The sequence below is a fragment of the Cannabis sativa genome, chromosome 8, assembly GCF_029168945.1.
Source record: "Cannabis sativa cultivar Pink pepper isolate KNU-18-1 chromosome 8, ASM2916894v1, whole genome shotgun sequence".
Taxonomy (NCBI): Eukaryota; Viridiplantae; Streptophyta; class Magnoliopsida; order Rosales; family Cannabaceae; genus Cannabis; species Cannabis sativa.
In genome coordinates, this window is record NC_083608.1 from 16,109,250 (window position 1) to 16,168,570 (window position 59,321).

The 59,321-nt window shown below is 36.4% G+C and overlaps 5 protein-coding genes across 7 annotated transcripts; 2 read left to right on the forward strand and 3 right to left on the reverse strand.

The window, feature by feature from the left end:
- Positions 1–5,222: 5,222 nt before the first annotated feature.
- Positions 5,223–9,742, forward strand: LOC115699763 (succinate--CoA ligase [ADP-forming] subunit alpha, mitochondrial). The gene is made up of 7 exons (XM_030627307.2): positions 5,223–5,612; positions 6,474–6,683; positions 6,929–7,099; positions 7,180–7,303; positions 7,419–7,480; positions 8,896–8,977; positions 9,391–9,742. Exons 1-7 carry the CDS (start codon positions 5,385–5,387, stop codon positions 9,528–9,530), a joined length of 1,017 nt encoding a protein of 338 aa, XP_030483167.2. The 5' UTR covers positions 5,223–5,384; the 3' UTR covers positions 9,531–9,742.
- Positions 9,743–10,752: 1,010 nt separating this feature from the next.
- LOC115699762 (plastid division protein CDP1, chloroplastic) lies at positions 10,753–16,827 on the reverse strand. Of its 2 annotated transcripts, none has more exons than XM_030627306.2 (12): positions 16,202–16,827; positions 15,854–15,967; positions 15,589–15,726; positions 15,288–15,392; positions 15,070–15,192; positions 14,304–14,672; positions 14,100–14,195; positions 13,859–13,978; positions 13,306–13,371; positions 12,445–13,233; positions 11,693–11,883; positions 10,753–11,519 (listed from the first exon to the last, which is right to left on the reverse strand). In XM_030627306.2, exons 1-12 carry the CDS (start codon positions 16,532–16,534, stop codon positions 11,438–11,440), a joined length of 2,526 nt encoding a protein of 841 aa, XP_030483166.1. In that variant the 5' UTR covers positions 16,535–16,827; the 3' UTR covers positions 10,753–11,437. The 2 variants fall into 2 exon arrangements, with proteins under 2 accessions (XP_030483166.1, XP_030483165.1); XM_030627305.2 differs by having other exon boundaries at positions 12,445–13,242; positions 16,202–16,821.
- A 9,745-nt stretch (positions 16,828–26,572) lies between these two features.
- LOC115700729 (nibrin homolog) lies at positions 26,573–33,407 on the forward strand. The gene is made up of 13 exons (XM_030628360.2): positions 26,573–26,892; positions 27,930–27,983; positions 28,263–28,527; positions 28,782–28,870; positions 29,926–30,056; positions 30,178–30,224; positions 30,310–30,418; positions 30,684–30,770; positions 30,953–31,124; positions 31,772–32,253; positions 32,558–32,619; positions 32,719–32,821; positions 32,901–33,407. The coding sequence occupies exons 1-13, from the start codon at positions 26,856–26,858 to the stop codon at positions 32,952–32,954; spliced, it is 1,692 nt and encodes a 563-aa protein (XP_030484220.2). The 5' UTR covers positions 26,573–26,855; the 3' UTR covers positions 32,955–33,407.
- A 2,678-nt stretch (positions 33,408–36,085) lies between these two features.
- Positions 36,086–37,951, reverse strand: LOC115701476 (pentatricopeptide repeat-containing protein At1g66345, mitochondrial). Its single transcript, XM_061102463.1, has one exon. The coding sequence runs from the start codon at positions 37,949–37,951 to the stop codon at positions 36,221–36,223; it is 1,731 nt and encodes a 576-aa protein (XP_060958446.1). The 3' UTR covers positions 36,086–36,220.
- Positions 36,086–41,713, reverse strand: LOC115701475 (putative pentatricopeptide repeat-containing protein At3g01580). Of its 2 annotated transcripts, XR_009684028.1 has the most exons (3): positions 39,398–41,713; positions 38,161–38,327; positions 36,086–37,977 (listed from the first exon to the last, which is right to left on the reverse strand). XR_009684028.1 is itself a non-coding variant. In XM_030629287.2 (2 exons), the coding sequence occupies exons 1-2, from the start codon at positions 41,510–41,512 to the stop codon at positions 38,319–38,321; spliced, it is 2,124 nt and encodes a 707-aa protein (XP_030485147.2). In that variant the 5' UTR covers positions 41,513–41,713; the 3' UTR covers positions 38,158–38,318. The 2 variants fall into 2 exon arrangements, 1 of the variants encoding a protein (XP_030485147.2); XM_030629287.2 differs by lacking the exon at positions 36,086–37,977 and having other exon boundaries at positions 38,158–38,327.
- Between the last annotated feature and the right edge of the window lie 17,608 nt (positions 41,714–59,321).

Below are 59,321 nucleotides of genomic sequence, written 5' to 3' on the forward strand. Positions count from 1 at the left end.
TTTACAGCAGTAGAATTGCTATTAGGGAAAGAAAGCTTTCTTTGCTTTGCTAAAGGAAAAATATAACAAGGTTTGTTCTTATGTAGGGAGCTAACACTACAGTTTAAAGTGTCACTTAGAAGGGTAAGTCTCCTTTGAGATGGATGTCCCAATCTTGAATGCCAAAGTTCAGCAGTCACATAGAAGGAGTAAGCATTATGAGTTGAAGCATCCATCACATAGAGGCCACTCATGACCTTACCTCTGCCAATCTCCCTCTGGCTGTGTTTGTCCTGAATAGAGAAATCATCAGTATGGAATTTTACTGAAATGGAGCCACTGTTAGTTATGCTGCTGACAAACATGATATTGTATTTAAAACTAGGAACATAAAGCACATCAGTAAGAATTAAATGCTCATTCACAGCAATGGAACCACTTTGATTAACAAAAATAGATTCATTGTTTGGAAGAATTAACCTGGTTTTGAATATGGGAGACAAATATTGAAATAATTTTATATTGTTACATATGTGTCAGGTAGCTCCTGAATCTATTATCCAAGAATCATCATTTGGAGCAATATAATGGTGGGATAGAATGATACCTGTAGCTCCTGAGGAGGAGCTAGGATCTGTATTGGGCATACCGATTTGTTGATTGGCAAGGAGATTCAAGAGTTGTTGATATTGTTGGGCATTTAGTTGAGGCAAAATCGTATGTCCTTCATCACTGTAACTTTTAGAATCTGTACTGGTTTGAACCTGGTTGGCCGAGGCATCCTTAGACTTGTTGTTCTTGAATCCTGGAGGATATCCATGGATCTTGTGACACTTTTCAATGGTATGGCCAAGCACGTTACAATGCGTGCAAAAGGGCCTGTTTTTCTTTGGGGGATGACTTTTGGAACCTTGAGTATCATACTTTGGGTTGGCATTCCTATCAGATTGAAAAGCAAAGGCCATATTAGTGTTGGAATCATTTCCATAAGAGAGATTACCTTTCTGGTTTTCTTATTGAGTAACAAGATGGAAAACACGATTGGCTTCTGTAATGGCTCCATTAAAAGAATGTTGCTGCGTATTTGAGAAAAATGGTCTGAAAGTCCCATTAAAAATGACATGATGTACTCCATGTGGTGGTGATCTTGGAGCCTTTTAACACCACCACAAGTGCATCCGTTGCAGGTGCGATTGGGTCTATAGGTGGACAATTCTTCCCATATGGTTTTTAGTCGAGTGTAATACATGCTGATGGTTTGGTTCTCTTGACGGAGATTCATCAAACCTTTCCTTAGATTGAATATGTGCAGCCCATTCTGCTGCTGAAATCTAATCTTTAAATCTGTCCAAATAGCAGCTGCAGATTCATCGTAAAGCAAGCTAGAAGAAATTTCTTTAGAAACGGAATTGAGAATCCAAGATATAACAATGTTATTATTCCTAATCCAAGCATTATAAAGATTATGTTCAGAATATGAGGTTTAGAAATAGAACCATCAAAGAATCCTAATTTGTTCTTGACAAATATTGCGAGTTGCATTGCACGCCTCCATGATATTGTTGGATATATTTTACCAGGATCTAGATTTACTAACAAGTATGTTTCATTAACATCCTAATATGAATTCTAAAACAATAAAATAAACACATAAGAGTTTAAGAAATCTTACATTGGGTGCAGCGGAATATAATGACTCCTTCCGTTCAGATCTCTAGCCCTTGATTCCTTTCTGTAGCAGAGCATCACCAAGATCTGAACCTGGATCTCTTTCTCTCCTCCCTTTGATGCTGAATCTCCTTCTTGTTGGTTGATTTTCCACAGTCTTACACACTATGATTGAGATACCACTTAATGTGTGTGGGCACTCTCTCATTCACTCAAGGATTTCGAAATTTAGAGAAGAAAAGAAGAGAGAAGGCGGCGGCTAGAAATTTTTCTCTGAAGGAATGAGATGTATCATCTTTTTCTAAAGTCATCACTACCTATTTATAGGTAACCATCTAGGTTTAAGTTAGAATTATTTGGCATTAAAATAATAATAAAAAAAAAATGATAAAAGCCTACAATAGTGGCCGGCCTGGGCTTTGGATAATGGGCCTCACTTATGCAATTTTGCTGTTTTATCATTTATGCATCTCATTTTCTCAAAAATACCAATTTTCAAATTCAACCATTTAAATGTCAATTCTAATTATTTAATAACTAAAAATTAATTATTAAATAATATTGTCATTTAATATATTTACTAATTAGACATATAAAGTCTCTTAATTAATAAATAAACCTAGAATCTCTTTTCTTTACAATTTCGCCATTGCTTAGTGAAAATTCATAAACTAGACATAGTCTAACTTTAGAATTATAATTGATTAATCAAAATCAATTAATTGAGTCTTACAAGCAGTATGGTCTCAACTAATATGGGGACCATGGGTCTATATATCCGAGCTTCCAATAAGTAGATCAAGAATTTATATCTTAAATTCACTGACTTATTAATTCTTCGTTGAATCCACGCATAGAACTTAGAATTGCACTCTCAGTATATAGAACGCTCGATATGTTCCACGATATAGATACGTCATTAGTTATCCATTATAATCCTAATATGATCAATGACCCTCTAATAGATGATCTACATTGAATAGGCACTAAGTTACCGTTACACCTTCAACATATTTTATCCTTAAAACACTTAGCTCCGTATAAATGATATTTCAGCGAAGTGAAATGAGGTCTCCACCATTTATCTCTGTTTAGCCAAGCTCGAAGGATATCATCGTTTCACTTCTAAATTCCTATAGAAGTTATAGATTCCATATTTATGTTAGCGCTCCCACTCAATTATACTATCATGTTCCCAAAATGTACGTATCACCCTGACCCAAAAGTAGGCTTAACTAACAAATCAAAGAACACGTATAATACTCTTGAGATCGAACCTAAACATATCAGGATTAAGATCATTTGATCTAGGATCAACATGTGATATTGAATTGAATAGATATTACGGTAAATTTTAATATATCTAATCAAAGTTCAATATCGGTCCCTTCCGATGTATACTCCATACATCCGATGCTGGTAAACTTTGCCAATGTCCTGGAAAGGACATAATACTTATCCAAGGTGTAAGAATACCTATCGCTGATTATCATGTCAGTCTAAATCCAGTGAACTGACAAATCAGGGAATAAACTTTCGAACATATAATTAAGATTATATTCCATTGTGCTGACAACACTATAATCTTTAACAAATTGATATGTTCTGGACTTAAATAGAATTCATACATCATGTAAATAATCATGAAATAAATCATGTGAACCATGCAACACTAAATGTTATTTATGATCTTTATTAATAAGTAAATCTGATTATATTGAAATGAGTTTTATTTAGGGCATAAAACACAACAGATATGTAGTTATCTTGCCCTGTTAGAGGCTGAGAAACAAGAATATTACCGGGGTTGTCGTTGTGGTGAAGGTAATAAGGATTGGATGGATCCTCAAGAGGATTTCTTGGATTCACAACCTGGTTGCATTGAGTTGCAGAAATAGCAGAACTTGGAACTCCAATTTCAGCTCTAGTTTCTTGATTGTCAGTAGACATATTCGACTAGAGAAGAACACTGGAAACAACTTCCAGGAGAAAGAATCGGGATGGAGAAAAGAGAGACAGATCAGTACACCACCATTACCGGAGAAGAAGGAGGCGCTGCCTGGTAGGGAAGAAGCGGAAGCGGATAAGATCAGTGGAGAAGCTTGCTTCTCCGCTCTGATACCATATTGCGATATGAACAATTGAAAGAATGAAAAATGAGAGAAACAGAAATTGAATTCATTAATTGGAAAAGGAAAGATACAACCGGGTATATATACAGGGGAAATAAAAGGAAAGCAGGACAAGAAAACAACCAAGGAAAGAGAACTAACTAACATAACTAAAACACCTAAAATAACGAACACAACCAACTGAAATAACTGACAACAATAACTACATTAACAGCCTTAACAGCCTAAAGTGAAGTAAATCTGATACATAATAACAACACCATTTGAATTTCGAGCAATTAAACAAGTACCGTACGCATTCTTGGCTTCAAAAGTTGCTCCATCCACATTAATCTTGATAATCCCTTCATCATATTTAGTCCAAAAGTCCTTATTGCCAACACAATTTGAGTTATGTAACAGCAGCTCAAAACAATTAAGTTTGAGCATATTTCCATAAACCAAAAATGTTATGTGCTAGAAAGACTACGTCAGTTGCCGAACGAGTACGATTACTCCATAAAAGCTCATTACGTGCCTTCCAATTTACCTTGAAACCTAGCGCACAACGTTGAGTTCTATTCGAAGTGGATCACAGGCTGGAGCGGAGAGAGGAGGATGGAACTTCTTCTTCTGTGCGAAAGAAAAGCAACCTGAAGCTAGCATCCCGTGCCGTAAGGTTGAGCCCGCTTTCGCTTACTGTGCCGGGGACATATTGATGAAAATCCAATGAAAGGGGTTTAGCAACAACCAACCAACCATTAAGACTTCTTCAACAACATCGCCTTTATGCCGAGACCAGAAATCAACAAACCAATCCTGAAAATTAACAATTGTCAAAGAAGGCAGAGCAATAGCAAACCTGGTCCAGCAATATTGGGAAAAAAGGCATTCAACAAGAAGGCGGTGCGCTGTTTTAGCAGCTCCATTACATAATAGACAATGTAAGTCAACAAAGACATGCTTAATTTGTAATTGAACACGAGTCGCCAAGCAACCTGTAAGAGCTCTCCAAGCAAAATTAAGAACTTTTGGTAGAATCTTCAACTTCCAAATATGCTTCCACATTTTCGATCCCGAGTTTATAGACCAACTGCCCTTCCAAATTTGGAGATACTGATAGACACTTTTAACTGTGTAGAATCCTGACACTTCCTTGTTTCAATACCAATTATCACTATCAAGGTTCTAGCTTAGAGGAGTACCTAAAATGAGAGGAATATCCCTATGGTAATTAATTAGTTTTTTTTATCAATAATACTATTAATGATCAAAAAATTATTTTTAAAAATAGAGAAAAATAATTAAAAATATCAAAAAAAGTCAGAAGCATTAAATTTAACTTTATTATTATAAATTAGATACAAAATGTATAAATTTGTAAATTTCCCAATTTTTTTTTTTTTTTGAAAAAAACCATTTTCTTTGTTGAAACATAAAAAAGAGTAGGCTTGATCCAGGAGTGAGGGATGGACCTTTATGGTAGGTCAAGAAGCCCATATACATACGGAGAAGGAGGAGAGAGAGAGAGAGAGAAGAGAGAGAAGTCGTAGGTTCCTTCTTCTGCCTGAGATCCTGGGAAGGAAGACAGAAAGGGCACTAAACAAGAATACAATTCATTGAGCTATGGGTCGCCAAGCCGTAGCCAAGCTAATCGGCTCGATCGCCTCGCGCCGCCCTTCTTCCCTACTTTCTTCACCAGCCAAAGCTCACAGTCTTCGCCATTATGCGGCGGCTCCTCCCCCACCCCCTGCTGTCTTCGTCGACAAGAACACTCGCGTCATATGCCAAGGTATTACTGGCAAGAATGGAACTTTCCACACCGAGCAAGCCATCGAATACGGAACCAAAATGGTATCAAATCATTTCCAATCTTTTTACTTTTATATAAAAGTATTTGAAGTTCTACTGCAATTAGTGTATCGGGATCTGTGGTAAACTGAAATTTGAATTGATGTAGAAATGAGAATGGAAGCTGTAGAATTCAAACATAGGTCCGTTTTGATAGCTTGAAAAAAAAAACCTTTGGTCTTGGATCTTAGCGAAAAGGAGGGGAATATAGGGAAATTTTGGAATAGTTTTGTAGGATTTAAAATCCTCACAATGAGGAGGGTTAGGTCAAGTAGCCATGCTCGTCTCTTAAAGATTCTAGAGTTCGGGGGAGGTCAAGGAATTATTACAAAATGGCTGGATGTTTAGGTGGAATAGAAATGTGATCAGAATTTTGGTTATATCTGCAGATGATTTGACTTCTACAGAAAGTTGTAGTGATCTTGGATTTTAAATGGGAGACTTTATGGATTTTTAACATATGGGATTTAAAGTTTTTGTTTTTGTTTTTTCATGCTACTTAATGATTGGTCAATACTCAGTATGGTTTTAAGTCAATAATAAGCTATTCTTTCTTAATAAGATGGTAGTAGCTTCCCTTCTATGGTTGTAAATTGGAGTGCATCTTATTAATCATAACCTTTATTTCTTACAAAATAAAAAGGAGTAGTGATGTTGAAGCTCTTAAAGAGTAATTCAAATAAACTAGAAGAAGATGCGATGTGGATGACATTGAAGGCTGTTAAGTCTCTAGGAGTTGCCACTTAAATATGCATATGTTTTCAAAAAGTGATTGAGATGTGGTGTTAGAGACGCGTTTGAATTTCTTTTCATGCTTTTATACACTCTTATATCTGATTAGTTGCTTTGGTTTTGCTCAATTAGGTGGGTGGTGTAACACCAAAGAAGGGCGGAACAGAACATTTGGGACTTCCTGTTTTCAACAGTGTTGCAGAAGCAAAAGCCGAAACAAAGGCTAATGCCTCAGTTATTTATGTTCCCCCACCATTTGCTGCCGCAGCTATTATGGAGGCATTGGAAGCTGAGTTAGATCTTGTTGTGTGCATCACTGAAGGGATCCCACAACATGATATGGTAATGTGCATTACATAATTCTGATTTAAATTTAATTATGAATTCATTTCAAGACACTGTTTTTAAGGATGTTGTGTCTAATTCTAGTGCAGTAGTTATTTTGCCTCTCGTTTTATTTAATAGTGTGAAGTGATTATTATTAACTTTGAACTCATTTAAAAAATCATTGATGTCCTATTAGTTTTAAAATTTCCTTTTCAAGTAAATGTAGCCTGGAAGCTAATATTACAATATACAAATATCAGGTACGAGTAAAGGCTGCTATTAACAGGCAATCTAAGACTCGGTTGATTGGGCCAAATTGCCCTGGTATCATCAAGCCCGGTGAATGCAAAATTGGAATTATGCCCGGTTATATTCATAAACCTGGACGCATTGGAATTGTCTCTCGATCTGGGACCTTGACTTATGAAGCGGTGAGTCCTAACTTTTTTTTTCCATGAAATCAAAGGGTTTAGACCTTTTTTTTTTCCTTATATCTCTCTATGTCTTATAGGTTTTCCAAACTACTGCTGTTGGCCTTGGACAATCCACTTGTGTTGGAATTGGTGGGGATCCTTTTAATGGGACAAACTTTGTTGATTGCCTTGAGAAATTTCTTGAAGATCCCCAAACAGAGGGTAAGTCAATGTTTTCTTTCGATTTCTGTACTAGAACAACACATATTTGCTCTGGTATCAAGTATTATACGGAAACAATTATTTTTTATTAATCAAGTATCTGTGTTCATTTCAGGTATTGTTCTTATTGGAGAGATAGGTGGGACTGCTGAAGAGGATGCCGCTGCATTGATAAAGGTATGCAGCATATTTATCAAGTTTTGACTTTACTGATTTTTTTAAAGGGTTAAGTATACTATTTTAAATAAGTAACGTTCTTGCCACAAAAAAAAAATGTAACTTCCTTTCCTAGACATTCTAGTACAATAGTCAGGGCCTGGGGCTTGGTTCTAATGTCTGCACTTTAAGTTTTATTTGTGGTTAAACAGAAGGTTAGGATGAGTTGAGCCAAAAAGATTTCTGAAGGATTGGTTTTGGACATAAAGCTCATATGGGTCATTGAGTAATGCACACACAAAGATTGCAGACTATTAACACACAATGATGTGCAATTAATTTTAACAATTAATATTTTTAAGTGGGATCACATCATTTTAAATTCTTTTCTAGGGGACATGCTTTCTTTTTTTCTTGTTATTTTGTTAGGTGACTTTGTAGCTTCCTGGAAACAGTGATTTTGTACTACAGAACCCACAAACCCCTAACCCCAACCCTACACCACTTAATATTATTCCTAATTACTCTTAATATTATTGGAACTTTCAATAAAAGCCAATCTGCCATTCTACCACTGAGCTTTGTTGCCTCAGCGACCCCTGCGTCAAATGGTAAACACTCGTTAATTTTCATATTTTCTTATTTTACCAAAAACTTCTGCAATTCTAGTTCTTAGGAACCCAAGTATATTCTTATATGTTGTAGAAACACACAGTCAATGTATTAGAGTAATTTCCTTACCTCAAATCACATCATTATTGATTCTCAAAGGTATCTTTTTCTTATACAATTAGGTCGTTCTCAATTGGAGTTTAATTTTTCATTTTCTCAAGAAATATGAGGGATTGTGAGCAATGAGCATTAAGGGTCTGATCAGAATTAGATATTGTTTTATCTTAGTGAATGTTAAAGGAATGTATGGATTATTGGTCCTTCCACTTTGATTTTGATTAAGGATTGTGATGCTCCTTCAAGGGAAACTAGTTCTCTTTTATTTGGCAGTGCAGTAAGATTTTCATTGTCTGAAACGAGCTAAAGTAATGCTGTATTTAGCTTAAATAGTTATATCTATAATGAAATCTTTATGGTGATTTATCATAGCTTACATAAGTAATAAATGTAATTTCGTAGACTTTTTCTCCCCTTAAAACTTCACATGCAAGAAAGACAAGAAGTAATTGATTGGTATTAACTTAGACTGTCTTAGTTGATTGGTATTCATTTTGGTGAACGAGATATGTTTTTTCTTGTATGATAAAATGGATACTATTATTTAACTTTCAATAGTGAAAATATTATTTTGTGCCCTTGCCCCATAATTTTTAAATTTTTTTAGAGTTATGTCCTAAATCCTAAGTTTACTGCTGCACTGTGTTGTTCATTTAATATATTTTAAGCTTCTACACTAAACACATATATCTCATGACTTTAAACAGGAAAGTGGAACTGAGAAGCCTATTGTTGCATTTATTGCTGGACTAACTGCTCCTCCCGGTCGACGTATGGGTCATGCTGGAGGTAATATTTTGATTTATGACAACTTGCACCAAAATGGACTAATAAATCATTATAGTAATATTATTACTAGGGCATTTTTTCATCGATTGTTATTTGCCAACGTGTTAATCATCATGCATATGATTTCAACCCCAAGAGAGGTAGTCTAGCGGTAAAAGATGAGCAATAGAATTCGCTGGTAGGCACTAGGCGCTGTTCCAGAGTTCGAATACCCTTAGACTCATAAACTTGGGGGCCACTGGGAGGTGTTTAACATATGTTTGTTTGCGTTAGTGTCACTAGTTTCACATAAAGTGAATTATGGTAGCCCCGGGTGAGGCCATAAGAATGTAATCTAGCAGCATTGTTTCGAAACTTCATTCATAAAAATATAGGGAAGTGATTTACAATGTGGCTTCTTTCTGGTCATGCAGCTATTGTCTCTGGTGGAAAAGGCACAGCACAAGACAAAATCAAGACACTCAGGGAAGCTGGAGTTACAGTGGTGGAGTCACCTGCGAAAATCGGAACTGCAATGCTTGAGGTTTTCAAGCAGAGAGGCCTTGTGAATTAAAATTAGCATTTAAAGTTGATCGATGGATAATCCCATCTTTAATTCTTTCTTTTCCAAAACAAAATTCAGAAACAAAGCGCACATGCATACTCCAATCTTGAATTTTCTTACAATGATTTATCATCGCGGAACAGCGTTTGAAAATTTTCTCAACCTTTTGAGCTATAATATATTGCTGTTGTTAATCTAATAAAGTTATAGAAAGTTGTCTAGATCTTTCCCTAGGTCAGACTCAAATGGCATTCAATTCATCGTGTTTCTTTTTTCTTTTTTCTTCTTTCTTTTCTACCAAGCAATTCTAACATGTCTTTGGTTAAATATAGTTCTTTGTGCATAATATATTAGATGAGAAACAAACTAGTGATGAAACTTTCCAATAACAAAGCAACTGAGACAACTTCTAATTTCTTTTGATGAAATAGTCATCGGAACAGAATAAAAAGCTTTAAATTGAAAATTTTGAAATCTGAGAAAAAAATCAACCCCTCCCTAAATTTGATGAATGCAAATCAAAATGTTCCATTGCAACTTCTAGGAATCAAAACAGAAGATCATTTAATCAAATGAGCCACAAAACTAGAATCCTCTTCTCCAAGGATTCTTCCAAGATTGAGAGGCCAAGCCGCCTTGACAGTGATGACTTTCAAAGTGTTTAGTTTGAGTGCATAAGCATAGTTTTGTAAGGATTGTTATTAAGTATTTTAAGGTATCAAATACAAGTGGGCAACTCTTGACTGTGACTTCGAGGGAGAGTCATGTTCTTACTAAAGTTGCCAGAAACTATGGGTTTCTTGTTTACATACTTTGATGCATTTGTACCTCTTGTATTTACTAATGGCAAATATTGCCCAACGTTCTGAAATGTGGATTTACTTGGTGTCATATTTGCCAAATAGGACTGGATAAGTGTTTAGGGTTGCAAACTCTACAGAAAATAAATAACGAAACAAAGATTATAACAGAGTTTATTATGTAATTCGACTTTTAACCAAGTTCTAACTGGAGAGTTTGCTAGTCCTTTGCTTAAAGCATCATTTTTTAACAGACATTACTCAGATCAGAAGTTATGCTGACAAGATTCTTTTTGCAATTTCTATCCATTAAATTTTACTCCATTTTCATGCTAATTTTAGATACAACATCTAGAGTTTGAGCTAGAAGTGTATGTATATTACTTAAAAATTAAATTAAATTCCGATTCTAAAGTGCATATTCTGTTAAGTATCAGAAAAAGAAAAAAAAAATCAATGAATTTCAAATATACGTCCAAGGATGTCCTCAACAAACAAATACGAAAACAGGACCTAAAAGAACCTAATTAGTTCTTATGGAATGTGAACTATACAATAATCCATTAGACACCAAACAAATACACATCACACCACATTTTTTGGAGGTTGGGCACATCCCTGGTTCCCTATTTCGTTTCTCTTTCATTTAAGTGAGAAATGACAAAACTAAGCTTAAAGTTACACAACTAAAAACACATCAAAATCAAAGTAACTATTAGCCCTCCATATTTGACTTCTTCCTTTTCCCTTTTCATTTAACCACTAGCTTTATTCTCTTCTGTTTCTTTTCTTCCTTGTTCCTCCTTCAAAGCACAAATTTGAGACTTTGTAAAGCTTGCATCTTATTAGAGCAAACTTATTTCTCAAAATCACACTTCCAAGCTTCGAAAAGCTGTTCAAAGGCTTATTATGTACAGCTAAGGAAAAGACTAAAGTCATCATCACTCTTTTTTTTCCTTTTTTTTTTTGTTGCTTAATCTTTCTGTTATTCTAGATTCTTTTTACTAACAGAAAAGAAATTGGGTAGGTTTCATCCCCCATGAAAAATAATAACGGGAGGAAGAGAGTTAGTAAAGCATTAGTCACTAAGCTGGCTTTCATAACTAGATTGTGATCTTATGATTTTTGTATATCACCTTCGCAGAATTTCCACGAATCATCATCTTGCCTTTGCAGAACATACCGAATTTTGTAATTGCTGCAATAAATCCGAAAGAGACAGAAAAGTATCGATCAAACTCGACATCAAATATCACCGAAAAGAATGCTCAGAAGACTCTACATTAAACTAAGAAAAGAACATGAAAACATACAGTACCAAAGTATTCCAATTAGGTGTGCTAACAACAACGCACCGAGACACTTACTTACCTATAATAACTTGGGTTCTTCTTTAGCTCAGATTCACTAACAAGTTCAGCAGCTTCCTCCAGGAGTGCTTCAATTTCTGCTATCTCTTCAGTCCCATCTGACAAAATTTCAGCTCGGAGGACAGACAATTGTAGCAAGACGAACTTCCAATAACAAGACTTGGCTTGTGCAGCATCAGCCAATGTATGCCACTAAAAGGCAAAAAAAAATCCCATAATTAGCAAAGAGCCAAAAAAGTAGACTTGAGACTAAGAAGTATATTTCAATAACTGAGATCCAAAATCTACTAGTTATGACTTCTTCTCGGGATGCATAATATTAAAAAGTTTCCATCAAGTTTAAATTTTGTATTTAACTTTGACAAGGTGAGTCAGTATTTTTGTTCAAACTATGTCAAGATAATGTCGATTTCTTGTAATTGCTAGTACTTTAATCTAACCAAATATCATTTCTTTCAAAGGCCAATTAGATAACGTTAGAACATAATTTAAAAGCTGATACGAGCCCCAGTGTCACCAATGTTGGTGGAGATGAAATTGTCCATAATATTAATCATACAGTAGTCCTAGTTAAAATGTGTTACTTATTTGATTAGGTAGCTACACCAACATTTAAATAATAATAATAAAATATAGCTGATTAACTGAAATTATATTATAAATAAAATAAATTCACAGGCCAACATAGGACTTTCTATAAGTAAAAGACCCAACTGCACAAGATTATTAGGACGAAACCTATGATAAACTTACCTGAACGAGCATCGATTTGTCAAGAATTTCAGAGAGACTATGAACTTGATGGCTAGGACCCAGAGCTTCCGCCTTAATTGCTTGCCATTGCTTGACAAGTTCTTCGGCTTCTTCTATAGGCATGCGCCTCCGAGACATTGTTCGCATAGAAGACGATAGACTGGCAGCAGGCAATGAGGTTTGGGAATTTCTAGAATCTGAGTTGTTTTTTAGAAGTGTTGTAACTGAAGCCAAAAAGTGGTTAAGTCTCCCAGGAATTCCATCCCCCTTGATATATGCAGGCACTGAATTGTTATCTATAGAAGAATCTGTTTTCCAACTAAGGGAACTGCCATTCGAATTTGATTTATTTGGGACATATTTAGAAGTATTTCTCATCTTGCTTACACTCATGCTTGTTAACTTTAAGGTAGCAAAGAAGATGCACCCCAGAATTGCAACAGAAGTAAACCTACTCAACAAGTATGCCTGAGAAAACCAACTATCCCAAACTTTACTATTATGCATGCTTAAATTCCTTTTCAATTGCACAGGTGATGCATTACCACTGCTTTCATTGTTACTTTTATCCAATATTAATGAGCTCTGCAAATCGATTGGAGTCAACTGCTTTACAGCAGTACCTAGATGTTGAGAAGAGTTTACACAAGAAATGGAATCCTCAAATTTTTTACGCTCCGACAAAAGTGTGTTTTGCATTGGTCTGTGACCAACAGGAGAATTAGCTCGGAGACCACCTACATTTTTCTTGCTCCCGAGAGTTCTCCTTTCACCATTAAAAAAGTTTACCTGCATAAACTTAAAATATAACAACATTCAAGTTCGAAACAGTGAATAAAACTGATCATATATGAATCTCACCAAATTTGGAGGACAATCTCGTGTATCTGGAAACACATGAAGCACAGTATCCTTCAACCATGTTTCCTGGTGAAAATGGAGCAGACAGTCAGTCATTTTGAAAGGGGAAACAAAGAAAAAGAAAAAAAAAAAAAGAGAATGATTTAGAAATTATACGTTATTTTGCACAGAAATTTTTTTTCTTCAAATAAAGAACATGTTGACTAATGGTTTGGAATAGGATCTGTTTCTTACGAAACAACAGTATACATAATTATAACTATATGCAAGCCCATCAGAGTTTTATATTTATTGGAGAAGGTCTTAGGATCCACGTTACATGCCACTGAAATTATATCAAGAGGATAGGATTATATCTACTAGCCAATCTAGTAAACTAGAAAGACAATGCTGACCAGGATGATTTACTTCAGATATGACAATGTGAGGCAAATGCTTCTAGCGGAATGAAGCATGGTATATAATAGGCATTCAAGATAATGATAATGTGAGGCTCATATTAATGTTAGGTATACATTTTAAAGGCGGAATTTTAATGCACGATAAAGCATACCAACAATTGATTTCCATCAGAAGCATCTTTGATATCCCTCCCCGAGATTGATTTGTGTGGACTACTATTCAAATTTGAAACAAGCTGCTTAAGTTTTTCAATTATCTCATCCTTAGTACCCTGAAACCAAGATATCACCAAAGTACACCTTTGAGGAAATGCAAAGACAACAAAAGGCTTAAATTCATAGCTGCACAACGCAAGACAAGAATTAAATAAAGTAGGAAAATAAAATATATACCTGACCAAGAAGGAATAAGCAAAAAGCTTCCTCCAATTTTAGATCAATACCTTCTGATGCTATCAAACACTCACAGATGGTTTTAGCTTTGCTAATCTATAAATGAATAAAGTAAATGAGACAAACAAAACAGAGAGGGAAATGCGAAAGTCATCAGTAGGTAAAAGTTACAATATGCAGCATTGCATGTCTACAAAAAGTTACCATCTCTCTTTGCTTGCTTGAAAACCCAACCGCAATATGAGCTACTAAGACCACGTAGAAACAATGAAAGTCAACGACAACTCTTTGATTTTGTGACTCAAGTGATTTCTTATTCTTCCGAGTAGTTGCCAGATCATCCCATGCATGAAGATCAACTATCTCTGCAGCCATGAGTTTATTAAGCGCTTGGCTAAAGAAGCACGACCAATCTTGGACTTGGCATGATGCCTCTAGATCAAGGCCTTGTCTGAGCAATTCACGTAATGCTTTAATAGCTCCTTGTCTACGCTCAGCATTCTCAGGTGAGTTAGGCATCCCCAACAACTCTAATGTGCAAGCAGGGGCTAGCTCCTCCAAAGATTCTTCGATCTAAAAGCACAGCCCAAAAATTGTGGAAAAGCTTAAATCAAATAAATCTAATTTCTCTCTTTCAAAAAAAAAATAAATAAATAAAAAATAAATCTAATTTCTATATATAGTAATTGCTGTGCAGCAATAGATATCTGTGGTTATAAGGATAATCAATGTCAGCCAGTGAAATATACAATATTGTCCTATATTCTTTCATGATTTCTTCATTTTTAATTGATTAAAATACCCTTGCTATTGATTTTTGAACACGTTCAACATCAATCTATCACTTTTGAACAAAAATTCTATTAAGCAAGAGTGCATGCATCTATGTCTATAATAATCATGAAGGAATAGTTACAATTCTTAAACTAATAACAATTAATAAGGGAAAAATAGAAGTCAAAGATCGTACCTGAGATAATAACGTTAGTTCATCAAAAAACTTTTTACTCCTTAGAAGAGATTGAGCTCGAGCAAGAGCTTCAAATCCTTGGGATACCTTGTTCTTCTCAAAACTGATCTTTGCAATTGCACACTTCAAGAAAGCACCTATGATAAGAAAATGAGGCATAACAAGGCAGCTAGAAAAAGAAGGTACAAGATCCTAGCATCTTTCCTTCAATGTCTTACCTCAGCTAGCGCCATGGAAAGAAGTATATCATGAATATATGGTTTAGCATCTGGATGCTGAAGAGCAACACGACCAATATCTAGGACGAGCTTTACTTCCCCCACCTGGAATGGAAATGGATAACAAAAAGCATAAATCTACTTGCAGGTTGAAAGAGAAATTACTAACGATTATTTAGAGTTACTATTGTGAAAATAAAAATAAAAGTTCAATTTTTTTGATAAATGTATCCATTAACTGAAAACAAATTACAAATCAAACAACATTCACGGAAGAGAAATTAAACAAAAGACACTCTACCTCTTGAAGTAGGCAAAGAGCACCCGGCAACCAAGTCCACAGAACCCGAAGTGACGATTTAGGTGGGATCTTTTCCCTTGTATTACCAGCATATTCTGGTTCAAAGAGAAGCTTATCTCTCACATCCATTAAAAGACCCTGCAAGCAACACGAGAAAGAAAAAGTATAGTGTTTTCCCTTTATATTATAAATAAAGAAAATAAAAGGTCAAAAGGATTATTCTTTAAAATATAAGAAGAAGAACATTAAAAGCCCATGTCCCTACCTTACGACAAGAAACAACATCCATGCTATAACCCTCTTCAATTTCAGCATTTTTTAAATTCATGACAGATTTAACAATCTCATCTTTCTCAGCTTGATCAGTCACACCAATAAGCTACAAGATTATTCATTGTCAGAAAAATTCTAAACAGAATAATAACTGTCATCACATGATTTACAATGACACAGAGATTTATAATTAAACTGGTACCACAGACAATGCTAATCCTGAAAATAATAGTGATAATAACAATTTCAGACATAATCTTCCTATACATTGCAAAGTAACAAAAATTCCAGCTACAAAACAAATTATGAAAAAGAATAGAGAGTTTAGGGGTAAATTGACCTGGTAGCAAGTAACAGGGATCTCAACAGTGGTACGAGGAGCAGCAGCAGCATTCTGAACAATGCGGGTATCAACAGCGCTCAATCTCCACCGTCCATTAACAGAAGGAGAGCCACAATTACCCTTCCTCCACACATAAACCCTAGAAATGGCGATCCCAGAGGAGGAAGAAGAAGCCTTCTTCTGATCTTCCTTATGAAAATTGGAACTGTAGTAGTAATAACAATCGGTAGTGTTGGTGGTATTGCTGGTCTTGGTTTTGGAACCGGTCTTGTTGATTCGGCATAGCCAACAGGTAGAGGGAAGGCGAGGCAGAGCTTGAGCCAACGCCATGGGAGGAAAGGAAAAAAGCTCAGAAGGATGAACAAGAAGAAAAAGAAGAAGAAGAGATAAGAGGGAGAATCAGACATTGCAGAAAAGGTTGAGAGAGCTTATTGAATGGAAAAAGCAAGGAATAGAGATTGGTGCCATGGCTTTCGGAAAAGCCATCAGAGGAAGAAGAAGTCACTGCAAAATTTTTGGTCAGAGAAAGAGAGATTGTAAGTAAGGATGATTTTTATTTTAATAAATTAATTACAAAAAAAAAAAAAAAAAAAGAGAGAGAGAAAATAGTTGGGTTCTGCTCTAGAATACAATACAGCGGTTGCTTTTTTTTTTTATTATTTTTTCTTTTTGGGTGCATTAAAAAAGAGTCCATTTTACTCTCTCCATTTATTTCAGTATTTTTTTACTAAGTGATTAGAATTTACAATGCATATATTCGTAATTAGTGTTCGAACCTCTTCCAATCAGAATAACTTATCGTCTAATTATAATTATGGGCTACTAAATTCTCAAAACGAGCCACATAGAACAAAACCGTCTCTGAAAATTTAGATAATAAAACTATAATATCTTCAAACAATACTCCTAGCTCATTGAAATACATCTTCTCACTGTTGATAGTCGTCACTAGAGCTAACGAAGCTGAAAAAAATTGTATGAATTGAGAGACCATACATATGGATTTAAACAGTATGTTACACACAAGACTCCTTTATTTTATACGCAAGTGAAATAGATTGTTTGAACTATATTTTCGATGTGTTAAATTTTACAAGATGTCCTAAATAATTATGACATAGATAACTATAAAAAAAAAATTAGACTAATTTGTTTTTTAAATGCCAAAATAAATAAAATGCATCGATAACATTGAACTTCTAATAGCTTGATTTTTTTAAAAATTTATAAATAATTGTCAAAACGGATCTATCAAAAGGGTAGACTTCTATATTTCATATATAAAAATTTTATTTTTATTTTTCATCATTTTTTTTTTTATTATTATTTTTCGGTTAAATTTACTTAAGGAAAAAGTCATAGTCACTGGTCAGTGCTCATGAGGCAGTTTAATGTCTATTTTCCCGTAACTACCATTTTTATTTGGGAAATTTGAAATTCTATACTTAAAATACCATTTAATTTTTCCCCTAAATGCATAGTTATTAAAATTGGTCTTATATGACAACTTTCCTAATTTTCCTAAATTACCCCTCACATTTCAAACAATCATCCTCTCTCTTCCTCTTGCTCAGCCGAACCACCCCCACGAAACCCATCCCTCTCACAGCCACCCAACTCCATCAACGCTCAACCCTGAAGCCTCAACCCACCCAGCCCCCTCTCTCTCTTCGTCTCTCTCTCGGACCCGAAGCCTCAACCCAACCAGTCCCCTCTCTCTCTTCGTCTCAACCGAAAAAAAAAAAAAAAAAAACCTCAGTGGTCGATGGTCGGACCATGGGTCCGATGGGTTCGGACCCATCGGACCCATGGTCCGACCATCGGACCACTTGAGTTTTTTTTTTTTTTTTTTTTTTTCGCTTGAGACGAAGAGAGAGGGTTGTCCGATGGTCGGACCATGGGGTCCGATGGGTCCGATTGGCCTGGACCCCATCGGACCCCATGGTCCGACTATCGACCACCGGAGTTTTTTTTTTTTTTTTTTTTTTTTCGCTTGAGACGAAGAGAGAGGGGCCGGGTTTGGCCGAGGCTTCGGTCCGAGAGAGAGACGAAGAGAGAGAGAGGGGGCTGGGTGGGTTGAGGCTTCGGGGTTGAGCGTTGATGGAGTTGGGTGGGTTGAGCGTTGATGGAGTTGGGTGGCTGTGAGAGGGATGGGTTTCGTGGGGGTGGTTCGGCTGAGCAAGAGGAAGAGAGAGGATGATTGTTTGAAATGTGAGGGGTAATTTAGGAAAATTAGGAAAGTTGTCATATAAGACCAATTTCAATAACTATGCATTTAGGGGAAAAATTAAATGGTATTTTAAGCATAGAATTTCAAATTTCCCTTTTATTTTAGCTTTAGTTTTCTATTGAGTTATTATAATTGTTAATGGGTGACCACTTTTTTTACGGCTAATTATTCTCCTTAATAAATTTGTTTTGGTCTATATGTTCTAATCTATACTACATTTTGACAAAATTACATTGTTAGAACACAGACCTAACAAAATTATAATCTCAAATAATCTTATTATTTTCAAAATAAAAAAAAATGTGTTTGGTAAGATATAGTGTTACCAAATACTTTTTTTTGTTCACTTTTATATGTCGTCTATAATTTTGTGTCGGTTTTAAATTGATGCTAATGATACTAATAATGTTGGTTATGCACTGATGTCAAAGCAAATACTTATAGTATTGACAGTATAGTTATCAAGAAAGATGAAAACGTGGTGGTCACCCTTTCACCTTGGCGGAAGAGAGAGGTCTTAGGGATTTTTCTCACCAATTTGAAGTTGTCGATCTCAGAGGTTCTGGGGTTTTCCTTACCTGGTCCAGTGGACATAATTTCGATACTTTTATTTGTGAATGTTTGGACTAAGTGCTCTGTGACCCTTCCTAGGTTACTTCTTTTCCGAAAGTTAGGGTTCATGCACTTCTTATTGTGTACTCTAATCACTCCCCTTTGGCTCTCAACCTGGTTATGGATGCAAAATATTGCCCTCTTTCGGTTAGGTTCCTCAATATTGTGTGCAAGGATCCTAGATACGAAGATGTTATTTCAGAGGCTTGGAACTGTCATGTCAGAAGCTTCAAAAGTGGTCCTTAGCCTAACAAACCAAGCCCTTTGTGCATGTTTAAGACCATAAAGAGACTTGGTCAGCTTACAGACATAGTCAGGTCGATCTTTGTCTTCAAATCCCTTTGGCTAAATCATGAACACATCCTCCTCTAAATGACCATTTAGAAAGAAAAAAAATTATTAATGTCGAGTTGTCTTACCTCCCATGACTTAGCAACAACTATAGTTAGAATGATTTGAATTATTGAAGCCTTGATAACACGGCTAAAATTTCACCAAAATTTACATATGGCCTTTGATTAAATTCCTTTGCTATCAAACGAGCCTTATACCTTTGAAAAGGTCCATATGCATTCCTTTTAACTTTGAAAACCCATGTATTGTCTATCACATTCATGTTAGGTGTTATGTATTCATCATCCATTGCAATTTTCCAACCCTTATGATTTAGTGCATCCTTCATTTAACATAACTCCTTACTTATTGATTTCCACTCAGAACGACTCAGATAAGTCTTGGCTTTACAAATGCATGGCTTGGCCTAAGTCCCCATTGGATAAGATGGGTGAAGATGTTTTGCACCAGCAACTAAAATATTTATGCTTGAGGAGGATTTTGTAGCTTCTAGTTGTTCAATTTCTCTTGTAGGTACCTGATCTAGACTGGTAAGAACATCATCAAATAGACTAGCCATCTCAAAATGAAAAATAGGAGGCTCATGATCACTTACCTATTCCATGTTATGGCTGGAGATTGAACCAGATGACAAGGCAAGAGTAGCAGGTGAATGATGAGAGGAAGCTTGTATGGAGCTAGAAGGAGATGGATCCCCCTGATAAACCTCATCAGCTCAAGTTCTTAGAGAAGACAGTGACTCGTGAGGCTGCAATATGTTGAAAAGAGGTAGACCAACTAGGAATAAGGACAAAATCAAGTGTTTCAGGCGGGTGAGTGTTTAGAGAACCTTTTTCAAATGGAAAATTATGTTCATTTAAAATAACATGTCTAGAGATGTATAAATTGCCAGTGCTACTCAAACATTTGTAGCATTTATGATTATCACTATAGCCAAGGTTGACACACTTAGTGGAATGATATAAGAACTTGAGATTCTGATAAAGTCTAAGGCATGGAAAACATGTTGAACCAAACATTTCTAGAAACTTATAATCAGGCTTTTTGGAATAAACTTTTTCAAAAGGTGTTATGCTGTCTAGCACATGTGTAGGGAGTCTATTTATGAGATAGACTAAAGTCTGGAAGGCATCCCACCAATATTTTGTGGTACTCCAGCTTGTGGAAGCAAAGGTAGGCCCATTTTCCACAATGTGTCTGGGCTTGCGCTCAGCTCTACCATTTTGAGATGAGGTGTGATGGCATGAGTGATCAAAATCAATACCACAATCTGTGACAAGTCAAGTGAAGCCATGGTATTCACTACCTCCATCTGTGTGCAGTGTCTTAATCTTTCTTCTCAAACTTGTTTTCCACTAGTTTTTGAATTGAATGAAAGTCATTAGTGCTTTAGAGTTAGCTCTTAGTAGATATATCCAAGTATAACGATTATAATCGTCTATGAAATGGATATAGAACCGAAAATTGGTGATAGACATCCACCCCCCAAATATCTGAATGTACAAGCTCAATGGGTTGTTTAACATGGTAATTATTTATTTTAAAGGGAAGGCAATGAGATTTTCTAAGTTGACAAGTATCACAAAAGCTTTCATTCATATTAGCACTTTTTACATTTAACTGTTTCAAAACAAGATCTAAAACCCTAGAGGATGGATGGCCTAAGGGATTGTGCCATACATTTTTGATTAAAAAAGGAGAAGTACCAATTGTAGACTAGTTTACATTTTGTTTGGGTGAAACTAAAAGACCAAAAAAGAAATTTAAACTACTACTGGTGAAGGAATATGATTGATTTTGGTAAGTTATGGAAGGAACTTTAAGCTGATAAAGTCCATCTTTAAGTCTCCCTTGGAGCAGTACCTTCTTTGTCACCTTGTCCTTGACATAACATAAATAAGAAAAGAATTCCACAAACACACCATTGTCAGTAGTTAATTTTGAGATGCTAATAAGAATTGCGTAGTTGAGGCGTTAATGAGCCTTAGTCTGTGAGTTAATATTATTCTTCATTTGAATCCCTTCAAAAAGTCATGACTAACTACTAAACATTTCTCTCACCCTAATCAAGCAAGTACAAAACATGAGTTAACCACAATATCTAATCTCCATTTCTCGTAAATGTGCAGCCATTAGTGAGTCTAACACCCACTTGTAGGCTAGCACGACACAGCTGCCCATTCCAACACACCACCACAATTTGTGAGTGGCTAAAAACAGTCTGCCAATTCCCACACCACCACCACAGTGTTCTTCAACAGTGTTCTGCTGGTGCTGGTGTTGATGTATTGTTCAAGTGATTAATGAAAATTAATTTTTTTTTTTTAAAAAAAAACTCACCAATTTATTTATCTATTTTGTTGAAAACCAAGTAATCTTTTTTAATTCATGGATTTGAAGGATAAATTTCAGAAATAGTTGAAACCTTGAATATCAATATTGGAAAATAAAAAAAAAAAACTAAAAACTCTAACCTTGTAATTTGGGCAACCATAGAACTTTCTGTTTGGATTATCAACAGTTCTTGACGTGCAGATTACAGATTCAAACCCACAACTACAGATGGGTCTACTCCATTGAATCTCTTCCTTATGTTAGAGATTTTATAACAATGGAAGAAAATCAAGATTTATTACAACTCTATTGTAAAATAATACAAGGACTAAAATCAGAGATTGATTAAATATATGTTACAATACATATATATACACTATATATATTACATATATATATATATATGAAAGGTAGAAGAGAAGATTACAACACATGTAATATAATATATGTATATATATATAACAAGAGAATAATATATATATATATAAACACTCACTCACAACCTTGAGTGTAGATTAGTGGGGATCACCATGACTTGAACAAGGTATTACACCTTTGTCCAAAAGCTTATTTCCCCTATCTCTAAGCACTAAGGGAACTCTCTAGGAAATATCTTTGGGAATTATCAAGCCTTTAGGGTTTTCTAGCAAAGTGCTTTCTTGATAGAAAACTTCCTCTCCAAAATGAGCACCTTAGACCTCTTTATATAGTGTTTAGGATATCACCATTTGAAATTCAAACTCATAACCCCTATAGATGTTATGGACTCAAATGTAACTCTTACACACACTATAACTCCTATAGCATTAAGAATTTCAAATAAAAGTGTGTAACATCTTTTACACTCTTAATGTTGGTAATAATGGTGGAGGTTACTCATAGTAACAACTCCCCAAATGTTACAAAAAGATGTCAACTAATATAGTCATATGTTACATATTATTAGTTTATTACACATATTTAATCTATATATTATATTATTATAAATAATATAACAATCCCCCACTAGATTAAATATTATCTCTTTAGTAACAAACTTGTAACATTTGTAACATTTATTTAATCAATCAAAAATATTATATCAAAATATAACATTCCCCCACTTTGATTGACTAAATACACACTTCTAAAGAAATCTTGCTTAGGTGCATTAGGTAAAATGTCTTTCGACTTGAATTTTACCTTAGTGTAGTTACCACAAAGTTTGACGACATTTTGGTTGCCGTAGCATTGAACCATTATTCCTTTAATACAAACCGGTGATAACACACACACCCTCGCTAATGCTCACTTGAGACCGCATGTCTCGCTCTTGCACCGTTAATGGCCATGTGCAAAATTCCAATTCATGGACTCTCTAGAGAATACTCCCAATTCTCATAAGAGGCGGCACCACCTCTAGCCCATATAGGTGGAGTTTTAGTGTCTCACCACTCTTTAGACACTTCTTAAGCCTAAGTGAGTTTTCTTAAACTTAAGCTCCATTAAAAAACCTTTCGATTTTAACCCTCAATTTTCACCACATGTACTCATCCGTAGATGGGACAATTGAGTACAAAATTCACTCTATTGACTTGTTATTACCTATTGAACTTAAGACTAGATTTTTACTAGTGTTAAGATAGGTTACCATCAATGAGCAAAATACTACGGGAGTTTAGGTCCCATCCCTCGAAAATTCATGCTTTAATCTTGTACGGAGATTAAGCGATTTGTTATAACCTCTCACTATTGATTCCATGTGAATCATGCATGCCAAAAAATATAGTGTTCACTTTGTGACCACTTTTCTCCTTAAGTACTTAAGCTTTGAAAATTCAATCATAAAAGATTAATTTTCACACAACTCAAATTCTCAATAATTTTGATACCAAACATATCAAAAATATACCAATTTAGACACCAAACATGTCTAAATTCTCATATTTTATTTTTAGACACCAAGTATGTTTAAACTTTCTCATATTGGAGTCACACTTTCACATTTCATTATCAAGACAATATCTTGATTTTAAAATATAGAAGACCACTTTGTCTCTATAATTTTTCTTAACTTTAATTTCCTTCTTGAAATTATTTTTACCAAAAATTTGACACCAAATATGCCAATATTTTCACTTATGCACATAGCTAACTTGATTTAGAATTTGAATTCAAAATCAAATAAATTAATCAATAATGTCTCAACACATTTTGATTAAATTTGTGGCTCACCCCCACATTTTTACCATAAAGTGTATATAAAATATCACTTTTGTGTATTTTCCTCTTCAAATGACTCTTTAAGGCCACTTTAAAAATACCATTTGACATTTTTAGTTTTCTCAACAAAACTAAAATATCAAACTCATATTACTACTCATAAATGAGATTATTTTTACTCATAATTTTAAGGTTATCTCCTCATTGAGATTAGCCCAAAATTATACCGAAGTTAACAAAATTCTCATCAATTTTGTTCACAATTTTGATTATTTAAGATATTCAAAATTGATTCTCCAATTTTGTTATCTTTTTCACAATTTTTGAATCCACATTGATTCATTTACTTTTGAGTCCAAAATTGCTCTTCCAATTTATGGCTCATTTCACAAGTTTGGATTCACTTATGATCCATTTGCTCTTGCATGAGAAGACAATTCTCATAAGTGTAACTCTCATAGTTCATTTTTTTATCTCATAATATGAGATGATTATCTCTTATAACCCAATAAAAGATGTAACTTCTCAAAAGCTATCTTTTATTATCTCATAAAGTAAGATGTTCACTACCAAATTAAAAAAGAATTTAAAATATTATTTATTCACAAAATAGATGATAATAATTTCCACATCAATAGCAATAAACAATATTATATTATTACTATCAACATTATTATCATACTATATAACACATATATTAATATAATATGTATGTTACTAATCAACTTCTTATACGTAATATACACATATTATGAATATTAAATTCACAATATATATGTTACATATCTCATATATATATATAACATATATACTATAATATACATGTATATCATATACACATAATATATACATTAATTACACAACTATATATATTACATACCTCACACATATATAACATATATACACATTAATATACATGATATATATTATATACACATATCTCATATAAATACATAGAAAATAAGTATTTCTACATATTTAATCTCACAATATATATATTATGTCATATCTCATCATATATGTAATACACATAACTCATATACATGTTATATATTATATATCTCATATATATACACATACAAACATGTAATAAATTCAAATATCATATTATATATCACTATATATTATATGATATAAACTCATAATCATATATATGTCACATATATATAACTCATATATATATTATATATATTACTATCATATGAAATAGTAAATCACATAATATACACCACCATGCTCACCCATGAATGGTTTTCACATAAAATTTCTTATCCTTGTATTCTCACAATCTTGATTTATCTCCTCTTCCATTGAAAAGGAATAAGCTTTTGATTGTTAGAGATTTTATAACAATGGAAGAAAATCAAGATTTATTACAACTCTATTGTAAAATAATACAAGGACTAAAATCAGAGATTGATTAAATATATGTTACAATACATATATATACACTATATATATATTACATATATATATGAAAGGTAGAAGAGAAGATTACAACACATGTAATATAATATATGTATATATATAACAAGAGAATAATATATATATATATAAACACTCACTCACAACCTTGAGTGTAGATTAGTGGAGATCACCATGACTTGAACAAGGTATTACACCTTTGTCCAAAAGCTTATTTCCCCCTATCTCTAAGCACTAAGGGAACTCTCTAGGAAATATATTTGGGAATTATCAAGCCTTTAGGATTTTCTAGCAAAGTGCTTTCTTGATAGAAAACTTCCTCTCCAAAATGAGCACCTTAGACCTCTTTATATAGTGTTTAGGATATCACCATTTGAAATTCAAACTCATAACCCCTATAGATGTTATGGACTCAAATGTAACTCTTACACAGACCATAACTCCTATAACATTAAGAATTTCAAATAAAAGTGTGTAACATCTTTTACACTTTTAATGTTGGTGATAATGGTGGAGGTTACTCATAGTAACAACTCCCCAAATGTTACAAAAAGATGACAACTAATATAGTCATATGTTACATATTATTAGTTTATTACACATATTTAATCTATATATTATATTATTATAAATAATATAACACCTTATACCTTCTACAACTATTGACTGAGTTGCTAAAGTGCGACATTCTTTGGTTTCATAAGAAAAATGAAGGAGAATAGAGGAAAGGGCACACCGGTTGGTATAAAATCAGGGAGAAGAAGAAAGAGAATGACGGAGAAGAAGAAAGAGAATGAGGGAGAAGAAGACAAATTTCATATTGGAGAAGAAGACCCAAAAATATGGCGGTGGATGGGTGTTCTTCTCGTTGGAAGTTCTTCTGGTGGTGGGTGGGGGAATTTCTTCGTCATCTCGTGGTGGGTGGGGGTGTTCTGGAGAAAATGGGTCTCAAAACCCTAAACTGAACCTAAAAAATAAAATAAAAAAAAATAAGAAAATTACACGTGTTAAATTACGTAAAATGCATAATAGGAGCCACGTCAGTACTCTGTTATTAACATGAACAGAACAAGACACTATACTACAAATTTAACATTATCAAAAGTTTAAGGAGAATTGTCAAAAAAAAAAAAAAAGTTTAAGGAGAATTTTTAACGTCAAAATTAGTTTAGGGAGCACGATTTGGTAAGTCAAAGTTCGGGGGAATTATAAATTAGCCTAAATAAATAAAAAATCTAAGTTCCTCTCATTTTAACTATTTTAAGAAAAGAAAAGAAGAATAAGAAAATGAAAGGGTTGCGTGCGGCGGGACAATATTTTTGGGTTTGAAAATAGAACCAAAAAAAGAACATTTATGGATTTTTTGGGGTGCTTGGTGGATTTGTAGTGTTGACTGTTGAGTAGTAAAATCATTTTCAAGAACATACCGCAATTTGTTGTTGTGGTTTTGAATTTTAATAGCTAACACTCAACTTAACAGTATCTACGGAAGCCATGGTTTTCGGCCTCATTCCCGTTGATCCCTCCCCAGGTTAGCTTACCATTTCACTGAAATCTTCTCTCATTTTTTTCCTTTTAATTTGTTTCCCAGAAAATTTTAACAATAAATATGTAATCTTTATCATGGTATTTGTGATTTTAGGCAAAGAAACCAAAAAGTCTCACCACTGATTCATTATCCATTTTTTTTTTCCCAAAAATTAATTAATATTTAGATAGGTTTTATCTGTAAATATGAATAATGCTCTCCAAAAGTGGTTTGCCTTGTATAGTTTTCCTTGTTTATACACTGAAGGGGTTTGTGTGTGTCTGTGTAAGAAGAAAGGGGAAGTTTGTTTATGTTGGTAGGGAGGGACTTGTGTAACAAGAGAATGCTGGTGATTTGTGGCATTGAACAATGTTTCTTCCTTAATATTGATTTTAAGAAATAGATTTTAATGACAATTCCCAGGATGGATTGGGTTTATGGGATAGAAATCAGTGTACAGCAACTTCAGTTCTTGATGACTAAATTAGTGGTGTAGTGGAGGGGTTAGGATGTTCTTAAATGTCCCTTTCTTTGGTTGAGAGTTCGAATTCCCATGTTTTTGTTAGTCTTGGGCATTTAATGCCCTGGACTAGGCTCAAATGTGCTTAACCTTGAGCTGAAGATTGGATAGACTGCGGTCGGGCACTTCCCACTCTTGGTGCAACCCATGATTTCGAAAGGACAAAGGGTATGGCACCACTGACAAAGGATAAATGAAATAAAAAGCAATTCTAGATAATTTAGATGTATACCCTCTATTGCAATTAATTTCAGTTGAAGAATATGGTTTAGTTTGTCTCACCGGTTTGTGTTTTCTTTGTGCTTTGATATATAGGTTTTTGGCCTTCTACCTTACTTTGGATCTTCCATCATATAGTTTCTTAAACCCTTTTGTAACTTTAATGAAAATACAATGTTTATGGAACAGTTTGCTGTGGTTTTGGTTGGTCTTTATTTTTTGATTTTATGTTTTTTTATTTTTATTTATTTATATTGGCTTTAGATCTTTACTGAATCACTGAGTATGATTAACACAACAGGTGAAAATAAATACTATATCACTGCAAAGGGTTCATACAAAGTGGGTCGCAAAGGTACAATACACCATGTCTATTTTGTATTATTTTTCTTTATCCATGAGAATTACAACGTTAGGAGAATTTTGCAAATTGCAATATGAAGCATGAAAATGACAACTACCATGTTTAATTATCGTCCTGAAAACCTAAATGACAACCACACTGTAGATTGATGAAAAAGGATGTGAAAATACTCTTTATCCCCAAATGAGAATGTTGCAATATGGAGTTCTTTTTTTATAACTTTTTCTTTTTAAATGAAAATTTTATGTATGGCCTTTTATGTCATTGTAGGGTGTGATATAATTATCACAAAGGACAAAGGTGTTTCTCGGGTCCATGCAGAAATATTTGTTGATGAGATGACTTCTGCTAATCCCCCACATACGAAGACTTCTAATTTGTCCAACAAAGTTCGAATTAAAGATTGCTCAAAGTATGGAACATTTATTAACAAGAGCCTTGGGTCAATGGAGAAAGTCCATGAGTTCCCAGGAAAAGAAACAGTTTTAACAGATGGGAACCTGATTTCATTTGGAACTGGGAATGCAACATACAGGTATTCTCTCTCCCCCTTGTTTTCGCTCTTCTAAGTGTTGCTATTGGCGAAAGCAACGAGTAGGAAAGTGTTTTTGGATAGAAAGTTGTACAATTATTTGAAAACTTGTGAGTTTATTAACGTCATTGTCTCTTTAAATCGTAGCTGTTGCTGGAGAATTTAGATGTAGTTATATTTGTTGGTATACTTTTAGTGGATTCAACAAGCGAAAAATTTCAATTACATGTGCATCTTCCTTGTGTCCAAATTGACAGGTTTTCTTTTGTTCCATTCATTATTTGGGTCTACTCTTTGGAGCCCCACCAAGTGACTCAGTCCTTTCAAGATAAACTTTCATTAATAGGTTAGTGAATAAATACTGCTAGCAACGATTTGATACCGAGTATATAATTGTTAAAAGTTTTTTCTTTGATTTTTTTCTTCTTTTTTTTTTCCTTGAAAGAAAATGTCCATATCTTATGGCTAATAAATTTATTGGTTGCTGGATATCAATAATCTCAAAAGTATTATTTCTGCTATAGGTTATTTTCTTGTACTAATTACATAACCTCGATGCTTACAAAGAGACAACAAATTCAACCAAACATAGATGAAGAAGGAAGCCTCCAAAACACAAATGAACTTTTCTTTTTCTTCTCTAATTCAATAAAATAGTATGCCACCCAACTCCCCTAACTTTGCAAATCAAGTATTGGCTATGTAGTTAGTTTTGCTGCTGAATATTAACACGGTTGTGGGGTTGGGGAGTCAGTAGCTTGGCTTATACCGCGTGTACCTAAATTTGGTTGGCATTTAAACTGAGTTTTTCAATAGTATATTTCTTGACATAATTCATACAAACAGAAAGAAGGGATGGAAAATCACCAAGAAAGAAACGGCAAGAATGAATTACAGATAAATTGGTGGTTCTTTGGATGTTTCAGTTTATTTTTTTTTTAGATATCTGTTTGTCTGATTTAGTTAGCTATTGGAGTACTTGTTTGTAAACAATAAGATGATACCTTATCCTCTTAACTTCTGTATTTTTTTCTTTCTTTTTTTAAACCTTACCTATCAATAATATTAGTCTCTGTTTCTTAATAAAAATAAAAGAAAAAAAAAAAAATCAAAGAACAGATGATGTCATATTTTGCCCCATTACAAGTATGGTTTAGTTTTCACTCATCCTGCTCTGGCCACCGTATCCAAAATTAGTATGGCACAAGTTATCTATGTATATCCTGAGATCAAGATGCTGCCTTCAAGTGATTTTTTAATTATTTGCATTTGATAAAAAACATTACATAATATTTCTTGATACCCCATTTGATGCCATCTAGTACTTGGCATTTGATGTGTGTTTTTTTCTAATTAGTACATAAAGTGAGAGTTACTTGGTATCTTCTGTTTTGATCCCAGGTGCTGATATTACTTACAATTTCCACCAAAAGTGCACCCATGTACTTGTTGATGAGCTGACTCCCTTAAGAGAAGAGTTACTAGATGCTATTGTGGCGAAGAAAGCTTGTGTTCAGATTAGCTGGGTTGAAGTAAACAAATGTTTCATATTCAATTTCAAATGTTATTGATTACATAAATTTATAGGAACATTTAAAAATGCAATTATAGTTTATTTAACTTTTTCTTATGTCAGTGTTAATTTCTCTGTAGACAGTTGCTGAAGAGAAGATTTGCACTGAAATCCCTAGCTGCAGCGAGTAAGTTATTATTATAGATAGTGATTATTATGTGTAGATTTGGAATTATCACTCTAATCAAAGTATCATTTCTGATCTTTATCAGCCACACCCCAACTCTCTCAGTAGAGGATGTCTCAGTCAAACTTGCAGACCCGGGAACTCGCGAAAATTGTTTGGATGGATATACTTTTGTGTTGGACTCGATAAACAGTGTAAAATTTTGGCCCCCATTTATGTAATGTATATTTTTATATGAATATATTATAACTTTTGTGTTTATAGTTGATAAGGAGCTTTTATGACTATGCCTATTACACAACAATTCACTCAAAAAAACAGACAGTAGGATCAACTACAGTCATAATAATTTTTGATTTTAGGGCTAAATGTGATTAATAACCTCAAGATTGTATATTCCTGAGCTACATAATCACAACAATCTAATTTCATTTGGTTTGTTCTTTTCTACAAATACAGTATAAATACCGAAATCAGTTGAAGTCCCTATTAGAGCTAGCTGGAGCAAAGATTCTTTCCATTGAAGGGTTTAGTTCAAGCAGTCAAGTATGAATCTCTCTTTTAAGACAAGCTTTGTATTTTAGTTGCCGTTGAAAAATATTTTTATTAATATAAATAAACTTGAGGGAATTATTTTATTCGTGGTTGTCTTTCTAGAAAAATAAGGCTGTATATGATCTTTGTTTAAAATTGTCCCTATCTGAAACCTTTTGAATGAATTCTTCCAGGGATCAAAACATGAAGAAAGCAGTTATGTTGTTTGTGTCATCCCCGGAGGGTCATCCTACAAAATCGATTGCTTTAATAAACTCAATGCAGTATCTAGAGTGAAGGAAATAGACTTGATACGGGCCATTTTAACTGGGATACTGGATCGATCCATTTTGATATCACCTTGCGGTGAGTTTGTTTGTTTTGCTTGTGATAAATTACAGCTTTGTTATTGTCTTTCTTTCCAACAATTGTTGCTGTAGATGATCAAATGCTTCCAAAAGTTTATCGCTTCGGGTCCCTCATTTTCTTATTAGTAGAGACTAGAATACTGGCTAAGCTAATGTGTCTGATGTAAGACGGTATAGAAAGTAAGAGTAAAGAGGAGAGGGAAGAAGAGAATGATAATTCAATAATCTGTTATGATTACAATCATAAATTGAAATTCACAACTAGTTTAATATTTTTATAGTAAAACACTTACAAATTACCATCCTGTGTCTTCTAGTTTAATATTTTGCTTATCAATATGTAATTATATCCCTAAAATATTCCTAATTATTAAGATAGTTTCAATTAACTTGTGTACTTATCATTTATTTGGTTCCATTAGTCAGAAAAAGATTCTTTATAGTTGGTCTTTCCCTTCTTCACTTCATGCATATCTCATGTGTATTTAATTCTCATAATTTACAAGGCAAAATAATAATCTCCTCTGCTGTAATTTAGACATATAATTCTATAGAGATGTGATCTCAATCTACATAATCATGCTTGTAAAATTATTTGTATCATAAATATATTTATAATGAAGTAACATTTTGAACTCGGTGCAGTAGTTGTATCATCCTCATGCTCCACAGATGAGACATTTGTAGAAGATTCTGAAGCTGAAGCAGAAGCAGAAGCAGAAGCTGTAACGTCTTCGGTCCATGTAACTGCTGCCACACATTCCGAAGAAGTCATTGAAATTGTAACGCCAGTTCTTCCTCCAACGACTGCTTCTGCACATTCTGAAGAAGTCATTAACATCGTTACACCAATTCCTCCAACGACTATTGCACCTGCAGCAGCAGTCATTGACACTGTAGATAACATGGATGAACAGAAGGATTGTGCTTTAAAAATTAATTTATCAAGCTTTAGGGGCAGTAGTAGTACCAGTAGTCATGTCAAAAATGACAGGGTTAGCGAGACGGAAGGTGAAAACTTGGATATCATTTACAGCCAGAATTTAATTGTTCGGGATATGAGCGCTTCTTCTACAACCAGACGTACTGTAAACAATGAAGTTGTTAACTTCAAACGTTTCAGAAAGGTAATTGTGCACTTCCCAGTGGGGAACCAAATGGCATGCTTTATAACTATTTTAAGTTTGATATTTCTGCAATTTATTTTATTCTGTTATATGAACTTTTGTTACATTTAAATTGGGCATTGAACTTTCTCTTAGTTCTGCAGAATATCTAATGTGTAGTAAACGGTATATGATTAAGTGTCTATATATATTGAATTAAAATCCAAGTCATATATTATCAATTTTCAATGTAATTTCTTATCTGTATTTTTATTTGAATGATTACAAGTTCTTATCTGTATCTTTATATGGAATTGAACTGTAGAGAGATACTGAATCTGGGAATAGCTTTAACAACCTGATTCCGTTCTCGAAGTATCCTTACAAGTAAGATTTGCCTTCGACTATGGCTAACTCCTTTCTTTGTGATGTTTAAAGTATATTCAGGTGTTTGATATCATTTCCATATATGCTTCTTGATAACAGAGAATCTGACAACGGAAATGAGGAAATGACTGAGTTTGTAAAAGAAGAGAAAAGAAGAAAGCAAATGGAAGCAGTTGCCGATGACTTATTTAACAACGAAAGGGTGAGTAAGATTTCATTTTCTAAACAAATCAGAAGAGAATATGCATGATGATGACTCGTATTGTGTACCAAATGTTCAGGGAAGGCGTCGTGGAGTTGCAGGCTCAATTCAGGGAATTTTGACTCGTCGCTAGTAAAAGTTAACGACTTCCTTATAGAAGAAACACAAAGGTACAGACCTCCCTTAAATATTTAAGTATTTGTTGGTGCATATTCAGTCAATGAAGTATGATGAAGTTGCTCTTCAAAAACTGTCCCGAAGAGATCCTGCATTTGTGTTGTTTGATAGTCGAAAGTAGAAACATCATCAACAATTTTCGCCGATGCATCTTCACAACGATTAGTGGTAGCTCCCTTTTAAACCTTTCTTTGAACCAAGGGCAAGGGCTTCAACTGATTACAATCTCAAGGAGATAAATAGGATTAATAGTACTACTGAATGGCCAAAATATGTATAGCTTCACCATATAGGACTTGTTAAGCTCAAAGATTATTGTTAGCATTGGAAATCCAAACTAAATTTTTGTAAGAATTAAAGGCAAGTTCTTTTTAGTCAAGTGATTTGGAATGTCATGCTTTTAGATCAATTTTCTTACAAAGAAACACAAAATAATGAAATGTTAATTCTAAATTTGAATGTTTATAACTAACTTTATTATAAGTTAATGACAAAAAAAAAAAATATGGTATTTATTTATCTATTTTATTCACTATCCATCACATATAAAAAAGACACAGTTAAGTATATACGCAATTTTATACCCATATTATACATCAATAATACGAAATCTAGATTACACTCATGTGTGACAAAACAAAATATATGAAAAAGATACTTGGAAGTACAATTTTGATTTTTTTTGATACATTTATAATTTTTTTAAAGTTTTTTACGAACACAAAATAATGTTAAATAATACTTAGTGAAATCAAATATTACAAAATAAATAAACTAAATAATATCTTCTAAAATTAATAGTTCTAGAAATTAACTAATATATTTATTTAAAACTATGATATATATATATATTTTTTGAAATTGGACTTCTTGTATTTATATATAGTGATAGCTAAACATAATTATTTATACTATATATATTTTGGCAAAACTACAGTTATCAAAGGGTTCCAAAAAAAAAATCTGGTTTAAAACACCATGGTAAATCTCTTTTGGTTCCAATAATTTTTTCGACAATCAGAGCTACTGACCTTCCACAACCCTAAATCTATCTCTTCCAACAATTCCAAATAAAAAAAAAAATAAAACAAAATTCCAAACTATTATGAGAAACTATTCAAGTTTGTAAGTATTTCAATGCCTTGTATAAACTATGGATTTATGCTAATATTATTTCTAGCCATTCAACTTTAACTATGGAATTTCGAATTAGAAGTTTATTACAACCATTCATATCTCAGCTTAAGGTAAATCCAAAGCTTAAAAATCTCATTCAAAATTATAAATTATTTGGTTCTTGAGATTATAGGTAAATCTAAATTGGTTCTCTATTTTGATTGATTGGTTCTTACCTGTTTTTGCATTGTGTTTGGGTTGGGTGTACTTCACATGTTGCTGAATTTGGTTGTTTTTATATTAAGTTGTTGTAAGGGTTGCTAAATTTGTTTGTGAGATTGTTAGATGAGTTTGGTTATTATTTTTACATGGTGCTCAAAAGGGTTGCTAAATTATTTGTAAGGGTTACTCTAGTTGATTTTTTTTTAGACTTGTTGTAAGGATTGTTCTTGATTCCTTATTATTTTTACCTACATTAACTCATTCCAATTATACTGAGGTGTAGGAGGCATAGAAGATGAAAAACTGTCAGCAACACAGTTAGGAGGATTCTCTGTAAAATATCATCTCCTAAATCAGCAACTCGCAAAGAATTATTATCATGAACATATTATATTTCTTTTAGAAAAAACTATCTATATCATAAATTATTCTCTCCTTAAAAGATGGACATAAATTTCTCAATTTCAACTATAAATTAACAAACAAAGTTGTCAATGTTTATATAACAATGAGTAAAAATATAATATTGAAGACATATTTTACCAAAAAAAAAACATGTAGAACCCGCAAAGATAATATTACAGAAACCTCCTTTAAATTAGGTGTCTAAATCATAAATTACTCTCCTTAGAAGTTGGACATAAATATATTGCATAGTTAACATGATAACTTTCATAATTATATGTTTAATATATAAATTCTATTATATCCTGAATATATAGTTATTCATGATTATAATATTGTCTATACAATAGAAAATAATCATATGATTATATACTTCAAACTATTTAGTCCCACGATTTATCAGTGCACTGGATTTATATTGACGTGTGATAATCAATGATGTGGTTTACTTACACTTGTATAAGTGGAATGTCCTTTTCAGGTCATTAGCAAAGTAAACTAGTATCAAATGTATCGACTATACATCAAATTGAACTGATATTGATAGTGAAAAAGATATCATAAACTTACTGTTATGTCTTTTCTAAGTCAATGTCACTTAATTAATCTTAGGTCAATTGATCTCAATCCTAAGATGGTTAAATTCTAACTTAATTTTACTATACGGGTTCTTTGACTTGTTCGTTACCAGCTTACCTGTAGGACTAGCCCATACTTACATCTTGAGAATTTGGTAGTGCAATTGAGTAGGATCATTAATCACAGATATAAAATCTATAACTTCTATTAGAAGTGAAACTATGCTTTTCTTAAAGCTTGGGTTAACGCAATAAATGATAGAGCGCTTATTTCAGTAATTATATTAGTTTACTGAAATATCATTTACAAGTAGCTAAGTGCTTTAAGGATAAAATACATTGAAAGGTAAAATGGTAAATTTATCCCTATTCAATATAAACTGTTTATAAAGGATTATTGACTGTTTAGATTGTAACAATGAATAATTAAACGTATCCATATTTGACATATAGAATTAGAAGTGAAATTTCAAAATGCTTTATTGATGCTATATATTATTGGTTTCGGGAGAGCTTTTGAGGTTGGTTTTTGTCTTGTAGTTTATTCATTTTTAAGTTATGTAGTTCAATTAGTTAATGGATGGTTTATTGTGGACAATTGCCATATATGATGTGTTCCTAGCTAATACCTTAATACCTAGGTCAAGCTATATATTTGATTCAAATAAATGAGTGTTGTGTTGATTCCCTATTGAGCTTTAATGGCCAAAAGATCTCTCATTAGTAGTAGAGCTTTTATAAATAATAAATCTAAGTTGAACATATATACATGCAAGCATTTTATTATAGACATTATTATTATGTTGAGTTCATGAATGAATCACTAAAAGCTCTAAACTACTATTTATATAGAGATTGAACAGAAATATAACTGTTATTTTATTTTTGACATATATTAAATTCAAAGTACTTTGGAAGATGACTGAAACTTACCAAGTGAACAAGAAGCTTTACAGTTAGCAGTACTTGGAAATGTATCAAGTATTTGGCAATGAGGCCTTAGCCCTTCATGAACCATTTCATTGTGAAGTCTAAGGGCCCTTTTCTTGTCTCCCTTCTCAATGTAGTTAACGATCATTGTCTCGTACAAGCACTCGTCTCTAGCTAGCGAACGGTCTTTCATAATCTGAAAATGCTTCTCTGCTTCCTCCATTTTACCTGATTGGCAGAAGCTCTTTATCAATGCTGCAAAAACAGACGAACCCGGAGATAGTAGCATGTTCTCCATTTCATAAAAAAGCTTGACAACTTCTTCAACATCACCTTTTTTCTCATAGCCATTAATCAGAGTAGCATAAGTGATTTCATTTGGTTTGAAACCTTTATTCTCTAATAATTGAGTTAATGCTGCATTAGCTTTTTCCATATCTCCATTTTCACAAAGCTTCTCAATCATTTCATTGAAAGCAGAACAACTCGGAATAAAGCTCTGTTCCACCATTCTTTCGCAACTTCTTAAGCTTTCTTCTAATCTTCCTGCCTTGGCAAAGCCCTTAATTAGGTAATTGAAAGTCTCATCATAAGGCTTCAAACCAATGTCTTCCATATCTTGCATCAAGCAATTTGCTTCTTCAATTCTTCCCTCTTCACAGTAGCCTCCTATAAACAGCGTAAGAACAAAAGGGTTTGGCCGAAAACCTCTCTTCAGCATTTCTTCATAAACAACCCAGGCAGAGCCTAAATTTCCTAGCTTCACTTTAGCATAAACAATCAAAGAGTAAGCAATGGTGTCAAAAACCATATTCTTTTGCAACAATCTTTTCAGTATCTCCACACCATCTTCAACTCTACCTTCGTCTAAAATCCTCAAAATCAAACTAGTGTTGATGATCACAGACGGAGAGCATCTATTTCCATGGATCCTATCCAACATTCCAATTACTTTTTGCAGCTTCCCTTCCTTGCACAACGAGCTAATTAATGTTCGAATCGTTGTTCCATTAGGGTATATCCTTTTTGTAATCATATGCTCATAAATCTTCCAAACTAGAGTACTCTGGCCAGACTTTTGAACAACGTGCACCAAAGTATTGAAAGTTGCAAGACTTAATGAGAACCCATGTTCTTCCAAATAGCAGCAAACTTCAAAACCAGCCTCAAACATTCTCAATCTAGAATAAGCTTGTATAAGCAGATCAAAAACAAATGGATTCGAAGCAGTATTTTTATAACTACTAAGTAGTGAATCCACCACTAGGAATCTAGAAGAGTCTCCAGAATTTTTCTTCAAAACTGATTCAATCAAAGCTCTAGCATCCACATTCAACCGAGCTTGGACCAGAATATGAATGGCTATGCAGTAAGACTGGACTCCATGCTCAGATTTGTTTCTGTGAGATGACCAATGAAAGAAACCCAAAGCCTGCTTTGCATCAATGGGTCCCTTCAATTCCAATAGTACTTTCTCAACAAGTAGTTCATCAAGCTCAACATGATGAAATTTTTTAGTGAGTGTGTCCCAATCTAAACCACTTCTGAACGAATTACAAATGGAAGTGACAACATTAACTGATGTTGCCTCTGTATGAATCAGTTGGATTCTTTCTGACTGTGAACCATAGCAATGTAGTTTCCCACACGATTTCAAGGATTTCGAGATTAAAGATGGAGCTAGTAGGCGGAGTAAGCTCATATTATGCGAAATTCCTCAATGTAATACTGTCAGATGTCAATGATATCGTTTTATCAGTTCTAAATATCAAACTGGTAGTACTAAGGATATAGGATTTGTTGGAGACCAACTATCAAGCCCTCCTTTTTTACCTTTACAGTATTAGAATAGTAAAACACATAGTAAACAAGCAAATGTTGAAACTTGAATTGGTATATAGACTTGCATACCTTAAAATAAGCCAAGCCTACTTAAATATCCTTCATACGCACGGGAACATGCTAGCTTTCATTGAACACAGACATGCCACAAAGGCATCTTATCCATTTTCTATTTAGTGTTGCAGATGCTTTACTGATTCTCCTTGCAGTTGCAGACTTTTGTATAGTCATGAGAGCTAATCAAAAAAAAAAAAGGAAATGAGATTGAGAAGATTAGATGGCTTAATCCATTACAAGATAATTAGGAAAATTAATAACAGATATAACTCTAGATGTGATATAATTTAAGTACTTTTGGTGAGCAATTATGGGAGGAAAGAAACGTGCAGAGGGCATCCCCCTTTCGTAAATAAAAAAGAAGAGGGAAAAACACTCCTTAACATGCCTATAACTATATAAATACATACATTATGAACTAAATCATTCTGTCACATGATTTTTGCTTCACATTCATTGACAAAATTTACAGGAGCCAAAATGAATTGCGATTACTATGCCAATGAAAACATGTAACCGCACTAATGGGTGCGCTGGTTTAGTGGTTTGCTTTAATACTTTTCTGTCTCATTGGTTTGACTTATATAAGAAACAGTAGCAAAGTTTCTATATGACAAACTTTCTTGAAAAAACAAATATAAATGTTTTGCGGGGATCTTCGTGCTTTCGTCTTCCCAGACCCTCCAGCAATTACTTTGCTAATAACTTTACCTTCTGAAATCTATAGCTGTTATATTTACAGCTCATTAATATCACTACATTTAATTTAGTATATCTATCTACACTAATAGAGTCAAGACAAAGTTATTTGTGTCTTGGTTAACACCACTACTCTATAGACATTGATAGGATTGACAGCACCATTTTAGAGAAGAATGTGCCTAGAGTCTAAATTTGAAGGAACCTTATCTCAACAAAATCGATATCAAACAAAACTTGCCAAAATTTTGTACAATGTTGGCTCACTTACACTGATAATTGAAGGCTTTTCTTTTCAGTTTTATCTTGGAGCATAATGAAAGTAATTACAAAAAGAAGAGTTAAGATTCCATTTTGTACTTAATCTTTATACCTCCGTTTTCTTAAAGATCATAGAGTCAATCTCTCCTTATCAGGTCAAAGCCTTATTTTCAGTGTGGTTTATCCTATTCCCACAGAGACATTGGAGGGAAGAGTAGCATTTTCCTAAATTATACTGGGCTTAGGAGAGTACTTTATATTTTCATTTTCATTTGTATAACTATAATACCTCGCCATCATGATGCAGAAGTTCAATATCAGGAAGATAAGCTTCTTGCCTCATCTTCAACTCCAACATACTCAATAATTCGTAAATCTGATCAGAGTCGGGGTGAAATCTATCACCAGCAACAAAGCTATAGATGTTCTTTCCTGCTTCAACTGTACTCTCACCAAATGTCTTCTTCAGCTTCTTCTCCTTAATTAGAGTTCTAAGTTCTGCCACACTTTCCCATTTCTCGTCCACGGCATAGATATTTGACAGCAATATATAATACCCTGCGTGGTTAGGATCTAACATAAAAAGATTCCTGGCTGCAACCTCTCCCAATTTGACATTGTGATGAATACGACAAGCACCAAGCAAAGCTCCCCAAACATGTGGCCCTGCTTGAAATGGCATTTTGTTGATAATGTCCATGGCCTTTTCCAACTCTCCAATGCGACCCAGAAGATCAACTATCATTCCATAATGCTCAGAATTTGGTTTCAGTTGGTATTGCAGCATTGTATTAAATATTTCTAACCCCTTTCCAACTAGACCTGAATGGCTACAAGCTGATAAAACAGAGAGAAATGTGACGCTGTTAGGTCTAACACCTGAATTCTTAACCATTTGATCAAATATATTTATAGCTTCTTCTCCACACCCATGGATTGCATAAGCTGCAATCATGGCACTCCAAATAAAAACATCTTTATTCACAACTCCTTCAAATATTTGGAAAGAATTATCTAGGCTACCACACTTTGAGTACAAATCTATCAGTGAAGCTCCAACAAAAATGTTCTTGTCAAATCCCCTTTTCTGCACATAGCAATGAAGGCAGAGAGCTTGCTGAAGAATCCCGGACTGTGCACAAGCTGCCAGAATCTTCACCATAGCAACAGCATCAGGTTTAATCTCATGTAATAACATGTAGCAAAATATCCCCATTGATTTATGAGGCATTCCATTATGAGCATAACCACCTAACAATGCAGCACAAGAAACCACATCTTTCGTGGGCATTCTTTCAAAGATATTTACTGCTTTGTCAGGGGTGAGGCACTTCATGTACATATCAATTAGAGATGTAGATACCAAGACATCCAGCTCAAAACCTTTCCTAACAGCAAGTTCATGAATCTTAATACCTTCTTCTAAGTTACAGGCAATCGAACATGCCTGTAATGCATTAACAACTGTTACTGAATTGGGTTCAATTTTCCGATTAACCATTTCAGAGAAAAAATCTAATGCTTTCACAGCAGCCCCGTTAAGAGCATAACAGGCAATAATTGAGCTCCACGATATCACATCTTGTTCTGGCATTCTATTAAACAAGCTAGTGGCAGATTTTACAGAACCTGTCTTTGCATATAGATTCAAAAGTGAATTGACCAAAGATAAATCAGTATTAACGCCCCTCCTAATGACAAAGCCATGTACACTACTACCAAGCTTAAAATTGGATAACTGAGCACAAGCAGAAACAACACTGACAAGTGTCACTCTGTCAGGATTTAAACCTTCCAACATAACCATTTGGGAGAAAAAAATTAGTGCTTCTTCAGGATATCCATTTTGCTCATACCCAGTAACCATTGAAGTCCACAAAACAACATCAGGCATAGAAAATTCCTTAAACACTTGTAAAGCATCATCCATAAGCCCACATTTTGAGTAGAATTCTACTAAAGCAGAACCCACATACATGTCTTCACAAAACTTTCCATGTTTCTTTATGAACCCATGTAATGTTTTGCCATATCCCACCGCCCTTAACCCTGCACACGCCTTAAGAGCAATGGGTACTGTAAAATTATCAGGCTTTTCATCATCAGCTCTTCCAGTAGATACCATGTTGTAAAAGAGACTCAAGGTCTCTTCCCACTGTTTATCTCTACAATAGCTCCTAAGTGCAGCATTCCACAAATAAACAGTCCTATGAAGCGTTTCATCGAACAGTTTGCGGGCATGCCCAATTGATGCATATTTTGCATACAAGACATTGAGTTTTGTGGCAAAAAAGCTATCTTGATGAGTAAGGCCGGCTTTGAAGGTTTGACAATGAAGCTGTGCCACTGATTTCAAACTATTACATGATTCAAACAGATTAACAAGCAGTTCCCTCCTTTTCATTAGGAAAAACTAAGTGCCTAATAAGAAAGGATGGTGTAAAGCTGGATTAAAAATGAAGGCTTTATAGTGTTTAACTTAGTTGATTTGCAGTAGTGTTACAGTCTTTTCACATTCGGGTTATATAAACTTAATTATGTATATATATGTGCATATATCCATGGTTGGTGGAAATCCCATATAATATAATAGAGAAGATAGCAAAGATTAGATACCTGATAGAAGTAGCAACAGCGAGTGAGAGGGAGAGAATGGTTGTGAGAAATAATGTGGCGCTGCTTAAACCGTGAAACTTTACTCAGTGACGACCAACTGCATTGATATTTGCTACTCTAAATTGTGTTTTGTGTTGCATTGTATTTGATAGTATTTTGTTGGGTTACATTGTATAGTATTTAATACAATGTTTTGCTGAAAAATAATAATTTTTTATATAAACAATTAAGTTTAATTTCTAATTGTAAATAAATACTAAATACTAAATTTAATTTTGTGTGATACTAATATTTAAGTTATAATTTTAGAACTTTTGTAGATACTTGACTTTTAAATGTTAAGTAAATTGTAAGAAAATAACATGTAGATAATGTAAATATATTAAAAAAATATTGAAAAAAAGTGTTATGGGATTCAAACCCGTGACATTGTATAATATGTCTTACACCTCAACCAACTAAGCTATGAATACTTATTGTATACAATACACTTAATTTTACTTAAATAAAAGCCTAATAATTTTTTTTTATTTTGGGCCCTAAGCACGGGCTTAGTCCGCCTATACCTAAAGGCGATCCTGGATAAGTGATGATATGACACAAAAGTTGGTCATCCCCAAATCTTCCTCAAAGATTAGTTAATGAACATATCTTAAAGAAATACAAAAATTGTCCAAAATTTATGAAATTTTTAAGAGCATGCTTCATTCCAATTTTGATCACTCAAAATGTGTGTAACATGTCTTTTATCAAATCATTGCATGCAATTTAAATTAATCTAAATATTAATTAAGCACAAAATTTATAAATAAACAAAGTCTCATAAGTTTATTTTTTATCTTTCTTTCTACTAATATAAACAAACACATATAAATTTCAGAAGAACTATACTTTGATCTCATATATTAATAAATATATATTAATTAAGAAGGTCTTGTCTTTTGAGATGTTGTGAAAAGTTCCTTAGTTTGTTTGTTCCTTAGTTTGTTTGTTTCGTTCTAGTGGTTATTTGTAATAGTGTGGCGGGACAGTATGGCTTCAAGCAGTCAAAATGCTAGTATTCTAGCAGATCAGTATGCTGAAATCAATATTGAAGGGGAGGAAGAATGGATACTGATTGAGGATGAAGCCGAAGGTGACGAACTGGTGTTTGATGATAGATGGTGTTTATAGGCAGGTTTTTAACGGGCAGATCGATCGACTTTGATGCAATGAGGCATTTGATGGCATCTCTTTGGCAACCGGAAAAAGGGGTGTATGTCAAAGAATTGGAAACTAATCTGTACTTATTTCAATTCTACCATGAATTGGATATACAAAGTGTTATTGATGGCAGCACATGGACTTTTAACAAGTTTCCTCTGGTGTTTCATAGGCTGAAAAGTGGTGAGAACCCAAGAGCGATTCATATTCATAAACTGGATATGTGGGTGCAAATTCATGATCTCAGATCTGGCTTCATGATGGATAAAGTTGTTAGGAGCGCTGGAGGCTATATTGGAACATATGTCAAATCCGATCCAAAGAATTTCAATGGAATATGGCGTGATTATTTACGTGTTCGTGCTACTATAGATATTGAGAAGTCGCTGAAGCGACGAATGAAGCTTTGCAAAGAGAATGGAGGTTGGATATGGGCGACTTTCAAGTATGAACATTTACCAACGTTCTGCTTCATCTGTGGGATTATTGGCCATGCGGAAAGGTTCTGTCTGAAGCGATTTGAGCAAGATTTCGATCAAGCTATAAAACCGTATGGAATTGAAATGAAAGCTCAGATGAGGAAAAAGAACTATCTCATTGAAGCACAATGTCTAAAGACAAGAAAAGAAGACTTTCAGCCGGTTAGTGGTGGTTCCTCTCACCGGAGTGAGGCTGAAGACCGATCAAATGAGATGGCTAAAATCATGGATGTCGATCCCATGATATTAGGGAGTAAAGGGAGGGAGGTGATTACGGCCAAAGGAAATCAGGGGAGTAATGGAGTTGATATTGTCTCTGATAACTATATGGGGAATGTTACTATTAATAATAATGGTGACAAAGTTAATTTACAAAATAATGAGCTGGTCATTGTTTTGGAAAATAAAAAGAGGCGTATGGATATGAGAGTGATAGGTGGCAATAATGAGGTGTCATCAGATGTGGAGAATTATGTGGAGGTGGAGAAGGAGTGTGATGGTAGTGTTGGTCCAAAAAACTTAATGCAGGTGGGTCTTGGTTCCCAGGCCCACCAAACATTATGAGTCTTATTTCTTGGAATTGCCATGGGCTTGGGAACCTGTAACACCCTAACTAACTTAGGCGTATTACGTGATTTTTTTAAACGTACTGTGCAGCTCGTTGCTAATCAACGAGGTTTATGGAAAAAACGTGATTAATTAAAATTTTGCTTTTTCATTAAACTTATAAACCATTTTGCAAAAAGTCTCGGGATCCCGATTTATAAAAATATTTACAAACGTTTTCACTGTTCAACTTTTACATCAAAATAAAGTCGTCTAACGACAATTACAAAATCTCAGCCGTGCTGTCCCGAGGATCGTACGCTCCAGGCCTAACCGCCCCGACATGTACAATCCCATAAGCTCGCTCACGGTCCATCAGCAACTGCCTTGCCTTTACCTACACATGCAACGTAAACTGTGAGTCGACAGACTCAGTAAGAAAAGCATAAAAATACCATACATAAAACTGACTGCCGTGTCCAACACGATACTGAGTCCCGCTACTGCCATGTCCAACATGGTACTGAGCACTACTGCCATGTCCAACATGGTACTGAGTTTTGAACGTTCAGGGGACGGTACTATTGACACGTAACAACCTGATCGGTCGAACCGGTCATACTCCATATCATTGGTCATACTCCACCGTACCGACGTGTTACTATATCCTCCGATCGGCCGAACCTGGTCATACTCCGGCGTGCTGGTCATACTCCACTTCGTACCGACGGATACGTCAATAGCACGGAACCACCAACCAAGTGTCACTGATCGGCCAAACCCAGGCCATACTCCGGCTATTGGTCATACTCCAAATTCGTACCGACGTGACAGGGTTGGATGGTTCGAAGCCTAATACATATCTAATGTAATCTAATGTGCTTCCTACATGCACGCTAAACATGTAATCTACATATGCATACCGTTATACTAATCTTACCCGGATTCCGATTTCGGTGTGTGCCGGTCAACCCGACCGGAACCGAAGCCGAACGGCGGACATCGGCTCCTAAACCATAAAAACCACAACGCTATAAGTGACACGCTAAATCACTTCCCGGGGACTAAAACTCGAAACTAAAAGTTTCCCTATCGATAAAAGCATGGCAATACCCCTAAAAACCCAAAAACGAGGAAAACTAGTGGTTCGAAAAATCCCCATCCGAAGTCCGGTTGCCCAACCGAATTCCGGTTCGGAAAAATCGAACCCCCATCCGAATTCCGGATGCTCAACCGAATTCCGGTTCCTCGCAGCAGCAACCAAAAAATCACATATCTTGACCAATTCGAACCCAATTGATCCCAAACTTTCCAGACCTCCTCTATAGGTCCCAAACAACAATTCTAGAGCATCAAACCTACCCAGAAACCCCACATGCAAAATTCACCATTAAAGCTCAAGCTTTGAGTTTCAAACTCAAGCTTGAGCAAAACCAACTAACTAAGCAATCCACTAGCTTAAATCACCTTAAACTAGCATAGAAATACCTCTGCAAACTAACAAAAACACCCAGCAATTATACAGAAACAAAACATGCATTTTCTCACAAAAATCATCAATTTTCACATATAAATTAAAAGCTTGAACAATCCTAACTAACAAGCATTCAAACAACTCAATCATCATCAAAATAATCATGCTTGAACCCTAGAAAAATAACAAAACCACAGCAGCAACAAATACTCAAAACTCATGCATGCATCATCATTTTTCACATAGTTTTTCAAGAAATTAAAGGAGGAGAGACATGAACCAACCTAGCTTGAGATGAACCCTAAGAGATGATGAACAACTAGCCAAAATCCAAGGAGAAAATCCCCTCCTTGCTGCTCAAGGTTTGGCCGAAAGAGAGAGAGAGAGTTGTGTGTGTGTGAGTTTTTGAAATTTCCTTTAAATTGACTAAGTGTTGAAAAATGTGAGCAAAAGAGAATAAAAGCCATATATCACATTTATTTCAGCCAAATAATCACATAAATAATTATTTATTTTCCAATTAATAAATCATACAAAACAAAACACTAATGGGGCAAAAAGACCATTTTGCCCCTCCACCATAAAATCACATAATTCATACTAAAGGGGTATTTTTGGGACATTCTAAATTCCCGGCCATTCCCGACATTCCCAATGTCTAAAACCCGTCCCCATAATACTAACATACTAAGTTGTGATTTCTACTGAGCCAAACGCCGCGTTCCAAATACCGGACACCGGAAATGCGAAATATAAAAACTGCTGATAACATACACATGCATATCTGAATTCCATAATAAATTATTTAAATGGCTATAAATAATTTCCTGATTAACATAAATAACTGCTAATTTCCAAATTAACTAAGCGGGCTTTACAACTATCCCCCCCTTAAAAGGATTTCGTCCCCGAAATCTAACCTGAATAACTCTGGATATTGAGCTCGCATATCTGATTCTAGCTCCCAGGTGGCTTCTTCCACCTTACTGTTTCTCCAGAGAACCTTGACCAACGCTATGATCTTATTCCGAAGGACTTTATCCTTTCTATCCAGGATCTGCACTGGCTGTTCCTCATAGGACATATCTGACTGAAGCTGAAGGCTCTCATAACTGATTATATGAGAGGGGTCTGAAACATATTTTCTCAACATTGAGACATGAAATACGTTGTGCACTGCTGATAAAGCTGGAGGCAATGCTAACCGATATGCCACTTGACCTATCTTCTCGAGAATCTCGAAAGGTCCTGTAAATCTAGGGCATAACTTGCCTCTTTTCCCGAAACGTTTAATCCCCTTCATCGGAGATACTCGCAGAAACACATGGTCCCCTACTCGGAACTCAACATCCCTACGCTTCGGATCTGCGTAACTCTTCTGTCTGCTCTGGGAGGCAAGCATTCTAGCTTTAATCTTTTCTATTGCCTCGTTGGTCCGCTGAACTGACTCTGGACCTAGGTATTTCCTCTCCCCGTCTCATCCCAAAGGATGTGGGATCTACATTTCCTACCGTACAACAGTTCATAGGGTGCCATCCCTATCGTACTCTGATAACTGTTGTTATATGAGAACTCTACTAACGGTAGGTATTTATTCCATGAACCCTCAAAGTCCATAACACAGGCTCTCAGCATGTCCTCCAATATCTGAATTGTCCTTTCGGACTGACCATCTGTCTGAGGATGGAATGCTGTACTGAATTTTAGCTTTGTACCCATTGCCCGTTGCAAACTTTGCCAAAATTTGGAGGTGAATTTCGGATCCCTGTCCGAAACTATAGACTTCGGTACCCCGTGAAGTCTCACTATCTCCCTGACATATAACTCTGCCAACTGATCCACTGTAAACGTCGTTCTGACCGGCAGGAAATGAGCAGATTTCGTAAATCGGTCCACCACTACCCAGATGGAATCATACATACCCGTGGTCCTAGGTAACCCGACCACAAAATCCATAGTAATATCCTCCCATTTCCATTCTGGTAGGGTTAGAGGCTGCAACAACCCTGCTGGTCTCTGATGTTCAGCCTTGATCTGCTGACAAGTGAGGCATCTCGATACGAATTCTACCAAATTCTTCTTCATACCGCTCCACCAGAAGTACGGTTTCAAATCTTGGTACATCTTGGTGGTGCCGGGATGCAGAGAATACGGGGTAGAATGAGCCTCCTCAAAGATCTCGTTCCTCAAGTCCACACTGTTCGGGACACAAACCCTGGCTTTATACAAAAGCATCCCACTATCTGACACTGAAAAGTCCTTGGCTTGACCAGCCAATACCTCATCTCGGATCTTCACTAACTCCGGATCTGTCGTCTGAGCAACTTTTATTCTTTCTAACAGATCAGATTGCAGCGTTAAGTTGTGTAGCTGACCTACCACAAACTCAATGCTGGATCTAACCATATCGTCTGCTAGCTGAGGTGAGATCTGAACCATGCTAGCCACTTGCCCGGGACCCTTTCTGCTCAGGGCATCGGCCACTACATTGGCTTTCCCGGGATGGTAAAGGATCTCACAATCGTAATCCTTCACTAATTCCAACCAACGCCTCTGTCTCATGTTCAAATCTTTCTGAGTAAAGAAATACTTGAGACTCTTATGGTCGGTGTAGATCTCGCACTTCTCACCATACAAGTAATGCCGCCAAATCTTCAGTGCAAATACTACTGCGGCCAATTCTAAATCATGAGTCGGGTATCGCTGTTCATAATCCTTTAACTGACGGGAGGCGTAAGCGATAACCCGATCGGCTTGCATCAATACGCACCCCAAACCCTGTTTGGATGCGTCACAATAGACCACGAACTTCTCCTTGTCCGAAGGCAAAGCTAGTACCGGAGCAGTAATCAACCTCTGTTTCAGCTCCTGAAAACTAGCTTCGCATTTATCTGACCAGATAAATCGCTGATTCTTCTTTGTAAGCTCGGTTAGGGGCATTGAAATTTTGGAGAACCCCTCCACGAACCTACGGTAGTACCCAGCTAATCCCAAGAAGCTTCGATCTCCTCGTCACCGTCTTCGGTCTCGCCAATCCCCGACGGATTCAATCTTCCCGGATCCACCTCGATCCCATCTTTACTCACAATGTGCCCTAGGAAGGACACCCGAGACAACCGTAACTCACATTTCTTGAACTTGGCGTAGAGTCTATGTTCTCGAAGTCGTTGCAGTACCATCTGGAGGTGTAACTCATGCTCCTCTTCTGACTGAGAGTACACGAGGATGTCGTCGATAAACACAATCACACAGATATCGAGGAAATCCTTGAATACCCTATTCATCAGGTCCATGAATGCTGCAGGAGCGTTGGTTAGTCCGAATGACATAACCAGGAACTCGTAGTGTCCATACCTAGTGCGGAAAGCCGTCTTTGGAATGTCCTCCTCTCGGATCCTCAACTGATGATAACCCGAACGGAGATCAATCTTAGAGAAGACCGTCTTCCCCTGAAGCTGATCGAACAAGTCATCGATCCTAGGTAATGGATATTTATTCTTCACCGTCAGCTTGTTCAACTCTCTGTAGTCGATGCACATCCTCATAGAGCCATCCTTCTTCTTCACGAACAAAACCGGGGCTCCCCAAGGTGACACACTGGGCCGAATGAACCCTATGTCAAGCAACCCCTGGAGCCGAATCTTTAACTCCTTAAGTTCAATGGAGCCATCCTATACGGGGCTTTAGAAACCGGATCCACCCCTGGTGCCAAGTCAATCACAAAGTCGATCTCCCGATGAGGTGGTAACCCTGGAAGTTCTTCGGGAAAAACGTCCAAAAATTCCCGAACCACTCTAATGCCCTCTGGCCGAATGGTGTCTGGCCGAGTGGTGTCCACCACCACGGCCAGAAACCCTAAGCACCCACCGTGCAATAATTCTCTCGCTGACATAGCCGAGATCACCGGGATCCGAGATCCCTGAACCGAACCCACAAATACGAACGGTTCTTCACTTTCCGGTTGGAAGACCACCATCTTCCTCTTGCAATCAATGCTCGCCGAATATTTAGATAGGAAATCCATTCCTAAAATAATATCAAATTCGACTAAGCTCATCTCTATCAGATCAGCGCTTAACTCTCTACCATCTATCCTGATCGGCATAGACCTAATCCACCTATTGGAGATAACCAATTCTCCGCTGTGTAACAGTGGTTCCAAACCCCGACTCATATCTATCAAAGGGTCTACCCAACTTACTAAAGACTCTGGCCGCCACATAAGAACGTGTAGCCCCAGAATCAAACAGCACTGAATAAAACGAGTCGTTAATAAGAATCTGACCTGTAACAACTGATGGGCTGGCATCTGCATCAGCCTGCGTGATCGCGAATACCCTGGCTGGAGTGGGCATCGCTGGAGCTCTCGGTGCCTCTGGCCGGAGCTGGGGACATTCTCTCTTGAAGTGCCCGGGCATGCCACAATGAAAGCATCCCTGCCCCTTGCACTCTCCCCGATGATGCCTCTTGCAGATAGGGCACTCGGGATAGGAGAAGCGAGTCTCATTACCACCAGGACGACTCCCTCTGTTCTGGTTCCCCCGAACCTCTTGTTCGACTCGAGCCGCCTGGGCAGTGGGTGCCCTCTTCCTCCGATCAATGGCCGAACCACTACTCCCCGCTAAATCCCGATGCAGGAGGGGCAGGAGCTCCGCCACCAACCGGAGTACTAGCCGACTCGACATGCACCCCACCGCGCCCCCGCCCGCAAAGGCCTTCTCCACCATCCGAGCGCAGGTGGTGCCGTCGTCGGTGGTAATCATCACGTCATGCCCGATCTCGGGATTCAACCCGTCCAGATACTTCTCCTTCCTACCGAAGCCTGGCCTAAGACAATTCCCGAGGCTAACCTCGCCAACCGGCCAAACCGAGTTGTATACTCGGTGACACTCATGTTCTCCCGCCGGGTCGTGTGAACGAATTCCTTTCTCGGCGCTTCTAACCGCCTCGTTGTAGTACTTCGCGTTGAAAAGTTCCCCGGAACCTCTCCCAAGTCATGGTGGTGACATCGTGAATCCGAGACACCATGTCCCACCATACCAGGGCATCCTCCCGGAACCGAAATGTGGCGCACACCACTCGTCGTTGCTTCGGTGACACCCATAAAGTTCAAGATTCTGGTGATCACCGTAAGCCACTGCTCGGCTTTCGACACATCTGGACCTCCCAGGAATACCGGAGGTGCTTGCTTCCGGAACCGCTCATATAAAGGTTCCAATCTGTGGGCCGCCACTACCATCTCGGCCTGGGCAGCAGGGGCAGGTGCCGCTGGAACTACCGGCACTGGAACTGCAGGAGCACCCTGCTGTCTCAACCTCTGAATCTCGAGGTCTTGTTCTTCGATCCGGGCTTGCATCTCCGCAAACCGCAACTCCCGCTCGGGGCTCCCCGACGACTGGGGGAGCCCGGGCGCCTGTGGCGGGTTCTCATCACCCCGACCACGAGCCCCCGCCTCGGGGACCTCTACCCCGGCCCCTAGGCAGCGTGGGGGAAACCGAGCTCCCTCTCCCCGATTCGACCCCACCGAGTTGCCTCGACTCCCGGTAGTCCGCCCGGGCGTCCATCTAGTTAGAACCGCCGCGAAACCAAGAGTTGGCATATCGTGTCGTATTCAGTGGCGAGCTTACTAATGCCGCTTAATTTGGAAATTAGAAATGAAACATGCGCCTATTCTACTATCAGGCTACTAACATGCTTCCTAACAGGCTTTTCTTTTTCATAACTGAATAAAATAAACTACTAAAGCAATAAAGGCTTACTGAACCGTGAACCGAGCTAACTGCTGATGATGATTGTACATGTCGTGACGATCTTCGGAAGACAACCTGGCGGCTCTGATACCAAATTGTAACACCCTAACTAACTTAGGCGTATTACGTGATTTTTTTAAACGTACTGTGCAGCTCGTTGCTAATCAACGAGGTTTATGGAAAAAACGTGATTAATTAAAATTTTGCTTTTTCATTAAACTTATAAACCATTTTGCAAAAAGTCTCGGGATCCCGATTTATAAAAATATTTACAAACGTTTTCACTGTTCAACTTTTACATCAAAATAAAGTCGTCTAACGACAATTACAAAATCTCAGCCGTGCTGTCCCGAGGATCGTACGCTCCAGGCCTAACCGCCCCGACATGTACAATCTCATAAGCTCGCTCACGGTCCATCAGCAACTGCCTTGCCTTTACCTACACATGCAACGTAAACTGTGAGTCGACAGACTCAGTAAGAAAAGCATAAAAATACCATACATAAAACTGACTGCCGTGTCCAACACGATACTGAGTCCCGCTACTGCCATGTCCAACATGGTACTGAGCACTACTGCCATGTCCAACATGGTACTGAGTTTTGAACGTTCAGGGGACGGTACTATTGACACGTAACAACCTGACGGCCGAACCGGCCATACTCCGGCTTGGTCATACTCCACCGTACCGACGTGTTACTATATCCCTCCCGACGGCCGAACCGGTCATACTCCGCCGCTGGTCATACTTCCACCTCGTACCGACGGGATACGTCAATAGCACGGAACCACCAACCAAGTGTCACTGACGACAAACCGGTCATACTCCGGCTGCTGGTCATACTCCAGCCTGTACCGACGTGACAGGGTTGGATGGTTCGAAGCCTAATACATATCTAATGTAATCTAACAGGCTTCCTACATGCACGCTAAACATGTAATCTACATATGCATACTGTTATACTAATCTTACCTGGATTCCGATTTCAGGTGTGCCGGTCAACCTGACTGGAACTGAAGCTGAACGGCGGATTACTGGCTCCTAAACCATAAAAACCACAACGCTATAAGTGACACGCTAAATCACTTCCCGGGGACTAAAACTCGAAACTAAAAGTTTCCCTATCGATAAAAGCATGGCAATACCCCTAAAAACCCAAAAACGAGGAAAACTAGGGTTCTGAAAAATCCCCCATCCGGAAGTCCGGTTGCCCAACCGGAATTCCGGTTCTGGGAAAATCAGAACCCCCATCCGGAATTCCGGATGCTCAACCGGAATTCCGGTTCCTCGCAGGCAGCAACCAAAAAATCACATATCTTGACCAATTCGAACCCAATTGATCCCAAACTTTCCAGACCTCCTCTATAGGTCCCAAACAACAATTCTAGAGCATCAAACCTACCCAGAAACCCCACATGCAAAATTCACCATTAAAGCTCAAGCTTTGAGTTTCAAACTCAAGCTTGAGCAAAACCAACTAACTAAGCAATCCACTAGCTTAAATCACCTTAAACTAGCATAGAAATACCTCTGCAAACTAACAAAAACACCCAGCAATTATACAGAAACAAAACATGCATTTTCTCACAAAAATCATCAATTTTCACATATAAATTAAAAGCTTGAACAATCCTAACTAACAAGCATTCAAACAACTCAATCATCATCAAAATAATCATGCTTGAACCCTAGAAAAATAACAAAACCACAGCAGCAACAAATACTCAAAACTCATGCATGCATCATCATTTTTCACATAGTTTTTCAAGAAATTAAAGGAGGAGAGACATGAACCAACCTAGCTTGAGATGAACCCTAAGAGATGATGAACAACTAGCCAAAATCCAAGGAGAAAATCCCCTCCTTGCTGCTCAAGGTTTGGCCGAAAGAGAGAGAGAGAGTTGTGTGTGTGTGAGTTTTTGAAATTTCCTTTAAATTGACTAAGTGTTGAAAAATGTGAGCAAAAGAAAATAAAAGCCATATATCACATTTATTTCAGCCAAATAATCACATAAATAATTATTTATTTTCCAATTAATAAATCATACAAAACAAAACACTAATGGGGCAAAAAGACCATTTTGCCCCTCCACCATAAAATCACATAATTCATACTAAAGGGGTATTTTTGGGACATTCTAAATTCCCGGCCATTCCCGACATTCCCAATGTCTAAAACCCGTCCCCATAATACTAACATACTAAGTTGTGATTTCTACTGAGCCAAACGCCGCGTTCCAAATACCGGACACCGGAAATGCGAAATATAAAAACTGCTGATAACATACACATGCATATCTGAATTCCATAATAAATTATTTAAATGGCTATAAATAATTTCCTGATTAACATAAATAACTGCTAATTTCCAAATTAACTAAGCGGGCTTTACAGAACCCATGGGCTTTTCAATTCTTAAAGGACCTTGTGGTCCAAAAGAAACCCAACTTTGTATTCTTGTGTGAGACTTTGTCAAGAAAGGATGTAATTGAAAGAGTTCGTGTGGCAATCGGTTTTGAAGGAGCGATTGGTGTTGATGCTAATGGGAAGAGTGGAGGTGTTTCTTTGCTTTGGAGAATTGCGGATGAAGTGCAGGTGCTTGGCTATGGTGTCAATTACATTGATGCTTTGGTTAAAAGCAGTGATACTGGGGATTGGAGACTCACTGGCATGTATGGTGAGCCAAATCGTAGTCTTAGACAAAAAACATGGGATTTAATTCGAAGCTTAAAAGAGGAGCAGGAGCAACCTTGGTGCTTAATTGGGGACCTTAATAATGTTTCCTCTCAACAAGACAAGCGTGGTGGAAATGCTTATCCAAATTGGCTTATTAATGGCTTTTGTGGAATGTTGGATGATTGTGGTCTACACGATTTAGACTTAGAAGGGTACCCTTTTACTTGGGAGCGTAGTAGAGGTACGGATGACTAGATTGAGGTTCAAATTGATAGAGCACTTGTCTCACAACAATGGCTTGATCTGTTTCCGACTGCTAAGTTGATCAATTTGGAGGTATCCACTTCTGACCATTGCCCTCTTATTTTAGTCCCTGTTAATGTGGCTGCTGTTACTAGGAGCAGAGTTTTTAGGTTCGAAAATTCTTGGTTAAAGGAACCTCTTTGCCATAAGATTGTGGAAGCGACTTAGGAACAATATACAAATATTTCTATAATGGAAAAATTAAGAATTGTGCCAATGTTCTAGCCGATTGGGGGAAATATTATACTGGAAATTTTAAGAAAAGAATTAAAGAATGTAAAGCAGAAATTCGGCTTTGGAAGAAGGGAAGGGATCCTGTGGCTGTAGCTAAGTATAAAGAAGCTCAAATACAATTGAATAACATCTTGATACAGCGTGAGGTGTTCTGGAAACAAAGAAGCAAGCAATTATGGCTTCGGGAGGGAGACCAAAACTCTAAATACTTTCATGCTAAAGCAACATCGAGACGATGACATAATTTGATTCAGAAACTCAAGAATAATGATGGACATTGGGTCGGCTGGGATGATGAGTTGCCTAATGTGGTGACTAATTATTTTCATCAGCTTTTTTGCAATGAAAATGCCGACTATGGGGATGTTGTTGATTGTGTTCAGCAACGGATTTTTGAGGAGCAGAATGGTAAATTGCTGGCGGTTGTAACAGCAGAAGAGATAAAACAAGCTTTGTTTTAGATGCATCCTGAAAAGTCTCTTGGACCTGATGGCATGACTCCCGGGTTTTATCGAAAATTCTGGCACATTGTGGGTAATGATATCGTTAGTTTGGTAAGGAACTTCTTCACTTTTGGAACGTTTCCTTCTAATCTTAATGAAACTAATATTGTTTTGATTCCTAAAAAGAAGTTGCCAGAAACTATGAGTGATCTCCGTCCTATCTCTCTTTGTAATGTGTTGTATAAAGTTATCTCTAAAGTTATTGCCAATAGATTGAAAGGTGCTTTGCCGGATGTTATATCCAACACTCAAAGTGCTTTTCTTCCTGGTCGTTTGATATCTGATAATATCATGGTTTCTTATGAGATAATGCATTACTTAAAGAGGAAAAGGATGGGAAAGGAAGGATTCATGGCTCTCAAGTTGGACATGAGTAAAGCCTACGATCGAGTGGGTTGGACGTTCTTGGAGGCTATGCTAGTTCGGATGGGATTTAATAATCATTTTGTTTCTCTCATTATGAGTTGTTTGACTACGGTTACATATAATGTGACTTATGGGGGAAAAGTTATGGGGCCTATTAATCCTGGGAGAGGAATTAGGCAGGGAGATCCGTTATCTCCATATCTTTTCTTGGTCTGTGCTGAGGGGCTTTCGTCTTTGTTGAAGCACTATGAGAGGAAAAATTGGTTGACGGGCTGTCAAGTTGCAAGAGGAGCTCCTCGTGTTTCACACATGTTGTTTGCCGACGATAGCTATGTGTACTGCAAGGCTAATGAGATTGAAGCGGGAAGAGTGTTACAACTCTTACAAGTGTATCAAAGGGCGTCAGGACAACAAGTCAACAATGCGAAATCATCAGTATTTTTCAGCAAAAATACAACTGATGTTATTCGACATAGAATGTGTGAGGTGTTGGGAATGATGGAAGCATTGGAGAACAGCTTTTATTTGGGGCTGCCATGTACGATGGGAAGGAATAAGAATGCGATCCTTGGATTCCTAAAGGAGAAAATGCAGAAGAAATTTTTTTCTTGGGAAAGTCGATTCTTGTCTAAAGCGGGAAAAGAAGTGTTGATTAAGTCTGTGGCCCAAGCGCTCCCTAGTTATGCTATGAGCGTATTTCTCCTCACAGAAGAGATTTGTTCAAGTCTTGAAGGAATGATGTCCAAATTTTGGTGGAAATCTCAGTCGAACTCTTCTAAAGGTGTGAGTTGGATGAGTTGGAAACGACTTTGTAGACACAAACATGAAGGGGGTATTGGTTTTAGAGATCTTCGGGATCATAATTTGGCATTCCTTGATAAACAAGGATGGAGACTGTTAGAACTATTATTTTCTATAGTGACAAAAAATTATGTCCAGTAGCATTCCAGTTGCCTCTGGGTCTCGTAGTGTTTTGTCTGGGGTTCGTACTATTAGTGTTAGTCCACGTCAGCAAAGATATTTTAGGTTTTAATTGTTCAGATGGTAACAGCTGTCTATTTCGGGTTTCTTGGTTTTAGCTGGGTATAAATACGATTTCTGGGTATTTTGTTGAAAACCTTTTTTGTCGGAGATTTGAGGATTACGTTCGTTTCTTTTCGTCTTGTTTCTTCTGTATGTTCTATGGCAGGTCAGATCTTGGAGCTTGAGAGTGTTCATCAATGGCGGAATGATCTGAATCTGGAATTGCTGAGTTCAAACTGAAGGGAGTTCAGTGTCATCTTCATCATCAGATCTGAAGGGATTTCGTGTTGAAGACATGTTGAAGAAGAGCTGGGCGCAAAAGACAAGGGATTGTGCATTAACAATCAGTGTTCTTGATTGTTGTTGGTAATTCATTACTAATTGTTGTTAAGGTTGTATTTGATTCCTTTAGAGAGAATTGGAAATTGTAATATGAACCTTTGAGAATTAGTTGATGAATTTACCCTGGTTCGGGGAACCCAAGCACTAGTCGGCTGAGATGTGTTCTCAGTGCAGATGAAGCTTGTAAAATTCTGTTGTTGAATCTTTGATTTTGTTCTTTTTATATTCAAGCTTAAATCAAGATAAAATCAATCTAAATATGAAAAAGATAGGTTAGACAAGAACTTGGGCGTACATTTGGTATCAGAGCCAGCTATTTCTGTTAGAAATATTGATCCTTAGGGTTCTTGCAAGATTCGTTATTCTGAAATTTATTGTTGCTGCAATTCTTGATTTTTCTGCATTTTTTCTTTCTGCAACACCCAGTTGGAACTAACCCCCTCTCCAGACACGACTCTGGGAGTATACTGCTCTCTATCTTTGTTTTGTTTTTCCTTGTTAGTACAGGAATGGAGATGTTCAGAGAAGGAGGGTCCACATCACGACCCCCAATGCTGGAAGGTGCTAATTACCCATACTGGAAAACCAAAATGCGAGCATTCTTGAGGGCGGAGAATGAAAGAGTTTGGATGGCCATAGAAGATGGTTGGACATGCCCAACGATGATGGATAACGGTGTCACCAAACCAAAACCTACGAGCTTGTGGACTCCAGATGAGATGGAGAGGGCCAATTTTAATTCGAAGGCCATGCATGCTTTGTTCAATGCAGTGTCCACAAATCAATTGAAGGTCATTGCAAACTGTGAGATGGCCAAAGAGGCTTGGGAAAAACTACGAATTAAAAATGAAGGAACGGATGCTGTAAAGAAATCCCGTCTTCGTGCTTTGGCAAAAGCGTTTGAAGATTTATCAATGGAGGAAGAAGAAACGGTGGCTGAGTTCCATGCTAAATTGTGTGACATATCAAATGAATCTTATGCTTTGGGAAAGACTTATTCTAATGCAAAGTCCGGTTCGTAAAGTCCTTGGAGTTCTACCTAGGAGATTTATGTCTAAAGTAACCTCCATTGAAGAAATGAGAAACGTGGAGGAACTGGATCTTGATGAACTGATTGGATCCTTGCAGAATTATGAAATGTCATTAACAAGGTGGAAGAAAGAAAAAAAGAAGATGGATGTGAACAAAGAAAAAGGGGACAACAATATTGCGTTCATTCACAAAGAAGAAAATAAGTCTATCCTGCATTTGTCTGCTGGTTTCTCAGATGAAGCTGTAGATTTGCTGACCGAGAACTATGCAAAATTCTTGAAAAAGAAGTACAAGAAACAGTGTTCTGAAGGTAAGGAAAATGCTTCCAAAAGAAATCCTCTTGGGAACTTCTGGCATGGTCAGCAACCCAGTGACAATAAGAGCATGGGCATTCAGTGTAGAGAATGTGATGGGTTCGGACACATTCAGGCCGAGTGTGCTAACACTCTCAAAAAGAAGAAAGCCCTTGTTGCCACCTGGAGCGATAGTGACGAAGAAAAAGACTCTATTGCAAGCAAAAGTTCTAATGAGGAGAAACAAGTAGTGGCTTTCATGGCTCAAAGTCATCACCGTTGAATCCGAGGATGATGGAGTCTCCACTGTGTCTAAAGTCGACAGTAATGGAAGACAAAATGCATATGAAGAGATGTTTGCTCAATGGGAATATATGACCAAGCAGATTATAGGTCTGAATAGTGCCAAGGAGCAGATAGAGTCTGAAAAAGTCAAGCTGGAGGACACTGTTAAGAATCTTAACAAACTTCTTGATGAGAAGGACAACGAGATCTACAAGCTTTCAGCTGAACTCATAAGAGCTAAACAAAGCTTAGAGTTTATCCCTCCAGGAACGGCTGCCATCAATCAAACTCTTCAACTTCAAAAACCTTATGGTGATCGAACCTCTATCGGATACAAGATGTTGTATAAGCAAGGAGATAACTTGGAGGTAGAAGAGTCCATTACACCAGTGATCAACCTAGACAAAAAGGATGACAATCAATCATCATTTCCCTCGACACCTCAGTCCTCAGACCCCACTAGAAAATTCCATGTTCCATCTGGACCTACCAAGGTGAAGTTAGAAGGAAGAAGAATTGCCCCGGAGAATATATCTCAGATGGAGAGATTCATCCCAGTGTGTCACTTCTGTAACAGGAGGGGTCATATTCGACCCAGATGCTATAAGCTGCAGAACTACTTGAAAGCTATGATCAATCGACCTATGAGTTTTCAAAAACCCAATAAAACTCGAAAGGAAGGATCTCAATGTGAGTGGAGATTGAGTGCTGATCGTGAATCGAATGTTGGGTTGGTAGCTCAAGTTTCACTGTCTGCATTTCTGGAAGGACAGTGGTACTTGGATAGTGGTTGCTCTCGACACGTGACGGGCAACAAGAAATTGTTAGTCAATTACAAAGAAGCAAAGGAGGGAGTTGTCACGTTTGGTGATGGAAATAAGGGCCATATTAATGGAAAAGGAGACTTGGTGATGAGTAGAGCTGCACCTCTTACTGAAGTACTGTATGTGAAAGGACTCAAGGCAAATCTGATAAGCATCGGTCAACTTTGTGATGCAAATTACACTGTAAGTTTTTCTAAAACTCATTGTTTAGTTTCATTTGATGGGTGCTCAGTCTTAACAGGGAAGAGATCTAGTGATGGTAG

Coding starts and splice junctions, on each gene's coding strand:
- LOC115699763 (XM_030627307.2), top strand. CDS start 5,385: ATGGGTCGCCAAGCCGTAGCCAAGCTAATCGGCTCGATCGCCTCGCGC. Junction 5,613..6,473: donor TCGAATACGGAACCAAAATG/GTATCAAATCAT, acceptor TTGCTCAATTAG/GTGGGTGGTGTAACACCAAA. Junction 7,481..8,895: donor ATGCCGCTGCATTGATAAAG/GTATGCAGCATA, acceptor GACTTTAAACAG/GAAAGTGGAACTGAGAAGCC.
- LOC115699762 (XM_030627305.2), bottom strand. CDS start 16,534: ATGGCGTTGGCTCAAGCTCTGCCTCGCCTTCCCTCTACCTGTTGGCTA. Junction 11,884..12,444: donor ACAAATCGATGCTCGTTCAG/GTAAGTTTATCA, acceptor TTTGCCTTTTAG/TGGCATACATTGGCTGATGC. Junction 11,520..11,692: donor AAGAACCCAAGTTATTATAG/GTAAGTAAGTGT, acceptor GATTTATTGCAG/CAATTACAAAATTCGGTATG.
- LOC115700729 (XM_030628360.2), top strand. CDS start 26,856: ATGGTTTTCGGCCTCATTCCCGTTGATCCCTCCCCAG. Junction 32,254..32,557: donor ACTTCAAACGTTTCAGAAAG/GTAATTGTGCAC, acceptor ATTGAACTGTAG/AGAGATACTGAATCTGGGAA. Junction 32,822..32,900: donor ACTTATTTAACAACGAAAGG/GTGAGTAAGATT, acceptor CCAAATGTTCAG/GGAAGGCGTCGTGGAGTTGC.
- LOC115701476 (XM_061102463.1), bottom strand. CDS start 37,951: ATGAGCTTACTCCGCCTACTAGCTCCATCTTTAATCTCGAAATCCTTG.
- LOC115701475 (XM_030629287.2), bottom strand. CDS start 41,512: ATGAAAAGGAGGGAACTGCTTGTTAATCTGTTTGAATCATGTAATAGT.